Below are 72,089 nucleotides of genomic sequence, written 5' to 3' on the forward strand. Positions count from 1 at the left end.
CACCTTAATCTTCTGTTTTTCACTTTTTTTACTATATTCTCTTAGAAACTCACGAAGTGTATCAATAGATTCCTGACGCACCGTGCAAATACTACTACAATTCCAAGTGTACACTGGGGCTTTAGGACGTCTCCCCATAGCCTCATCCGCCATCACTTGTACCTCATCTCTTGGAACCATTATCTCCTTCTCCATTATTCAACCATTTTTCACTTCATAAGCACGACCTCTGGTGTCAACTGCATGCAGCAAACTATTACTTTGAAAATAACTCTCTTCATTAAAAAAAGGTTCACTACTTGAACTATGCATCCACTTTCCTAAAAACACTTTACAAAAAGTTTGTTCTGTTCACTACTCTTTTCCTTTTGCTTTGTGATTTCAGTACATTAACCATTTTATCTAATGTACGCATCCTATTCAAAATTAAAATGAATAGTTTCCTTTTTAATTCTAATGCCTTTGCTGCAATGGCTTCAATTTCTTTTTTTCTCTTGGAATATTTTGCCTTTTGCTTATATTTCTTCACATCCTTTATCAAATTGGACATAACTCTTCTCTGAAACATTTTTCTACGTATCTCTTTAAACGCTGTTTTTCTGTTTAAGTTTATCTTTGTTTTTGCAGAAGGTATATTTGCATTAACTAAATTCTCAATTTTTTCCTGTTTTTTTCTATTGAAAACATTCTTTCCAGTACAGACATTTTTTTCATTTTTCCTTTTTTTGAAGATGTTCTTTAAAACATCTTTTGTCTGCTTACCAGAAGATTTGTTCTTTTTCCCAACATGAGCATCTCCAACTAACTTAGGTCCTCCAGTTGTCTTCAAATATAGATTTTTTTTGTGGTCTTTTCTTAGTCTGGATTTTGTAGGCATCTTAAATTTTGTTCACTGCTCTTCAGCAATACCTGAAAAAAATGAAAAAAAAATCCTTTATTTTATTTAAAAATATTACTACATTTTTTATGATCTTTTCAAATCTTAAAATACTATGTACCCCTTTCCTACAAGTGAAAATCACAATAACACCATCACAAATTAAATATCTAAAAACAATTCCTGTGTGCACACAGAGTCATGGTTTGAAATTAGGCAGAAAACGAAATTTCTTTGCCAATTGCAAAGCATACTTTCTACTACTTTTTTGGCAAGTGATAAGTACTTTTACAGTCTGACACATTTTGAATCCACTTTTCAGATTCTGAAAACAGCACATGTCCAAACAGCTTTTTCAGACCAGCAACATGTGTAACCTGGGTGACTGACTACACTCCAGCAAGGGCAACCAGCCTTAGTGATGCTGAATGTATTTGCATTACTGACTGAAACCTCAAACCCCACTCGGTTGTGAATACTGTGCTTGATTCCACAGGATAAGCAGCTGGTTGTGCGCTAAGACTCTGCTTCTGCATAAAAAAAATGGCTCCCCCTTTCCATCCAATGCAAATGTAAAATCACCAGAGCAATACGCAATAAATCTCTGCCTGTAATTCATATTTACACACAGAGTCATGTTTTCATATTAGCCAGAAAACGAAATTTCTCTGCCAATTTGAAAGCACACTTACTACTCTTTTTTTTGACAAGTGATAAACACTTTTACAGACTGACACATTATGAATCCACTTTTCAGATTCTGATAAAAGCACATGTCCAAACTGCTTTTTCAGACCAGCACCATGTGTAACCTGGGTGACTGACTACACTCCAGCAAGGGCAACCAGCCTTAGTGATGCTGAATGTATTTGCATTACTGACTGAAACCTCAAACCCCACTCGGTTGTAAATACTATGCATGATTCCACAGGATAACCAGCTGGCTGTGTGCTAAGAGTCTGCTACTGCATACAAAAAAATGGCTCCCCCTTTCCATCCAATGCAAATGTAAAATCACCAGAGCAATACGCAATAAATCTCTGCCTGTAATTCCGATTTGCACACAGAGTCATGTTTTCATATTAGCCAGAAAACGAAATTTCTTTGCCAATTTGAAAGCACACTTACTACTCTTTTTTTTGGCAAGTGATAAACACTTTTACAGACTGACACATTATGAATCCACTTTTCAGATTCTGATAAAAGCACATGTCCAAACTGCTTTTTCAGACCAGCACCATGTGTAACCTGGGTGACTAACTACACTCCAGCAAGGGCAACCAGCCTTAGTGATGCTGAATGTATTTGCATTACTGACTGAAACCTCAAAGCCCACTCGGTTGTGAATACTGTGCATGATTCCACAGGATAACCAGCTGGCTGTGTGCTAAGAGTCTGCTTCTGCATACAAAAAAATGGCTCCCCCTTTCCATCCAATGCAAATGTAAAATCACCAGAGCAATACGCAATAAATCTCTGCCTGTAATTCCTATTTACACACAGAGTCATGTTTCCACATTAGTCACAAAACGAAATTTCTTTGCCAATTTGAAAGCACACTTACTACTCTTTTTTTTGGCAAGTGATAAACACTTTTACAGACTGACACATTATGAATCCACTTTTCAGATTCTGATAAAAAAACATGTCCAAACTGCTTTTTCAGACCAGCACCATGTGTAACCTGGGTGACTGACTACACTCCAACAAAGGCAACCAGCCTTAGTGATGCTGAATGTATTTGCATTACTGACTGAAACCTCAAACCCCACTCGGTTATAAATACTATGCATGATTCCACAGGATAACCAGCTGGCTGTGTGCTAAGAGTCTGCTACTGCATACAAAAAAATGGCTCCCCCTTTCCATCCAATGCAAATGTAAAATCACCAGAGCAATACGCAATAAATCTCTGCCTGTATTTCCTATTTACACACAGAGTCATGTTTCCACATTAGTCACAAAACGAAATTTCTTTGCCAATTTGAAAGCACACTTACTACTCTTTTTTTTGGCAAGTGATAAACACTTTTACAGACTGACACATTATGAATCCACTTTTCAAATTCTGATAAAAGCACATGTCCAAACTGCTTTTTCAGACCAGCACCATGTGTAACCTGGGTGACTAACTACACTCCAGCAAGGGCAACCAGCCTTAGTGATGCTGAATGTATTTGCATTACTGACTGAAACCTCAAACCCCACTCGGTTGTGAATACTGTGCTTGATTCCACAGGATAAGCAGCTGGTTGTGTGCTAAGACTCTGCTTCTGCATAAAAAAAAAATGGCTCCCCCTTTCCATCCAATGCAAATGTAAAATCACCAGAGCAATCCGCAATAAATCTCTGCCTGTAATTCCTATTTACACACAGAGTCATGTTTTCATATTAGCCAGAAAACGAAATTTCTTTGCCAATTTGAAAGCACACTTACTACTCTTTTTTTTGACAAGTGATAAACACTTTTACAGACTGACACATTATGAATCCACTTTTCAGATTCTGATAAAAGCACATGTCCAAACTGCTTTTTCAGACCAGCACCATGTGTAACCTGGGTGACTGACTACACTCCAGCAAGGGCAACCAGCCTTAGTGATGCTGAATGTATTTGCATTACTGACTGAAACCTCAAACCCCACTCGGTTGTAAATACTATGCATGATTCCACAGGATAACCAGCTGGCTGTGTGCTAAGAGTCTACTACTGCATACAAAAAAATGGCTCCCCCTTTCCATCCAATGCAAATGTAAAATCACCAGAGCAATACGCAATAAATCTCTGCCTGTAATTGCAATTTGCACACAGAGTCATGTTTTCATATTAGCCAGAAAACGAAATTTCTTTGCCAATTTGAAAGCACACTTACTACTCTTTTTTTTGGCAAGTGATAAACACTTTTACAGACTGACACATTATGAATCCACTTTTCAGATTCTGATAAAAGCACATGTCCAAACTGCTTTTTCAGACCAGCCCCATGTGTAACCTGGGTGACTGACTACACTCCAACAAGGGCAACCAGCCTTAGTGATGCTGAATGTATTTGCATTACTGACTGAAACCTCAAACCCCACTCGGTTGTGAATACTGTGCATGATTCCACAGGATAACCAGCTGGCTGTGTGCTAAGAGTCTGCTTCTGCATACAAAAAAATGGCTCCCCCTTTCCATCCAATGCAAATGTAAAATCACCAGAGCAATACGCAATAAATCTCTGCCTGTAATTCCTATTTACACACAGAGTCATGTTTCCACATTAGTCACAAAACGAAATTTCTTTGCCAATTTGAAAGCACACTTACTACTCTTTTTTTTGGCAAGTGATAAACACTTTTACAGACTGACACATTATGAATCCACTTTTCAGATTTTGATAAAAGCACATGTCCAAACTGCTTTTTCAGACCAGCACCATGTGTAACCTGGGTGACTGACTACACTCCAACAAGGGCAACCAGTCTTAGTGATGCTGAATGTATTTGCATTACTGACTGAAACCTCAAACCCCACTCGGTTGTAAATACTATGCATGATTCCACAGGATAACCAGCTGGCTGTGTGCTAAGAGTCTGCTTCTGCATGCAAAAAAATAGCTCCCCCTTTCCATCCAATGCAAATGTAAAATCACCAGAGCAATACGCAATAAATCTCTGCCTGTATTTCCTATTTACACACAGAGTCATGTTTCCACATTAGTCACAAAACGAAATTTCTTTGCCAATTTGAAAGCACACTTACTACTCTTTTTTTTGGCAAGTGATAAACACTTTTACAGACTGACACATTATGAATCCACTTTTCAGATTCTGATAAAAGCACATGTCCAAACTGCTTTTTCAGACCAGCACCATGTGTAACCTGGGTGACTGACTACACTCCACCAAGGGCAACCAGCCTTAGTAATGCTGAATGTATTTGCATTACTGACTGAAACCTCAAACCCCACTCGGTTGTGAATACTGTGCATGATTCCACAGGATAACCAGCTGGCTGTGTGCTAAGAGTCTGCTTCTGCATACAAAAAAATGGCTCCCCCTTTCCATCCAATGCAAATGTAAAATCACCAGAGCAATACGCAATAAATCTCTGCCTGTTATTCCTATTTACACACAGAGTCATGTTTCCACATTAGTCACAAAACGAAATTTCTTTGCCAATTTGAAAGCACACTTACTACTCTTTTTTTTGGCAAGTGATAAACACTTTTACAGACTGACACATTATGAATCCACTTTTCAGATTCTGATAAAAGCACATGTCCAAACTGCTTTTTCAGACCAGCACCATGTGTAACCTGGGTGACTGACTACACTCCACCAAGGGCAACCAGCCTTAGTAATGCTGAATGTATTTGCATTGCTGACTGAAACCTCAAACCCCACTCGGTTGTGAATACTGTGCATGATTCCACAGGATAACCAGCTGGCTGTGTGCTAAGAGTCTGCTTCTGCATACAAAAAAATGGCTCCCCCTTTCCATCTAATGCAAATGTAAAATCACCAGAGCAATACCAAACAGCTTTCTTAGACCAGCAACATGTGTAACCTGGGTGACTCACTACACTCCAGCAAGGGCAACCAGCCTCGCTGATGCTGAATGTATTTGCATTACTGAGTGCAACCTCAAACCCTTAAAATATTCCTTATTTTTACCAGTACACCTTAAATTTTCGTGAAAACATAGTCCATATTATTTTACATGTTCCTCACATTTAAATTTCTCCCAAAACAGAAACTAATAAACACAACTTCAACAAAAGGAATTCCAATTCTATTATTCATTTCTTAATTTACCATATACATCCCCTCTCAAACTCTAAACTCACCTTTAAAATTAGTTAGTTGTGAAAGAAATGTGGCACTCAAACAACAGATTATCAGAGCCAGGATCTCTGTTCTCTACACCTCTCTCCTCTCAGCAGAACCAGATAATGGCAAAGTTTCCCTCTATTTTTCCACACATATACATGTAAGTTTCAAATCTCAGTGCTTCCCCCTTTTTTTCAAATGTAATCACACATTTCTATTGGTTGAAAACCAACCCTTTTCCAAAAGTACCCTTCCCCCAACTTGACTTCTGCCTAGTACCCTTCCCCCAACTTGACTTCTGCCTGCTACCTTAGCAACAGCTCATGGAACACTGCTGTGTAGAGTCAGGTCAGAAGTTCACCAAACAATGTTTCATTTCCAAAGAGCAGGAGTGCTTGACTTTTCAAACCGAACAGCAAATCCATAGTACTGTTCTTTGGTAACACATTTTTCTGTACCAATACAAAACATGCTTCTATAAATTTACACATACAGCCTAGTTTTTATTCTAGAATGGTATGAAACAGCCAATCAGATTTTTTTTTTTTTAAATATGTTTGCCTCCATTTCCAAACTGTCTTTCATTTCTTTTTTCCATTCTACTGAATTACACCTCCTGAGTGCATCCAGTTCTCCTTTGAAGATGTTCACAGTGTGGATTGTAGGGCACAGCTATGTCTTCTGGAGTGAAAAGTATGCAGAGAAAACAGATATGGTGAGAGACCTTGCTTTGCCAAATGTAGACATTAAATGGATTGGTCAGAGAGGGTTAAAGTGGCACCAATTGATGCCATTGGTGAAATCCTTCATGCAAAACCAACACCCTGACCTCATAATAGTGCACTGTGGTGGCAATGACCTAGGCACTTTGACTGGGGTAGGTCTGGAAATGCTTATGAAGGACACCTTTGCACAACTGTTTTCACTTTTCCCTAAAACTGCCTTTGTGTTTTCTAACATATGCCAAAGGCAAAAATGGAACTGGTCCAATCATTTCTGTCCACAGATTGACAAAGCAAGAAAACACGTCAACAAATCTGTTTCTGCTTTCCTCCGAGACTATGGTATGGGATCCATTTACCACAACAACTTGCGTTACGACATGCAAGACATTTATAGAGGAGATGGTGTGCACTTCAATGATGAAGGGAACAGAGTCTTCCTCTTGAACCTTAGACTCTGCATCGGTACTTACTTGTAGGTACCACTAAAAAATCACTTCATAAACACAACGGCTCTTTTTAGAGCCCCCTAATATCTAAACACTTAAATCTGAATTTTATTTCTTTTTTTATTTATTTTTTCTACCGTACGCGTACGGTGAGCTTACCGTAAGCTTACCGTACGCGTACCCCGCGATTTTTTTTTTAAATCAATAAATGTTTTTTTTGTACTTTTCTGTCCTTCTTTGACCCCCTTTCAAATGTTAGGGGGTCTGTAACTCTCCTCCTTGCCCCCTTTTCAAATTATCACCCTTTTTTTTCTGTGTGAAACACACAAAATGGCGGCCGCCGCTTCCTGGTTTCGACCGATTCGAATGTTTACTATGATCTAACAGCCAATCAGAATCGCGCTCGCGCACGCCACCGTACGCGTACGGTAAGCGCACGGTAAGCGCACCGTAAGCTGTCACAGATATATATATTGATTTAAATGCTATTTTCTCAGAATCTACTGAACAGATTTACACCAAACCTACAAAAGGCACTTCCTTGACCTGAGGACTACCTCTCTGCCAAATTTCTAGTAATTCTGTTCTGCCGTTCGGGCAGTAGCTGTGTCTAAAGGTCCTATGGAAAAATGCATGGGAAAAACGCGTTTTGGGACCCCCCTTTTATCTCAGCCCCCGCTTGACGAATCCCCCCAAGACTTCAGGGTAGGAGCGGAGCGTAGCGCCCCACCTATTTTGAAAAATTCGCGAGGATTCGTCGACCGGCGCCAAAGTTATTCAAAATAGAATGTTGCGGATTTCCTATGGAAACGTGGTCCTAACTATAACTACCTACTGGCGACCGCCAGTAGGTAATATATATATATAGAGGGAGAGCTATAGAGAGATAGGTATGTATGTATATGTATGTGGGTACAGCTGTATATGGAGACAAAGACAGAATATATATGTATAAAGATATATCTATATCTGTCTATCTATCTATCTATATATGTCTAGATATATAGATAGATAGATATCGATATATATATACATATATATATATATATATATATATATATATAGAGAGAGAGAGAGAGAGAGAGAGAGAGAGAGATGTATATATATATATATAAAAAGAGAGAGAGAGAGAGCAGGTAGATATTAATGGATATATTTGGACAGAAATATAGATTTAATGATATATAGGTCTTTTTATTTCTATTTAAGTTTATAGATATGTATTTTATGGGAAATTGTTTGAGCTAGCCAGACAGCTAAAATGTTCTCTTGGACAATCGTAAAAACATTGCTATGGCATAACAGTGAAACATAGTACTGTATGCAAATACTAGTGATATATAACATAAAGTATAATGATCCACATACAGCATAATCTGTGTAATGGGCCTGGAAGCAACAATGGTGGTTACCTGTAGGGATAAATAAGCCTTCTAGTGCTGGCTTGCTAATCAGGCAAGGGCATTTCTATGCATGTCACTAGCACAAAAGAGCAATGTCCCTTTCACTAAAACGAATTTGCCACCAGCACTGAACCAATGAAGATGGCACTGAATGAACATTGTGCAGAAGTAACATTTTATTTCAGAAGCATGATGCTACTACTCAACCAATCACAAAGCAGCAATTCGGCATACCACAAAGCCCTTGAGTCACTCTTGTGAACACAACCTCTTTACTTAAATTGCTGATTAAATAAATACTGCTGGTTTCTTGTGTACATCTGTGTTTGGTGTTCTTTCCCACTTACTTTACATTGTGGTTGCCCAGCTCATCATGTTTCTTGTTGAACTGCGTTGTTCCAAAATAGTAGAAAGCATTTACTGGAAGATCATTTGTGGATTCTCATATGGTCAGCTTTAGCAAAATAAATATGCCTCCAGATAGAACAATATGTTTGGTTAAGCCTTCAGGCAGTGAAGAGTGCAGCAGCGCCAACAATGCAAGGTATCACTTATATGGAAAAACTAAGTCTGTAAAGTTAGTTTTACCATACAAATCTCATCAATTCCTATCCGGACACAATTTGTTTGTTCTTCTTGCTTATTGTTTTCAGTTCATGAAGTGATTTTTGTAAAAAAAAAAAAACAAGGTGCCAGGGCTCTGGTCAGGAGGCCACTGCAGCTTGCTTCACACATTTCCCCTGCCACGCTGCAAATAACAGTAACAACACAACATCTAACCGTTACAAACCCACAAGTGTGACAGTAACACGCCTACTAACCATCACAAACCTACAAGTGAGACAATTCAGACTCTTTCAGACCCCCAAAGTTATAAGAATGAATTGGAAGGCAGGTAATAGTTATTTTTAATATATATTCAATGAATAATCAACTGTTATTGTGGCCATCTCTAAATTATGATGGTCGGGGAACTCGAAGGTAGGACCCTGTTTGGAGGGACGGTGTAATGAATGCCTTTGTTTACCTGTCTGTCGCTGCCAAGAAAAAAACTGTCAGGGAGGGACAGAAAACAAAAGTAAGTTATGCCACCACCTGCAACAAAGCTCTGAGGGTGTCAGGGTCAATAGCATGGTGAACGGGTGTCAAAACCTAGCAAACATTTTATATCTTGAAAAGAAAAGTCACCACTGCAACTCCTTGCAATGTAGAGATGACTGCTGGCCGGCAATCCTCTACACAGAGGGATGGTGCTCGGGTGCAATGGCCTCCTTCACCCCGACGGGTGAAGTGCTGTCAATCAAATGGTGAATCAGGCCCCGAGGCAGCAGAAGGGTCTGCAGTCAGCATGGCATGGATTGGCAGAGCCGCACATGTCCTAGCCCTTAGTAGCTGCACTTCAGGATTCTTGCAAAAATCCATGACAAAATCAGGAAACTGTGGCCACAAGGTAAGTCATGCGTTTGGCACAGATGCCTAACTTCCAAGGGATTCAACAGCGATCCAGAGAGCACCCCAGGAAATCTGCCCCCCACTGCATATATCCTGGAGTAATCCAAGGACTAAAGGTAGTGCAGGGAGAGTTTCCACAGGGTCATTCTTATGAGAAGTAGTGCACAGAAGTGCACTTGCACATCTAACATTCGCATTCCACTAATTAAAGCAGCATTTCAAAAGCTTCGGATCATGTGTGAACATCTAATTGGCTCCCTTTTTATGTCTTCCAGGTTCAGTGCCCAGAACTACCAATGGCTCCGGGCAATGACCTTCGCCATTGAGGAAATAAACCAGAATCCGGAACTCTTGCCTAATGTAAGCCTGGGCTATTGGATATATGACTCCTGTGTGATGCGCCAGCGCGCCCTGCAGGGCACCGTCTGGATGCTCACAGGACAACCCGAGCCTATTCCCAACTACAGGTGCAGGACGGACCCACCTCTCGCTGGCATCGTGGGGGACGCAGGATCCTCCAACTCCATTTTAATGGCCCGGCTCCTGGGCCTTTACCGAGCCCCTCAGGTGAGCATGCGCACTGGGGAACATTTGGAACGGTGGCTGAGACTGAGAGGGTGGAACTTTAACACATCTACCTGTCTATAGTACCACAAGCAGCAGCGATGGGGAATTATGTGAGAACGATGGGTTACTTTGCACTGTGGAGTGGCCTGAACTCTGTCCGGGGGAGGGGTGGTTGACGCCCGTGGCTCTCATGCCAGCTTTACACGTCATGACGTTGTTACGTAAGATGCTCACAAGAGAGGGTGAGCACAGTCTCTCTAAGTACCAAGGTCTTGAATACGTCACCCCCTTAAAGCTTCCGCTACATCTCATTACAAATTAATCAGAGTGGCCGGAGGCGCTCCCAAGACAGATCCAATCACTTTACACAATTCTCATAACAATGGAACCATAAAAGACAAAGGTGAATGAACTTCACTTTTCACCAACTCGATTGACAACTGGTAAAAATCTTACAAGAAATGTTCATTTATTGTATACACATGTACAAAACTGTCCAAGGTAGCTTAGGGTACCTGAACACAGTCGCCTTCGCTGTGGAACACAGTGGACTCCGGATTCTTGACTTGTGGGGGGCATGTGCTCGTGAACAGGACCTTGAACAGGCACGTTTAAGAGAAAGGGCTTTTCGTGACGCAATCCATGGACTCTGGGCAATCCTACAAGTGACGTCAGAGCAGGAGTCAATAGTAGTCAGCGCTGATGGTACATTTTTATAGTCCACTCACTTAATCGTAATCTCATTTCCGGTTGGGTTTCCCCTTTTTCTGCGTGGGGGGGGTGTAGCAGCTGTCCCGGAGTTAGGCCGCAACTCGCTACCTTGCCGGACTCGTGTTGTGCCCTGCCAACCGGCGGGGGCTGGGCTGCGAGCGCCGTCTCCGTTTGCTACCCCCTCTTGGTAGGCCGACTCACCCAGCCGTGAGGCATCCCAAAGTGAGTGGCCCTACTCGCACCTTTCGGTCCACTCGCCCAGCCGTGAGGCATCCCAAGGTGAGTGGTTCTGTCCCGGCACACCGCCCTCCGGTGTGCCTCCGTACCGACTGTTCTCCCCGTCGTTCTCCGCCACGCCGCCAGGGAGGCTCCCGTCTTCCTGCGGCTCCCCCCTCTCTTGGGACGGCTTCACCTGCAACCCGCCATAGCCATGGCGCCCCATAGGTTGCTCCAAAAGACCCCCATGCCTTCCTCAGATAGGTGCACCCCATCCTCTGCGTAGAGTTCTGGGCGGCCCGTGTGGATGAGCCCGTGTCTGACTGACTCCAAACCATTGATTCTGCAGAATTTGCTTACGGTGAGGTTCAGCTTCTTCCGAGAGTTCTCGACCGCTTTCTGGGATTCTGCCCCGCGCCATACCTTCCTGCTGATCAGCTCCGACCAAATAACGGTGGTGCTCCTGAAGGCTTTGGCTGCCTCCGTGAGATCCCTCTGTATGTCGTGGAGGAGTGCTCTCCTCCCCAGTTTGGCCAGATCGTTCCCCCCCAAGTGGATAATCAGGACGTCCGGGTGCCATACCGCCTCTGCCTGTAGTTCTGCCAGGGCGGCCGGTAGCTGGTCCCACCTCATCCCTGGTTGTCCGTACCATCGCACGCATGTGTCCTCTGGCCGTCCTTCCTGCTTGTGGCCCCGGCGTCGCCACCAAGTTTGCATCCGCTTTATAAACGAGTGGCCCACCACCCACACCAAACGTGGTTTCCGTCCTGCTGGTGAAAGGGACAGCGACAAAATTGTCATGTGGGTGCCTTACTTCTGGGGGGGTGCCTCCGCTTCCCCTCCCCAGCCGCCCTGTAGTTCATAGCAGCTGGGGCCTTACGTAGGTGCGGTATGCCCGAGACCGCCATCGCCCAACCGCCTGGATCCCCGCCTCGCTCATCCCATGCAGCGCGGCGGTCGTGGCAGCCCCTATCCGGAATGAATGGGACCCAAAGGCCGCTGGCGGCAGCCCTGCTTTGCTGAGCGCGAGTCGCAACATTGCTTTGAACTGAAATTTGCTCAGGTGCGTGCCATCCCTGTGCCTGAACAAAGGGCCTTCCCCGGCCGGGCGTACGGCCATAAAAGCCAGCAGGCAGCATACCGCGCAGCAGTCTTGTTCCCTGATGCATCGTAGCTTTATTAGTGCCCCCTTGCCAGCCTGATCTGTTTTTGATCGTTTCAGCAGGATCTCCATTTCCCCTGCCGCGGGGGCCACGTCGCCCGCTTGCAAGCAGTGCTCTGCTGCCCCTGTCTTTGCTGGCGCCACCAGCTCACTGAGGCGGAATGCCCCGAAGAAGGCGGTCGTAAAAACCGCCCTAAACAGCAGGAGCTCGAAGTCGTCCTTGGCCACTCCCTGCAATGCCCCCACTAGCCTGCCCAGCCTAGTGTAGTCTATTGGGCGCCTGCTATCCCTCCTTGTGCCCTCCGCGCGTTTCCAACCCTTCATTGCCGTCTTGATGTAGTGGGATGCCACGGGGTCGTGGCCGGTCATCAGTTTACTGTAATGCGCAACTGCAGCCAGGTGGGCCTGCGCCCATGACCTGGATTTGTTGGCGTTAAACGCCCACTGTATGAATACTCCGGTTGCTCTGCCCGTTGCCTCCACATCGCCCAGGGTCTGGATGCCGCCCACTTCCATTACAGTATCAACATACTTCCTATACCTCCTGGTAGCCTCCGGGGTGAGTGCCTGGCCAATCATTTCTGATAGGTCAACCCCGCCAGGTCCCATAGTGGTTCCGGAAAGGGGGTCATGTTCCGCTCCGCGCTGGGTGCTAGCTCCCTGAACCTTGCCATTCGTGCTCTGGACAGGGCGTCCGCCACCTCGTTTTCTGCTCCCGGTACGTGGCGAGCTCTCAGGTCTATGTTGCCCTCCAACTGCAATTTAATCAGTCGGCGCATTAGTCTCAGAGTATTGGGGCACCTGGCTGTCCCTCTGTTAATCGCTTGCACCACCCCTTTGTTGTCGGACCAAAGTGTCAGCTTCATGTTCTTTAGGGCCTGCTTCCATACTGTGAGTGCGACTATGATAGGGAATAGCTCTAAGAATGTGATGTTGCTGGTCATGCCCTCCTTGTGCCAACTACTAGGCCACTACCCTGCGCACCACTTGTCGCCCAGGATCGCCCCGAAGCCCGTGCTACCTGAAGCGTCAGTGTACAGCGCGATCTGTTTGCTGGTCACCCAGCCTTCCCTCCATATCAGCACACCGTTGAAGTCTGCTAGAAAAATGTCCCACATCAGCAGATCCTGTTTGACTGCCGCACCCAACCTCACATGATGGTGCTTCTGGTGGAGCCCGCATGTTAACTGTGTCAAGCGCCTGGCAAACGCCCTGCCCGCTGGGATCACCCTGGCCGCGAAGTTTAGTTTGCCTATGAGCCTCTGGATTTCCCTTAAGGTGGCTTTCTCCCACCCGCAAAGGCCCCTAATCTCCGCCCTGAAATCCTCCACTTTGTCTGGGGGGAGCCTGGACGTCCCTGCAATCGAGTCTATCTCTATCCCTAGGAAGGTGATGCTTGTGGAGGGATCCGTTGTTTTGTCCTGGGATAAGGGAATCCCTAGCTCATCTGCCAATTCCCTGAATGCTGCCAGCATGTTCCCGCAGACCGCTGACCCCGCCGGGCCTGTGAAGAGGAAGTCATCCAGGTAATGGAGCTTCCCGCCCGCCGGGTGCTTGTCGTGCAGTGCCCACTCAACAAAGGTGCTGAATATCTCGAAGTAAGCGCATGAGACCGAGCAACCCATTGGCGTAGCTTTGTCGAAATACACCCTGCCTTCCCACTGGAAACCTAATAAGTGGAAACTTGCCGGGTGAACCGGGAGTAAGCGGAAAGCAGACTCAATGTCAGCTTTCGCCATGAGCGCTCCCCGGCCTGAGGCCCTAACTAAGTCGATGGCGTCGTCTATCGAGGAGTAGCTCACTGAACACGCCTCCGCGCAGATCCCATCATTCACCGAGGAGCCGTGAGGGAAGGACAGATGGTGTATTAGCCTGTACTGTCCCTGCTCCTTTTTGGGCACCACCCCTAGCGGGGAGATCACCATGCCCTTGCCCATGTCAGGGGGGAGGGGACCCTCAACTCTGCCCAGGGACCTCTCTTTCTCCAACTTCTTGGTCACCACTCCTGGGTGTAGCAATGCCGATTTCAAGTTTTTGGTGCTGCCTGGCGGGAGGGGGCCTGAGAATGGGATGGGGAAACCCTCCTCAAAGCCCTGAACCAAAGTTTCTGCGTCCTTCCTGTTGTGATATCTGTTTGCTAGCTTCCGTAACCGGTGTGTGTTGATTGGTGACCATGCTAGCCTGAATGCCGCCCACCCCCTAGGACCCCCTGTGGCTCCCGTGTGCCCCTCACTGTTTCTTTGCGTCTTTCCTGTCCCCTTTGTGTTCCTTTCTTTTCTTACATGCTGCTGCTGGGTGCCCCCCCCCCCGCAGGATGAGCAGCAGTGTTGGAACTTACATGATGGCCCGTAAGTGCACTCGTTAGCCTCGAACTTCCAACATATTGCCGGGGACCCAGTGGCGTGTGATGGCCTCCCTGAACTGGCCTGCCTGGTCTTTTGAAAAGGCCTCCCTCTACTTTTGTGGAAGGGGGGCCGAAAGGACTGCTCGCTCCTCCCCCCCCATGACCTTGCCTCCTTCGCAACCATCATCTTATGGATGAAGCCGGATACATCTTCCTCGTTCCACTCCATTTCGGGGTGCGTCTGCATTTTTAGCCTGAAGCCCTTGTCGTACTCTAACCATGCATCGCCTGGGAATTGCCTTTGCGCTTTATGTATGTTGGCTTCATACAGCCATAGGTCAGCAGCGCAGCGTGGGAATTTCTCTACTATGATGCAGGCCATGATTCTGAATGCATCAAGCCAATTGTCGAAATTTCTCTCTTTGCGCTCCCTTCGCCTTTCCCTTCTTTCCTCGTCCTTCCTATCGCATGCCGTCAAGTCCAACCCTTCTAACTGTATTTCCAACAGGGAGAAGATGTCGATAAACTCTTTTCGCCAAATTCGCTCTTTTACTGCTGGCGGTATGAGGCATGCCAAGCCTGTCGCCCTGGTGGTCATAGATGCCGGGCCTGGTGACGCCCTTACATATGGTTCGGGCGCCGGCAGTGTCATGTGCGAGCTGCCCTGCGCGCTCGAGCCCCCCCAGGCTGCTACTGGCGCCCCGTTGTCTCCCCCGGACCCGGCCGCGCCCTGCCCTAGTGCCTGCGCTCGTGCCTGCCCTGGGTCTATGAGGTGCCACGGCAGACCAGCCCGCCCCTCCTCCGCTGTTGCCGGTGCCCCTGTCCCCCGATCCCCCTGTGCCTGGTTTAGACTCTGTAACAGCAATGGTGTCATAGATTTAATACATTCCTGCACTATTGCGCTGATATGCTCACCGGGTGTTGTCGTGTCACTGCCCCCTAGGCCTGGTCCCGCCGCCGCCGTGCTGGCTACAGGTGGCTGGGCCTTCCTCTGGGGAGTTTTCTTGGGAGCGGCCGCCTCAGCAAGCTTGGCTGGTGCCCTTCTTATCCTCTTGGCCGCCGGGGCTCTGGCGTGCCCCTGCCGCTGGCTGCTTGCCCCCTCGCTGGTGTCGTCCTGTGAATAGCGGTCCATCCAGTCGTGCCCATGCTCCTGCGACGCAGCGCGGATCCTCTTCAACAGCTCTCCCAAATCCTCCTGCTGGCGTTTCCCGCCCCTCTTTGCCATCTCCTGTGCTTCTTAGGGATCTCAACCCAAGTCCCGTGTTAATTGGCCACAAGGCGGGGTGCTGCCGCCGGCTATATGCACCAAAAACCGTTTGCGATGGCACTGTAATGGTGTGCGTCGCCTCCCTCACGTTGCCCGGCAACCCAGCTTTGTTTACGTTGCTTTCGGCGGAGGTTCTCCTTCCTCTAGGGCAGTCAAACGCTGCCTCCACCTGCCGCGTGAAATCGCGCCTGCTCCTTTAAGGCGCGTCTAGTATCTTGCTTCGCGCTTGGGGCGGGGCTGGCTGTGGCGAGATCGCTTCCTGCTTCCCGACCTGCGCCGGACCTCAGGGCACGGGGGACGTCGACCTGCTCCCGTGCGTGCTTCTACCTTCCGCAGCGCTTCCCCAGGCAGCCTGGCCGGCCCCACGCACTGTTCACCGCCGGTGGGCTGTCCCCAGCGGCCTCCTTGGGACGCGATGCCCTGGCTGAGAAGGCGGCGAGCTCGGGCGGCGAACTCTGGAAGAACCGCGCCGCTGCCCCCGATCGATGCACTGGTCGTCCTGGCAGCACGGCGGTCTTCAACGTCCTCAGCAGCCCGGCAGTCTCCGAAGTCCGATAGTCTCCTTATGCTGGGTAAGATCGATAATTCCCAAGATAAAGGAGGGTCCTTCGCCGGTGCTGCTCCCCTGCTCCCAAGTGTAGTAGCCAGCTTGGGGGAGCCATGCTTATATCCCCCCCCCAGCGCCGCTCGCCCCTGCCGGTGTTCGCCCCTCATTGGGCCGTTCGTATGGCGCTAGGGCCCCCATTGGCCGGGGGGGTTGGCGCCAGGCCGGCGGCTGCGGCCGGGGGGGGAGGGGGCGGGTAGCCCCTGTCCTGTGGGCGCTTTCTTGGCGCCAAAAACCGGTTTTTGCGGGGGTGGGGAGGGGGCCCGGCGTTGGTTATGGCGCCGGCCTCTTATGCCCCCGTTGGGGGCTGCCTCTGCGATAACGCTCCCCTGAGGCCCAATAGGCTACTTCACGGGTTTTAGTTTTAAGGGATTTGGCCTTCGATTCTGCATAGAGATTACCTGTTCCCTGGTGGCTCCTGCAGAATTCATGGTAACTTTCAGTACCATCAAAAGTAAGTATGCAAGTTTTTGCCTGAGACCCTCCTGCCAAGCCTGAAGACAAGACCTGAGTTCTGTAAACCTCAGTACATGGGTCAAATACACCTAATGTGTGCTAACTTGCCACATATGACAATGCACCATGCCTTATGTCTATGCACAAGTATGTGTGGTATTCACCACACAGGTGATAACACCTTTATCCTCACAGTGTGTCTTGCTTCATCGTGGGTTTCTTCATCTACTAATGACAAAATACTCTGTGGAGCACACAAATACAGCTTTCATCAGCCTTTTAGTTGCCATACTTCCTAGCCCAGCCTCAGTCTTAAATACTGTTGCTACTTTTTTCTTGCAGCAAGTGTAGCACTGTTGCACCACAATCAAATACTAAAAAATCATGAAAGGGGTTGACAATACTGCTTTATTGGTATGCCTGGTTGCGTCACGTGATTAAAAGCCATGAGAATCATCTACTCAAATCTTCATGCTCATCAGCCAACAAGTGTCTCTGCTCACTCAGTGCCCAAAACACGTCACGCACAGTCTTCGAGTCAGGAGTATAAAATGGTCCCAGTAACTTCACACAGACAAACTTTATAAATCACTGCTCAAAAATGATGTAATTGTTTAGCCATCCGTAGACAGTCCAAAGTGAGTCCTTTAAAAATGAATGCCAGTTTGGGACCCTCTCTCTGGTGTGCACATGTAGCCATGAGTGATAAATGTGAACATTGTTACATCCTTTTGTGAGTAGTTATAGTATTATGGAAACATAATTATCTTACTGAGAGTGGGGAAAGTCTGTTGTTACATTAGTGGTCTCCTCAAAGTTACCCGTCAACCATGTCATACCCACAATTGTGTGAAGCGATCTGTATTTGTGAAAGACACGACTGCAGTGTGCACATAGCTATGCTTTGTAGCCTTTGACTCAAGCACCTGGAAAGACATCCCCAGTCTAAATTTTGATGAGTCTTACTTGGAACATTGTATATTGTTCACAAGGAATGCATGAATTGAAAGGCATTGTGGAACTAGTCACTGATGTTACTTGTTGTATTTCGCCCTCTCTGCATGGTCACTGTTAGACTTTGCTTTTTTAGCGGTTTTACCCCCAGAATTTTTACTTTTTGGCCTCCTGTTTTTTACCCTGTTTTTGTTAGTTTGAGGACTCTGGGCATTCTACCACTGCTATTCGGTGTTAAAGTGCATATGCCCTCCATGTAAATTGTGTTTATGGATTGGTGATTCCATGATTGGCATTGTTTGATTTACTGGTAATTCCCTAGTACAGTGCACTGTGTTTGTCCAGGGCCTGTAAATCAAATGCTGCCAGTGGACCTGCAGGACTGATTGTGCCAGCCAGATGAGCAGCCTGTAAAGGTATCTCAGACCTGCCACTGAAGAGTCTGCATGCAGTTTGTAACTGCCATGTCTACCTAGCGAGTGCACCCAGGCCCTAATCGTCCCTTTTCTTACATATAAGTCACCCCTAAGGTAGGCTCAAGGTACCCCTGTGGGCAGGGTGCTGTTTACATTAAAGGTAGGACATGTACTGGTGTGTGTGTGTGTGACATGTCCTGGTAGTGAATTACAGTGACATTTGTGGAAAGGCTATCTGTCCCATAGCTGTGAGGAGTAACTAACACGTTGCTGTGTACTTAGCTGTGTTGGCCTGCAGTGGCTGCTTCTGTCTTGGGCAGTGAAAGACTGTACTGAACTTTCTGCAACTTCTTTGTGCGAGTTTCTCCAAGGGCTTGAGGTAGAGCTTGCCCCCTGTTCAAGAAGTCTTAAGAACAGCAAAGACTTCAAGTTCATCTGCTACCAGCACAGGGGATTGTGTGTTTTGTGCTGCAACATTAGAAAAAGCTACCCGACGCGGTCACTGACACCGCTGCCGACTCCGTGTCCTGAAGGCACAACAGAGGGCGCTGCCGCACTTCGCACCGCAACCCTGGTCTCACCGATGACGCCACCTGCCACCGAGCCGCTGTTTGCACTGCAACCTGGTGGCACCGCACTCCCCACGCTGACATCAACACCGCTGCTTGCACCGTGGTTTGGGGGCACCGCTCGCAAGTTACATGATGCACTTCCCTCATCCAACACCACAGACTTTGCCTACCGACGCTAGCGCCAGTGAATCCAGTTCATCAGCTGATGGCATCACTCCCACAATGTCACCCCCGCTGCTTGCACCGTGCCCTGCCAGCACCATGACGAGCGCTACACCACTGCGTACTGCAGCACTGGTCTCACCGACGCCCCTGGATGACCGTCACCAAGCCAATGCCTGCACCGCGACCTGATGGCTCTGCACGCCTCACTGCTGCACTTCGCACTGCAGGCCAGATGCCTGCCGACGCTCCCAACTTCTACTGCGAGGAGTTCAATCTGCGACAGGTGTGACTTCAAGGGGCCAACGACTCCAGCACTGACCTCCCGAACCAACGCTTGCGGACGCCTGCTCTTCGCTGCTCAATGAGAGGTCGCCGACACTATGCATTGCTAAAAGGTACTGTTTTGCAGGTCTTTCCATCACCATAGCTGGCCTGTGACGCCGCGGTTAGCCAGAACTGTTTGGATTTGTTGTTCACAATGCCATCATAGTCCCGGATGGAGCTATCAACTTCAAGGAACTATATTTTAAGTCTGCTTTTGATGATTGAGGATTCTGAGAACTGTATGGTGGATGTTATCATTTCTGGTCTTGTTTGCACAGATAAAATATTGGTTATATTTGTAACACTGGCGTGGTGTCCTTTTGTAGTGTTTTCACTGTATTACTGTTGGTTATGTGCAAATGCTTGACACGCTGCCTCTGAGATAAGCCTGAGTGCTCGTGCCATGCTACCAAGGGGTTGAGCAGGGGTTATTTTAGGAGTGTAACTCCATTGCTCTGACTAGGAAGAAGGGTCCCTACTTGGACAAAGGTACCTACCTCTGCCAACTAGAGACCCCCATTTCTAACAGTCACCCCCAAACCTTATGCCTTCACCCCTCTTTTATGACCCTGTGCAATTTACCACTGCTCTCTAAAATTGACTTACACCCAATTGGCGCATTTAATGTGCTTTTAAGTTCCTAGTAAAGTGGTTGGTACTACATGTACCAAATGCCTGTAAATTAAATGGTACTAGTGGGCCTGAAGCACTTGTTGTGCCACCCCCTTGAGTAGCCTTTTAAAATATGTCTCAGAGAACATATGACATTACAATGCAAACAATTACAATGCATGCCTTTACAAAGTGGTTTTTACATTGCAACTACCATTACAGCGCTTGATTTTACAAAGCATGCCATTCCAACACATTTTTAGAAATACCATTACAACGCATACCATTGCAACGCATGCTATTACAACACATAATACTTGTGGGGTAACAGTGAGGTTAGTGTTGGATAGTGTAGGGGTAAAAATACTATCCCCTCTCTAGTGAGTGCAACAGTAGGGTAAGTGTTGGATAGTGTAGGGGTAAAAATTACTATTTCCACTCCAGTGAGTGCAACAGTAGGGTAAGTGTTGGATAGTGTAGGGGTACAAATAATATCCCCATGTACACCAAAACCCCTACCCACCCTAAAACTAAAAAATCCCCATTACTGACCTTATAATGCGTTGTAATGGCATGCGTTGTAAAGGTATGCGTTGTAATGGCATGCGTTGTAGTAAAATGCATTGTAATGGCATGTGTTGGAATGGCATGCGATGTAAAGGCAGTGGGGTTGCAACAGCTGCGTTGTAAAGGTAGTGCGTTGTAATGACTGCATTGTAATTGTTGTTTCCTGTCTAAGGCCTGAAATGCAGCTTGTGTGCAGTTTTAAATTACATATTTAACCTGGTAAAATAAACCTTTTGCTGGCCTATTTAATACACATAAGTTACCCCTTGGGTAGGTCACAAACAACCCATAGTGCAGAGATGCATTGATTTTGGACATGTACTTTTAATATTTTTTGTCCTGATAGTGAATACTACTAAATTCGTTTTTCAATACAAGGATTCCTACTTCTACTATAGGATAACGTTCTGCGATACAAGGACACAACAAGCTCCGGTGGCCTCCCTGCAACTGCCCAGCCTACCTGCTGCAGCTAGCTCTGTCTGGGTGTGCAGCTGGACCTGCCTGGACCTGAACTAGACCTCCCTGAACCCTGCTGGCCTCTACTGTTGCGAGTTCCTGATCCGCAAGAGGTGCATCCCCAGGTTCTGGACCCTTGGCTGACATCAGTTGAGCTCCTCCTGTGAAATACTGAAGTTTTGAACTCTGTGAGTCAGACGTTGCTATTCAGTGGGACTAACCTGGTCCCTGTGTACTGCCTGCACTCCATCCCAGTTTAGTGCAACCAGATACCCACAGATAGTGCTTTCTGTTTTTTGGCGCAGCTTTGTACTTAAACGCTTAAAATTGCATATCTTTGGTTTTACTGATTGGATTTTTGTCATTTTGATCTCAGTGTATTTATTAAATTGTACTTTATTTTTCAAAATTGGTGTGGGATACTTATTGTATTGTGTTGTCACCTTATGTATTGCTTGTGTGCTGCCTGAATACCTAGCACAGTACCTTTAAGTTAACCCTGACTGCTTTTGTACCAAGCTACCAGAGGGTTTAGTATAGGTTAAATTATTGGTTCACCCTGACAGGATTGTGGTTGTTGCTTGAGAGGTTTTTTCTTCCCCTCAATCGAAAATACAGTCGCTCCTGTTTTTGTAGTACTATTAATCTTCTTCTGGTATTTAGGGTATACTTATATTGTCAATCATTATGGACACTGTCTCTAGTCCTCAACTTTTCACCTACAAATCATGTGATGGTCTAATTTGATCAGTGGAAGAAAAACAAGAACAAAATACCCAGAAGGCGTAGATTGTCACCCAAAAACCACAGGACTGGAAACCATCCATCATGATCTGGAGGGAGGTGGTCATCCTATGTAACATGTAAATATCCTTGTGAAAGGGGTACACCATTGTGTATTCAAGAGATGAGAGGACAGCATGTATTCTAAAATGGTGTGTTTCACATTGCACCCATCATCCCAGACGTCTTTGATGTGACGCTCCCTGTTATAGGCTCCTTATTGCGGACACAGTTAACCATTCTCAGGGTCTGAATTCATCCACATTCACTATTATTAGTAATTGTTATGTACAACAGACGTCTCTTGTTGTGACACTTTTGCTTTCTATTCTGGGGAAATAACAGCATTTCGTGTGGCCTTATACCCCAGGGTTAAAGATATAAAATTAGTAAATACCTGGTTTGCACTGTGCTGTCCTCATACAAGAAACATGTAGAGGTCAAAAACAGGAGAAAACCTTTTAACATAAGGTACTTAGCATACCTGAGGATAAAGAGGGTGATAAGTGCAGATGATTTTAAGAATTTGTTGCTTTTTAGAAGGGAAGTCTGTGTGCAGTGCCTTGCAGAAGGGCCCTCTGCCATTCTGGGATGTAGGCGCTCGGCATTAACTCTCCTGATCTGAAACTTGATTTCAGGCACTGTCAGCAACTGGGCATTGGAATTATCTTAAAGCAATTACCATTAAGGACATTAAATTGTCCGTCGCCTTACAGCGATGGACCGCACAAGACTTTCTCATTTCTTGTACTGGCCAGGTCAAGGGATACTTGAGCTGCAGGGCCCACTGCCTGCATGCCTCCTTATTTAATTTGGGGGGAGGCTGATGCAAGGCAGCACTTGTGGAAATAGGCCCTATGCTATGCATTCACTTACTGCAGAAAAAATACAAAAAATCAACCAACCTTATCTGGTGCACACTTGTAGAATGCACCCACAGAACATGGCACTTAGAGAATCCCAAATGAGAAATAATTACGTAACATGCTCAAATAATTTATTGTCTCCATCTGTGGAGATGCAACAGCTAGGGCAACAGTGTTCAGAAGTAGATACAACAAAAGGTCAGAAGCTCTCAACTCCCAACAGTTCCCCCCACACACACAGCCAACTCCCTTTGCCAGAGTTCAGGCATGTTGTTAATCACCACTAGGGTCTTCTTTTGTAAAAAAAAAAGAAAAGTCAGCGCTTTTTAAAAGTAATGGTGGATCAAACATATATTGTGCAGTTTCAAGTCACTGGCATTGGCTGAGACCATGGAACACTACAATCGAAGAGAGGAGCAGCCTGGTCCTAAGGCCACCGGAGAATGTGCTGCCATAGAGAACATAAAGTCCAGAGCGGTTGCAAATTTCGGAGAACTTCATTTAAGCAGTAGGCAAAGGCTAAGGGTGTGGCACGTGTCACGTGTCACATGCGTGATGGGTCTGAAAAGTAAAAAAAATAGATAGAATTAAGAAGGTCCTTTCATCACAGGTCAGAGACTAAAGAGGAACAAAAACAGACTTGTTGCAAAGGAAGATGATTTAGTGATCACTGACATTGTACAGTCTTTTTTTAAAAACAAATCATAATGAGATGGAACTAGCTTTGCTGCAGGTTGTGCAATACTTTATGAAGCACTTGTCAATGTGTGATGAAGTAATTAGTCTGTGTTTGGAAAAATAATTCACAACCGCGTGCTTAATCACAAACCCAACATATACCTGCTCACAATTTGCAGAATTAGCAGATACATAAAGGCCATTCCACACAAAAAATATGTTCTATTTTCCATTTCTAAACAGGTCAGTTATTTTTCAACCAGTCCACTCCTCAGTGACCGGAACCAGTTTCCTTCATTTTTCCGGACAGTCCCTAGTGACAAATTCCAGTCCCTTGGCCTGGTCCAGTTGGTGGTCCACTTTGGATGGACATGGGTGGGCCTCTTGGCTGACGACAATGACTATGGTCAACTGGGCATTCAAGTTGTTAAGACTGAGCTTCTCAAGGCTGGAGTGTGCATCGCCTTCTCAGAAAGTATAATCCTCAGCCAAGCAGACAGGAATGCCTTCCATATTGTCCAAATCATTAAAGCCTCCACTGCCAACGCTATTGTTGTCTTCTCCCTTGATGCCGGGCTGGTTCCTCTTCTAAATGAGTTAGTATGGCAGAATGTGAGCCACAAGATATGGATCGCCAGTGAGGCCTGGTCTACTTCTATCCTGTTTTCTATGGAAAAGTACACCAACCTTCTTGTTGGCACTCTTGGCTTTGCCCTCCACCATGGGCAGATGCCAGGCTTTCAAGAGTACTTCAGTAGCATTCATCCTGAAACATCTCCAGGTGACATATTTATCAAAGAATTATGGAAGGAAGAATTCAATTGTCAATGGATGGACCAAGTCTCTTTGTGGAGGAACCACACTGGGCTGTGCACTGGATGGGAGTCGCTAGTAAGTCTTCCTAAACTATACGACGCAAACAATTTAAGGATCACCTACAATTCTTACCGGGCAGTTTATGCCATTGCGTTGGCTCTACATGATCTTTATTCTTGCAGGCAGGGGGAAGGCCCGTTTCATTATGGATCCTGTGCAGACATCAGGACTTTACAACCATGGCAGGTGAGCTCCTTCCCCACAGCAATATCACCTTCTATCTGGCCTTAAATTGGGGTGAATGACCAGATATCACAACTCGTCAAGTAGGTATTTCCCACTACAGGTGTCGATGTATGTTTTAAGGCACACACCTTGCAATATAGTTCACTGACCAATGATACATTTAAAACAGTCACCCCAAGGTGAAGTAGGTTGTCTGATATTGTCATTCATGGGCACATTTGCACTTGAAGGACCCAGAGTTGTAAATGTGCTTTTAGAAAGCCTATGCCATATTTCACAAACATATATTTTTGATGATTCCTATTTACAGGGTTAATTCATATTTATTTACGCCTGGGTCTGACGTTTTGTGTAATTATGCAAAAGTAAATTGTATGAACTACACAATTTTCATACACTCCTATATTTATTGTAAAAACATGGCATTTGCCTAGGTGCATCCCCAACTTCCTACTTTTCATAATAAGAAACCTAGGAGAACAAATGTTGAAATCCCTTTCTCCCTGTCGTTGTTTCCGCTACTAGTGGCTGTATTGCACATAGTCATTGTTTGAGCCGGGCGCACCTTTAAAAAGGTGCGCCAGGTGCAAACAATGAAAATGTGCCCTATTATGATGTATGCGCTGTCCCTAGCGCATTCTCGTGAAAACACAGAGCGGATTCTGGCAGCCGCTCCGTGTTTTCACAGTGCAGGCGGCAACCCGCCTTCACTTTTAAAGGGGATTAGAGATCCCCTTGCAGGTGGGTGCAGTCAGTGACCGCACCTGCCTGCAAGGGGATGTCTGGGGGGTCCATAGGTCCCCTTTCTCCCCTACAGAGGGCTTGAGGGGATGTGCCCGCATCTGTAATATGGCACGGTCACAGAGGCAAAGGAAATCCCTCATTGCATAGGGCATGTCCCTAAGCAAATGAGGGAATGCCCCCTAAACGTAGCGATTGCACTTTAAATGCACCTGTGCTGTCGGTATTTCAGAAGGGAACGCACAACCGTCTGTGCGCCCTGCTGTATATAAAAGTGCCCCCTGGGACACAAAAGTGTGCACAAACGCCCTTTACACCCCCGGGGCACCTATTGCGATACAGCCCTAGGAGCACATTCTCCTTGATTTCTGGCCCTGCCTGTCAAACTTAATCAGCAATGTAAAAATCAGGCTGGATTATCAATAAGTAATTTTCTCACAAATAGTTTGTAATTGAATGATTGCAGTGACAGAGCTACAAAATGACACGTTGACTGATAAGAACTTACTTTTAATATCCGCGTCTTAACATTCCAAACAGGCAACATCCAATAATTATGGAAACAGAATATATATATAACAAACAAACAACAACCTCATGAAAGCTCAGTATACTTAAAACCCATGTGTTGATAAACTCAAAGGAAAACCAAAGGAGATGATGGACGGAGTGTTGAACATTGTAAGCACTCACCCCCAGTCAACTGATCTGGGTTTAATACATCATCATTCTTTCGCTCACTCCGCCACCCCAGTTCAGACATGGCCATGTGCAAATCAGTCTGACCCTGTGCCTCATGGGGACAGTCCAGCCCGAACTGCCAAGCCATGTCTTCCCTGGACTGGAAAGAAGCATCCGAACTGGGCATTTTGGGCTGGACTGTTCCCATGAGGCACAGGGTCAGACTGATTTGCATATGGCCATGTCTGAACTGGGGTGGCGGAGTGAGATAAAGAATGATGATGAATTAAACCCAGATCAGTTGACTGGGGGTGAGTGTTTGCAATGTTCAACACTCCGTCCATCATCCCCTTTGGTTTTGCTTTGTTCACCCTAAGTTGGCAGGGTATGCCCTGACGTGGGTCCCTTGCTCACTTTGCCACTGGATTCAAGCTAGCCTGGCTGATGACGGCTGATTAGCTAGAAACCGGTCACAGAATGCTTGTTTCTGGTCCAGGGAAGACATGGCTTGGCAGTTCGGGCCGAACTGTTCCCATTAGGCACAGGGTCAGACTGATTTGCATATGGCCATGTCTGAACTGGGGTGGCGGAGTGAGCTAAAGAATGATGATGGATTAAACCCAGATCAGTTGACTGGGGGTGAGTGCTTGCAATGTTCAACACTCTCTGTCCATCAACCCCTTTGGTTTTGCTTTGTTTGCCCTAAGTTGGCAGGGTATGCCCAGACGTGGGTCCCTTGCTCACTTTGCCACTGGATTCAAGCTAGCCTGGCTGATGACGGCTGATTAGCCAGAAACCGGTCCCAGGATGCTTGTTTCCGGTCCAGGGAAGACATGGCTTGGCTGTTCGGCCTGGACTGTTCCCATGAGGCACAGGGTCAGACTAATTTGCATATGGCCATGTCTGAACTGGGATGGCGGAGTGAGCTAAAGAATGATGATGAATTAAACCCAGATCAGTTGACTTGGGTGAGTGCTTGCAATGTTCAATACTCTGTCCATCATCCCCTTTGGTTTTGCTTTGTTTGCCCTAAGTTGGCAGGGTTTGCCCAGACGTGGATCCCTTGGTCACTTTGCCACTGGATTCAAGCTAGCCTGGCTGATGACGGCTGATTAGACAGAAACCGGTCCCAGGATGCTTGTTTCCGGTCCAGGGAAGACATGGCTTGGCAGTTCGGGCTGGACTGTTCCCATGAGGCACAGGGTCAGACTGGTTTGCATATGGCCATGTCTAAACTGGGGTGGCGGAGTGAGCTAAAGAATGATGATGGATTAAACCCAGATCAGTTGACTGCGGTGAGTGCTTGCAATGTTCAACACTCCGTCCATCATCCCCTTTAGTTTTGCTTTGATAAACTCAAAGGTACAGCACTTTTTTGCCACCCTCAGATTTGTTGTGAGCTACCATATTAGTTGGCCTTCCATGCATCAAAATGTCAGGGGTGCAGAACTCATTAATGAAATGCAATTTGTCATTAATAAAATGAGGTAGCCACCGCACATTTATCAAGCTATTAAAATATTAATAACAAACTTAGTTTCAAAAGTTGACGCTGCCCCTAGTGCTCTGTAAAATAAAACACATCACTTTTAAATAATGTGAAATTTACAATGCAAAATGTTTGAAAGTTTGGTTTTGTATTCATATACCGGTAGATCAAACAAACTGATCTGTATCAGGGTAAAAGTTTGCTGTTGACCGGAACATACAGTGTGTGATATGCATCAAAATCTGCATGGTATTCTAACAAAGTTATACTTAGATGGGACAGCTCCAAGGAGCTGGAATTCATGTGAGTTGATAAAAATCACGCCATCTTAGGACCACAAGAATGGAGACTAAGGTGCATGCTTGAATAAAAAAAAATAGAGATATTTCATAGAATTCCAAGAAATGTCACCAATAAGAATTATAATATTTTGTCCAGAATTAGTTTCTCCCTGGTACTGCGCGCAACCCCTAACCACCCTTTACTTGCTGGTGAGGAGCTACTTGAAGATCAAAGATTGCACACCTAGGTAAACATGGTTGTTTTCTTACCTGTGTTTTCTTCTTGAACTCTGGGGCCCGTTCATGAGCTTGCGACATGTTGCGCTGCACTGAGTAACACGGTAAGGAGAGGAATGCTGTGAATTTAAGGCAATACCTGCCCTTCCCCTTGCACTGGTGCCCGTTTGGCAGCCAATCATCAACACAGGCATCCGTCCACCATGGTGCAATGGTACCTGTGTTGCATGCAGGCTTGCTTTTGTGCAGAAAGGGGAATCTTCCTGCACAAAAACAATCCTGGGAGTCAAATTCCTCTTTCTATGTGTGCTGCATAATGTGGCCCAATCGATTTCCAGTGGGTGAAATATATTCAAGCATTTCATCTACACCTTGTTGTTGAGCTTCAGCATGCTGAACCCGTGACAGTCATGACCTCTCTTCACAGCAGCAGCTAAATGCTGTCTCAGCAACAGTTAAGTAGAAGGGAGATCTGAACTTGTCCAGGATGCAGAAGGCTTGGGTAAGAGTACACTGGCAAAGTCACTGGCAAAGTCAGAAAGCTGTCTGAGAGGGGAGGGGGCAGGCTATAGATGAGACAGGGGTCCATGTGATGGAAGTGCTGCAGTCACTCTAAGGGACTATTTTATTCCCCATTGGCCCAGTCATATTGTAATGTAAGTAGCACACTGTGCACATTGTGAAGTGCTGTGGGTTTACCGCCAGCCCATCCACTCAATGCGTAAAAATATAGCTCACTCCAGTGTTATTCATTACGTTAGATCTTGCAGCAATAACTAACGCTGTTACTGGCCAGACCTATAAAGGCAATACCTACTCAAGACTGAGCATCCGAAGAGGATTGCAAGGAAGCAGAGTTCAATGTAAGACCAGGAGCGCGTTGTCCATATACACATTTCAGGATGGCCATTGACTATGTGAATGAGCTCCATGATGAAGTGCAGCAAGTCACTTTGCTGTGATGCGCGAATGGGAAAGGGCAGGAATGAGCTGTACTTAACTTAAACAGTGCTTTCCCACCACTGGTGCACAATGTGCAGCCAAGCATCAGTGCAGCCAGTGCCTGCATTGTAATTCAGATTGCTTTTGTGCAGGAAGGGACACCTTCCTGTACAAAAACAATCACCTGAAGCATTTTCCTTTTTCTATGAGTGCTGCAGAATGCAACACACAAAGAAAGAGGAAAAACAAAGACAAATAAATATATTTCTCCTCGATACACTTCACCAGGGGAGAAGTAGCATTTTGCTGCATTCCCAGGGCAAACATCAATGGTAAATCTGGAAATGCACCAAAATTCATGGGTGGGTGCGTGGAAACACCTGCGCTCCACTTATGGAAGCCTCCCTGGGGCAGAGTAACGCAACACCGCTATTTGATCTGCGCTACTTACTCTAGATTTATCAAGCCACTCAGGGCCACACAAGGTGGCCTCGTGTGGCTTAATACATGTGACGTAAGAGAGGTGCTTCACTCTTGCACCCCGTTGTGTGGTGCAAGGGTAACAAAACTCTTAATAAATATCCCCCAATATATGTAAATATTTTCATGTGAATGTCCTAAGAAATCTGGAAAGAATATGGTCTTGCTGGCCTATGCTGCACATCTCTTCTCTTTGTACTGTGACAATCTGCAACATTGCAAATCAAGAAATCAAAACATAACATTTATTTTTGTTTTTGCAAAATATCTATAGAAAAGCGCATTCAGTAAATTGTTCCTTCAATATTGCCTCCTCTCAGGTGCTCCATTACCTTAAAAACAGCACATTTCAAACTAAAGCTGGCAGAACGGTGCTTATGGATGACAACACAAACCCCATCGCACAGTATGACATCATTAACTGGCAGAGGGGCAATCAAGGCACCCTCCGACATTTGAAGGTGGGTGGCTATGATTCCAGCGCCCAGCAGGGGCAAGTCCTCACTGTGAATGCCAGCGCCATCCAGTGGACAGCAGGGGAGTCACAGGTACTGAATTTGAACTGCAAGTCTTATTACATAGATGACCAGTTTGAACATTTACCTGGTGCAGCTGTTGAATGGTTTACAATGTCCTCATACTGAGGTCCATAGTCTCTGGAGGAGAATGCCAGGCTTATAAAGGGATTTCCAATTTCTAACACTGGGAAGAACGAGCACAGACATTGTTTTCCCTCCAGGTGCCAGAAGATAAACTGTGACTGCACAGCTGACTTCAGCAGACATGCTGTTACTAGAGATGTGTGTAATTTTCATTATGGAAGTGTAATTTCCATGGATTTGCATGGTGTTTTTCTCCCAAAAATAAAGCATGGCACCTCATTGCACTGATTTTCGTTACCTTTCATTGGAAGTGTTCCATGGGTGGAGCATGGGCGTTCCCGTTCATCCATCCCTGCATTTTGGCACATTTCCAGATTTATGCAAGTCAGTTAATCTGTTAATGCATCTAAATGCTACACCTTCCTCAAGCACGGTGTAACAAGGAAAAATATCTTTATTTCTTCTTGTTCTATACATGCTGCACTCTGAAACACACATAGAAAGATAAATATGCCTCTGACGGTTGTTTGTGCAGGAAGGTGTCCCTTCTGGTACAAAAACAATTTTTCTCCCTTTCATGCAATGCAGCACAGGGCGGCTGCTTTACTTGTTGCCCTGCATAGGGTGACATTTTTGTAAATCTGCTGTCCGACGCATGCAATGTCCCCAAATCTAGACCTGATGGCATTCACCATGTGACTTTAGCTATTGTATGGACAATAAATTGAAATGATTTACTGTGAGCCTTTCATATGTAAAGTATGCACTCGCATTTGACTTTCAAGCGGAAGAAGGCCCACATATAATATACATAAAACTTGTAATTAATGCATTGATTTAATGCATCATGTAAGGAAAACATATGATTTTTCTCCCACTCCTAGCTGTAACACCACCATTGACATCTTACTTTGACATCACACGTAGCACCACTTTTAAGACATCAAAATCTAATTGAACCAAACCGGGAAAACAGCATAAGGTATATTAGCAAATCAACTATCCCTTCAGGTATCGCCCTCAGCTGGTTCATATCAATTCAAAAGTGGAGAAGGAGTCTACTTATATAAAATAGATCCTCAAAAATTCCTAAAAACAGAACAACATACATGAAAATCAGGGGATGAAAGAAGTCATTCTGTCCCAGATTTACAAAACTGTAATGAAACACAGCATAGCATTAAAAAATGCTGTGCTGCATTGCGTGACAAGGAGAGAGCAGAAACAGGACTGCTGGACTGCTATTCGGGCAATCTGAATTGCAGCATTTGCCGCTAGGTCAGCTGCACAGTTCTCTTTAGCGTCAATGCCATCATCTTATTGGCCCAAAGTGTGCTTCACATTGACTGGGCAAAGGGGGCGTTTCCTGCTATCAGAACTCAGCAATCCTGCTGTGTGACCCCCGAAGACTTCTTAGCAATCCCAATGTGTAGAACTTACTGGAGATAATGAGGGGGTAGTTGGCCCCCAAGGACCTCCTTGGGGGCCAACTACCCCTCCTGTTACCTCCAGTAAGTCCCACACAATGGGATTGCTAAGAGGTCTTCGGAGGCCTTTCCCCCTTTCTCCACCACTTTGCAAACGGGCCTCCTGGTGCACTACTGATTGGGGGAGGAAGTCCACCTTACTCCTGGGGGACCTTGTGGGCCAAGAAGCCCTCCCGCTGGGTAAGTCCTACACAGCAGAATTTCTGAGCACTGCCTTGAGGCCCCGACCCCTTTCTCCACCACTCTGCAAACACAACTGCTAGTTAAAAAAACATAGAAATTCACTGAAGATAACAAAGGTTTCAGGTACGTTATAGTTAGTAATTAGCATTTACAAAACGTTAGAAATTCACAGAAAAAAACAAAGGTTACAGGGCCATTAGAGTTAGGCTGACAATTTACTCGCACAAACCTGAGAAATTCAGCTATTATAGTTAGCTGAGCTAACTTTATATCTTGCGACCCTGCAATGCACTGCTGATGACATCACTATTACATCACTCATGACATGGTCAGTGACATCACTGATGTAATCTCAAGTGACATTACTGATGACATCATCCAGAGACTGAGTGTTTCTTAAAAAGTTTAAGAATGTTATATGAATATGTATGCCAAGATGTATTGGAAGAATGAGTCGCTGTATGAGTGTCTATATGGATGATATAGTGGGTTTGTGACTGACTGTTTAAGTGAGTGATTAAAGGTGTGTTAGTGAATGTATGGGTGAGTGACTAATCTGTGTGAATGTCTGTATCAGTCTGTCAGTTGGTGTGTAAGTGGCTGCATGGATTGGTGAGTAGGTACATGAGTGTCTATCTGGGTTATTGATTAGTTGTCTGAGTACCTGTATGGGTGCCTGAGTGTCTGTGTGGGTGGGTGAGGGGGTGTATGACTCCCTGCAAGGATGTATGAGTAGGTGAATCCCTGAATGTATGGGTTCATGAGTGAGTCTATGAGGGACTGTAAGGGCGAGTGAGTGTGCGTATGGCCGTGTCGGTGAGTAAATGGATGTCTCAGGGGTATATGGGTGAGTAACTGCATATGTGAAAGGCAGTATTTGTGACTGTTACAGTATATAAGTGACTGGATGTGTGAGTGAGTGATTGTGAGAGTGGCTGTATGGGTAAGTGTGTGTTTGTGTCAGCGACTGTATAGGAGAGTAAGGTTTTGTTAGTATCTGTTTGAGGAGTGAGTGTGTGTGTGTTTCTGTATGGGTGAGTAAGTGGCTGTGTGATTGAGTGTTTGGGTGAGTGAGTAGGTGTGTGAGTAGCTCTATGGGTGACTGACGGTATATGAGTGGCTGTATAGGTGTATGAGTAGATATATTTGCGGCTGCATTGGTGAGTGACTGGCTGCATGAGTGCCTTTATGGGTGAGTGAGTGGATGTATATGTAGACGTATGAATCAGTGAGTGGGTCTGTACATACTAGTATTGGTGTGTCAATGGTTTCAAGAATGGAAGTCTGAAATTTGGAATCAGTGTATGAAAGATAATATTGGGGTGTGAGTAGGTACATCAAAGATTAAGTGGATTAAGATTAATTTAACAATTGTGTGTTACGCATGTTGTGAAAGGTGATATTTAACATACTAATGTGTATATATACAGACATGTGCACACATCAATATACACATAAATTAGGATTGTTCTATATATATTAATATATATCACTGTAACTCGTGACACATCCAATTTGAAAAGACGAGTGCAGACCTTCAAATGTGCAAATTATTTATTCAGTCATCTGCCATTACGTGTTTCGGGCGTGCAAGCGGCCTTGATCACATGACAGCGCTCAACACAATGTCCCGCTTTTTAAAGTGCAAGTACTAAAATAAATTCATGAAAATAGACAACATACTTAGCTGCTACTCTATATAATATATGCCTAAATGCTTGTTATCATTTTGAATATTCTTATCGATCAAATTGGCTTGAAACAATAAATATGTTAAACAATATACAAATATAAATATTATATTTTCCATATGATTCAATGTCATCATCCTAAGCAAATATATACATATTTTGTTTTTGTGCACATATATGATGTATGCCTACATAGCAATAGCACACAAAAACACAAATACTTGTATACACACATTTATTTATATATATAAAAAATTGGAAATCCCATCCTCATTAACATTCTGAAGTCTTGAATGGGATTCAATGTCGAAACCTGTCATTGATTCTCCTATTACCTATACAACTGTCATCAGTTTGTTCACAAGGGTCCCTCCAAGTCATAGAAGATCCTCACCATTTGCAGAGTCCCCAAAGTTTCCTTCTTGTCACCCATCATCTTCAATCTCTAAATGGAGCCCCTTCGGCCTCTACACATCATTAGCAGAAACAAATGTCACCACTATGCAATGGACATGCAACTGTACTTGCAAGTTTTGTCAACTACTGACATCCATTATCAAAAGCAGTGCCTGCGCCTCATTCATACCTGGATGTCCAGTACTTACCTGAATCTCTACCGCACCAATATAAAATTCCTGCTGTTCTCTAATAACAATAATTAACAGCTTGTCTGTACATAGCTTCAGAACTTCAACCTGGACAGATTCAAACCCCAACTTTTACCCAATGCAAGTCAGTCGCAATTATATTTGACACTGACCTCACCCTCAAGGTAAACATCATTAAAAAAAACCAAGACGCCTTCGGGCTAAGTTGCGCGTTTACAAGTCTCCTTTCATTCATTCATTCATTCAAGGTAAGCTGCTTGTAACTATCTCAACTAAAAAAATTAAAACCAAACCTCCGACACATAGACTTCAAAATGTCTGTTCAAGCCTTCATACTTTTAGTGGTGGCAATGCCCTGCTTCATAGCCCCCTAAATGCCACACTTGCCCCTGTTAAAGGCATCAGACATGCTGCAACATGACTCATTAAGGCCTATTAAATAGTCTCCATTTGCCAGCCCTCATCATCTTCAAAATCAGCTCCAGCTTCTACAAAGCCATCAAGACTGCAGCATCCTTCCAATCCTATCTGGCAGGCAACCTCTGAAGACTCTTGCACACCTGCAGCCAGGACACTTTCAGACCAGAGACGAAGAAGAACCAAAACTAAAATGGAAGGTAACAGGCCTGTACACCAGGATCTGTAATAACATCCCTCTATCCATCACCTTATGCAAGAGCTGAACACATACCTCTTCAAATGGCATCCAATCACGATTCAGTACAGTCCACTTCTACTCTCAGAACTTAGTTAGGCCTCCTATAATTCACCTTTTCATTGTGCATTTCTGCTGCCTTTCAGTTTTGTTTGTACTATAGAAATACAAGACATACATATATGCACACATATATGTGTACATACTTTATGCCAGCCTAGTCAGGAGATCTTGGAAACCTTCCATCATGATTCCCTCTCTAGCAGGACACATCAAAATGTGGCCAACCACAGCTCACAAAACTCACAAAATTGTACCTATACTTTAAAGCTGAGCCCTAGTGGCTCACCACTTGATGGTGAGGTATCTATCCTTCTCCCATTCAAACAAAGGATATAGAAATTCTTCCATCAATAATGGATTAGACCTTACTTCTCCTTTGGAGTGATAGCACAATAAATGGTGAGGCAGCAACAACATGCCTCTGTTAGTTTGATTCCTCCTAATAATCTCGCATATCATGTTAATTGTTGGAGCAGCAATAGGTTGGGTGGTGGAAGGTTTCCTTTTGTTAATATTTGGGACACAAATGCAATATCAGAATAAGTTACTGTGAATATTGGGACACTGTGCAATATTGGTATTTTTTTACTTTGTAATTAACCGTACCTTTGTTGAAAGTGGAATATGTATAGTGCTTTTCCTATGATATGAATTTTGATCTGAAGGTCCGTATGATCTTTTCCAATAATAAGAATAATTTATTTAAAAAAAACACATATCATACTATTTCCTGGCTCAAAAGTGGACACATTATTGTAGTGAGTGTTAGTCAAAGTCTAATAGTAATATCTGCCCCTTTTTAATGTAATGAACTTATCTGAGATCTTTTGTCGTAGCATTGTAAGTACCTAACAGTCACTTGCAGTGTTTCTCTCACACAGTGAATATTAAGCAATTGACAAGTCCATGTCTGGCAGCTCATATCCTTCCTCTGTACCTTCATGCACCTCATGAGGAGTTGGTGGCCTCTTTGAAACTGCCGGATTATGGCTCCACCTAGCCTAGTGCATAGCCACCCTATCCTTAGAGTATCTCAGGTCTGGTCTTTTTCCTTATGTGGAGCCCTGAGGCAGACAGGATACATACTATAAGGGATAAAGACAAGCTCCTGCCACCCACTACAAGTTTCACATGAAAGAGGCCTGCTGAGATGCTTCATGAGCAGCACCCTATAGGACCTTCTCTAGGTAGTCGGAGGCCAGCTCTCAACTTCCTATGAAAAATGCTATCAACAATACTCATTCTGATACAAATAGAGGTAGTTAATTCAACAGTAGCAACCACTCACAATTTCTCTGAAATCAGTAACTTACATAAAGGAGATGCAATATTAGAATACATCAAGTCCTCCAAACAAGTGACTTTCCTATTACTCTTCTGCACACTGGACCTGATGTCATCACAGATTCAGCTGACTATGCACTCACAAACTCACCATAGGGAAAAGTCATTTAGCTGACATACTGTTGTCTTACTAATTAGAAAATGCATAATTCCTAACATTTGAGTCAACAGGGAAGCAAAAGCTAATAGGCCTCCTTGGAGCTTCCTGTGTCACATCGATGTCTGCAACTGGACATTGATATATAGCTTCACACTGGCTGCCTGTCAGCAAGAGAGTAAAATCCATGGACCTCTGTATGAGCCACAAGGCCCTGTACAGCGTGGGGGTCCCACATATTTTGAAAATATTTTCTTTTGGTATGCACCTAAACGTAATTTGAGTTCTGGCACTGCCAAATTACTGTCAGTTCGAAAAATAGAGAAACACGGGGGGTAGAAGCCTCCCTTCTTAGCATGTAAGCTCTGGAATACTATGCCTCTTGATTTGAGATCCTATCAACAGATCATCAGTTAGAAAAATGCTAACAACGTGTTTGTTTACTAGTTAAACCAAGTAGACAGTCTGGCTTACTAATGGAACGCTAGCAGAAAGAGCCCTCAGCATTCAAGTGCTTTATAAAACTTTTACTTACTTACCATGGGACCAAAAGAAAAACAATTACTAGAGTAATAAGGAAAAGTCTGCCCTAAAAGTGCAATTGATTAGACCCAAATATAACAAAACAAACCAGAGCTATTACAGATATTTCCTTAGCATTTTAGTCCACCCTGGAGGGTTTAAAATGGCTCATGCCTTTCGTGAAAGATTCATCTTTCATAGATATATTTGATCTTCCACGGAAGCACATCAATTCTTAAACACAACCATTCGTAGAGTTAACTGATGCTTATGTACCTCAGCCAAAGATTTTTATGCCTGGTGGCTTTCAATGTGACACAGTGCAGCAGTGCACCATCCACCAGGCATACCTTGGTTATCAACTTCTTTCTTTGTGTCTATTGTTTCTTACTCCAAACTGTCACCATGATGGTCTTTGTTTTCAATGCCAGAGAACACAATGGTTACCAATAGCTGCACCCTTTGGATGTTCTTCTGTGTGTCTGTTGGCAAAAGGTTCATAATTAATTCTACTGCTACTGACTTGGAAAGATGAGAAGGACCGCAAGGCATTATTTTTCAATGCATTACTCTGGGGTTTTTTTGTTTCTCAAAGGAATTACATCTTTTTGCCTCCAGATTCCTCTCTCGGCATGCAGTCCCTCCTGCCAACCTGGATTCAGAAAAGAAGCTAAACAAGGAGAACCTGTCTGCTGCTTCCAGTGTGTGCCATGTCCTGCTGGGGAAATCTCAAACCAAAGTGGTAAGCAGAAAGGGATCAGTGTGATTGCTACAAAAGTTTACCTCTATTAAATAGTAAGAGTCTTCTGATCTCTTATCAATGCATTCTTTCCTTCTTTCTTCAGGCTCTGCTGAGTGTTCTAAGTGTGCATCTGATCACTGGCCCAACTTCAGACAAGAACAGTGTATCCCCAAGACTGTGCAATTTCTATCCTTTAATGAACCTCTAGGAATCATTTTGGCAGCAACAAGTATTTTCTGTTCAGTTCTTCCTGTTGCAGTTCTAGGGCTTTTTGTCTACTACTGGAACACACCCATTGTCAAAGCCAACAACCGCTCCCTCAGCTACCTCCTGCTCCTGTCCCTGACCTTGTGCTTTCTCTGCTCTCTGGCTTTCATTGGATATCCCACATCAGAGAAATGCCTTGTCCGCCAGGCAGCCTTTGGCATCACCTTTGCTCTTTGTATCTCTTGTATCTTGAGCAAAACTATCATGGTGGTGATTGCCTTCAATGTCAATAAGCCCAATAGTAAGCTAAAGAGATGGATTGGACCTCATCTGTCATATATGGTCATCAGCATCTGTACACTTGTTCAGGTTCTCCTGTGCCTCTGCTGGATATTTCTCTCTCCTCCTTTCACAGAATATAACTCTCACCCCCAGCCTGAAAAGATAATAGTTGAATGCAATGAAGGGTCTCCCTTTGCCTTCTGGTGTATGCTGGGTTATCTGGGGCTTTTGGCTTTTGTTTGTTTCATTGTAGCCTTTTTGGCTAGAAAACTGCCAGATAGCTTTAACGAAGCTCAATTTATCACCTTCAGCATGCTTGCCTTCCTCACTGTGTGGCTCACATTTGTCCCAGCCTACCTCAGCACCCGGGACAAGTTCATGGTTGCCATGGAGATCTTTGCCATCTTGGCTTCCAGTGCAGCTCTGCTTTGCTGTATATTTTTCCCAAAATGTTACATCATCCTGGTTAAACCAAAAACAAACTCAAAGAATCATGTCTTGGGCAGAAGAAAGCACTAGTTCAAGCTTTTAAAAATACAAACTTTAATTATGGGTTTGCCATTATTTGCATAACCATGATAATTTCATTAGGTTGTACAGTATACAGACTTGGTGGTACACCATGTATCATATATTTGCAGTCTCTGACGATATCTCAGTTTTCTTTAATCAGGATTACAAATAAATGTATAATGTCTTATTGTAGTTTGTTTAGGGTTTCTGTTATTCAGTTAAAACTGATTATAACTGAAAAAACACCATAAAAAAGAAGATATTTAAATTTCAGTAGGAACTGGAAAACACCAGATTTTGCCTCAGTTTACTGCTTTGGTGTCTTCCAGTCACAAAAAGCATAAGTAAAGCACCTACCTTCAGGCATTTTTCTGTGATAGATTGTCCCGCTGAGACCCAATCATGCTATGATAAGCCACATAATGTGCCCTTATGACATTCTGAAAGGCCTTGATTACGATAGGACCTGCTTCTGCTCCTGTTTTTGGTCTGTATGGCTTTTGATCACTGTTTACTGCTCGTTGATATGTAGTGGGCAGCAGGCCTGCAGCTGAACTCTGAACAATATCTCAGTCCTGGGCAGCAACATCACTTTGAAGTCATTGTCATTTTATTGAGGGGGATAGAGGTTTGCACTCCAAAGCATGAGGATTGTGGCAATAAATATCACAGTGCAAAGGGATACTTCAAGAATGAATGTCATCCCATTAGACGCTGTACCAAAAAATGCTATTGTCAGGTTTAGATTATAATGGTCCAAAACATGCCTATATTAGCTACATCCCTTCCTACAAAAGGTTTAGGGACTGAATCATGAACATGTTCAGTGTTCTTATGCATGCCAGAAGAAGTCCATTTGATGGCTTTGGTGGACCTTTGCTGTTTTTAGTACAGACAATAACCGAATGAAAAGGCATCCACTTTTCTGCAATTCTTAGTATGAGCAGCAAACAGCATACTTTCTGCAAAAGCAGGTACTTGAACCTGTTCTGAGCCTGTGCACTGTGTATGATCTCCCACCTCACTATACAGGCCTAATCAAAATGGATCTTGGAACTTCAGGCGCTAGAACACTGCTTGGTACTTGTTGGCATCACCCGTGCAAACTACTGTGACCACATTTCATGGAAACATATTGAGCTGTGACCATTTTTACTCTAAAGATGGAAAATGCCCTAGAAATGTGCACACTGCGCTGAATACAAATATAAAGTGCACTGTGCGATGTTCACACCTTGCATGCAAGTAGACAGCCCCCGCATCGATTTGAATTATACAAAGGTATACCACTTACTTGGTAAAGATATATTTCTAGAAGTCCTTGGCTAGCCCTTAAATAAACACCAAGGGCCCAGTTTATATGTTGCGGCAATAGAGTACCCTTCCCGCCACTAAAGATGTCAGTTCGCAAATTTAAAAGCAGACAGACCATAGTTTTACAATGGCGGAGACTATTCCTTCCCTGCCATGGCCAAACTTCTCTGATGGCTGACTGAGTAAGGGCCATCAGAGAATTGCCTGTCCGTTGGCCCACCCAATTTAGAAGGGCAAATATATAGCCATTTTTTACTGCTCGTCATGGAAACCCTCTCATTAAGGGGCTGTAAAAAAATATCCCATGGAAAGGAGGCTCTTGTTTTTTTTGTTTTTTTTCAAAAACTAAATCCACTTGGGGTTTATTGATTTTTAAAAAAAAAGCTTTGTAAATTTGCTGTATGACTCCATCACGGTTTGGCAGAGCCATATGTCAAAATTACAATGCATTCATAGTGACAGTGGTTTCTATGAATGCTACAAATGTCGGTCGGCTTGACGTACATTTCCAAAATTGGTTGTCAGGACCCCAGCCAGGGCCATGGAGTAAAATACTCTGTCACCCTGGCAGAGGACTGCCTGAGCGCCTATATTTAAATCAGGCCCTAAATTGCTTAGACACTTAGAGCAGCAAGAAGGTTTAAATGTCTACTATTAAGCTTTTATCTGCTTAAACCAAATATTAATTAGATGTAAGCATATCTCTATGCTTGCTCATCCTTGACATGGGGTTAGACAGGACTGGTGAGAGAAATAATGAAAGGATACATAAGATAACTAATTTTGGAGTTTGGAGCAGTATAGAAGTGATGAATAATTAACAAAAGGAATTAATTACACAGGAAGGTAATAAAAGCACATTTCGTAATAAGCACTGAAAAAATGCCATCTATGTTATTTTGGAAGAGGAAAAAAAGAGTAAATACTGCTAACCACTTTCTTTTCTAGTTTTTGAAAACATTGGAAAACATTGAAAAATAACATGGGAATTTACAATAAATGGAAACTAAAAACATGAAAGCCTGTTTATGATCCTAGTGACCAAGAATGTTCAAATTAGTTGCATTCAAGTGCTCACTATTGATAGCTTTGAATTGAAGGAATGTGTAGATACATCATCAATTGGATGCCCATTGCTGTAGTACTGTAGATTTCCTGCATGCATAGCCCTAAACTTGGCACAGTTTGGTGTACAGGATCAGTATGAAACTCCTCACAGCTCAGTAAACAACCAATGGAATCTCATCTTCTGTAACAAACAGTATAGTGTAGAAACTACTGACAGTTTTGTAACTGGATGGTATAAATTATTGCCCTTTAAAATACAATGGCAGGAATAAAATTGTCAACACAAGCTCTTCCAAAAACAACAGCCAGAGGTGTTAGATGAGTAGAATTAGTACACAGTGTTTGATATGCCTCTTTTGCGAATATTTGGGGAAAATCTTAGCACTATCCATTCAAAAGAGAAGAGGAGTCTGAGAATCTCTTACAAAAGGGTGAATTATTGCAAAAAACATTATTCCTGGCAAGGGGTTCTTAATTGAAGACAGCATTGCGAACATAGTTCTATCATATGGACTCTATCTGGTACAGCTCAGAAGGGGGAGTACTCCTAACAAATGCATATAGTTACCAAAAGGAATCACGGGTATGTGAGAGCCACTAAGCCAAGAAGATCATGGTAGCAACCCAAAGGCAAGAATTGAATTTGATCTTCGATTGATGTAGTCCTAACGTAAGTAATCCCGGATGGCAGGCATTTTTCAAAATTTCTGGTAAGAATTACTTTGCTCACCAGAGAGTCATTTAGATCATAATGAGGGACTCTCCAGGTCACCATTTCAGTGGAGACACTGGAGTCCACTCCCCAGTTAAGGACCACCAGCATATTTTGAGTTCCCCACATATGTGTCAGAGATCATTATGCCTTCAGAACACCTGCTAAAGTGGAGGTTGCTCTGAAGACAGAAGAGTTTGCTGTGAGGACATCCGTTTGTATTAGTTTGTTTTTGAAAAACCATGGTCCTAACACACAGGAAGCTTGTTTCCCCTTTTTGTCTAGATCACTGTTTCCCCTACCCAGTATTACCATTTTTTGCAATGCGGTCCTAATCAGGAAACTCTTGTGATATTTGCTGTCTGTAAATAAAGCGAAAGACTGTAATATGATCTAGCAGCCCACTACCGAACAGGCAGCCAGGTCAAGGGTTTCCCACATTATGGTGCGGGCGGCCAAAAGTGAAACTGGGCAGTCATTTTGGCTGGATTCTGATGGGCTCAAGGAGCCGGTTGGCCAGTCGGTTAGCTGCCTGTAATTCCTATGGACGGCGTTTCCGCAGTGGGGATTATGACTTCAGTTTAAGACAGGCTGTCCATAGCAGGGCCCCCTTTACCCTGCGGCCTCTGGTTGGGGGCCAAGGGGGCACCTATGGTTCCCCCTGTTAATCCCTGCACTGTGAGGCAGACACCCTGAGGCGCTTGCTACGCGGTGCAGAAATGAATAGATTCTCCCATTTGTCTATGGGAGCTTGTGCTATGGCTGGTTTACGGCACAAGCTTCCATAGACAAATGGGAGTATGTGACCGCACCATGGGGCTGATTACGATGTTGGGCAGAGTTGCCACTGCCCGATTTTGTGTCTGAAATGGGAGTGACCGACACCCAGTCAGCAGTCCTGACAGGCCCATTGGGATGCGACCAAACACTGTTCGGTCGCATTCCTACATTTTACAATGCGAGCATAAATTCCAGCCATAAACCATCCAGAATGCATGCTTCTATTGTAAAATAGGAGATGCAAGGATCAACAGGGGGGGCAGTGCCACCTCGGCCTCCAACCGGAGGCCTTGGACCCAAGGGGACCCTGCTGGGGGCCCCCAAATGCGAATTCTGACACCCACTGGCGTAACAAAACTTGAGGAGGCCTCCCTGCAAGGCCGGTGGAGGGGCGCCCTCCGGGCTCAATCAGAAACTCTGCAGCCAGAGTGCTGTGCTGAGGTGGGCCCCTGGAGCTTGGCCCCCCCCCGCACCGTGGGGACTGTGGGGGCCTGTGTTACGCCCCTGCTGACACTCTTTCTGTTTCAGAAAGGCCAACACGGAAAGGCTGCCAAAACCCGACATAGTAAATCCCAAGGGCAGAAAGAGCCAGCCTTGAGATGACAGGTGCATTACGACTGCCCGACATGCTCTCCGAGCCCATCGGAAGACAGTCGGAATGATTGGTCGGATTCTTTTCTGACCCCCTCCATTGTAATGAGGCAGTTGGAAAGGAATCTGACTACCACATTACGATGCGGTTAGAAAGGCTCTGACCAACAGTCGGACCCTTTTACGACCGCATCATAATCGGCCCTCATGTGTGGTTGCAATTGCGGTGTCGGGACCGCCGACCGGAGGTGGGTTGGTCCCGACACATCAACGGTGTTGGGCAGACTTTTCGTAATTAGACCCATAGTATCTGCTAGGAAAAATGTCTCCAGAGCAGACAGGCAAGGTTTGAGCACAGCACGGTCTACCAAATGTTTGTGTTATGCTATCTCATGGAGTTGTTCACATTAGCGGGCAATTTATATGGCCGTTTCCTGACCTTCTGAGAAGTGTTAGGCATAATACAGCATAACCGATTCTGAGCTAAATTGGTGCCTCACTGCATTTCAGATTTTTTTTTAGATCTGGTTAATTAAGACCCTACACAGAAAAAAGGGCTAACATTCAGATGAGCAAAATGGATGAAGGGTAAAATTACAAATCTGCTATAGATTGAGAAAGGGGTGCATACTTTCAACTATTAATTTCACTCTTTTTTGGCACTGCTATTCCAAATAAACTGGCTCATGATTACCTGTGTTTGTCAACTAGGCACAGAGATTCAGATCTCAGAGATACTCGAGTCTTCAGTTGCAGAGGAGGTCAGCAGTGTACCCAGAGTTTAGGATCCTCTTGGTGTGATGCTTCATGATTGTGGCATCTGCACTGTGCACAACACACAAGCAGAAGCAAGACAAATTACATTTCCAAGAGTGCCATAGGACTCTCTTGAGACTTGCAATGTCGGTGGCCATTTTAGATCTATTGGGTAAATATTCCTCATGGTTCAGAGAGATTCTTGCTAGGCAAACATGATACGTAATTGCTACAGTTGAAGCCTTGTTGCCCAGAAACAGATTCATCACACTTTTATCTTGAGTGGTCAAAGCCTTTTGTTCTAGGGAAGCATTCCGAATATAGATTTGACCCAAAAAATGCAGATTTTGATTATCCTCCTCAGTTCCTTTGCACCAGTCTTCAAGTCTACAAGAAAAAGCGTGGTTCTAAAACATTGATTTCCCATGTTAATTCCCATGCGTAAGTTCTGTTGCAGCTACAGAAGACATGATTGAACACATTTACATCATTTCTGGCAAAAAGTTACACATTGCTCAGAAAGCATGTTTTTTGTAATTTGATGAAATCTGTTCAGTAGTTTTTGAAAAATTGCATTTAGGGAGATGCTTTGGGGGGGTCATAAAGGGGTTAAAAATAGTTATATATATAACTGTTGGGGTCCTGACATGCTCTGACTGGTGAATTAAAATGGGGGGCTAGTCAATCCTGATTTGGAGTTCACAACAAAAACAATATGTTGCAGCAGCCATTACAGTACTCAGGGACATGGTCCCAGGATCCTGAAAATGAAATAAAAAAATATATTAGGGAACTGGGTGAGTCCTCTGACATCCATGGGTATGTGTGGGGTCCCAAGATAACTCCCCTCTTGATTGTCTGTCTACAACATGGGTCCTAGTCCCCACTGAAATAAATTGTAGTAAAAACGTTTTTTGAGGGTTACAAAAAAGAATACAATTGAACGGTAAGAACATAATACAAATCAATTGTTGACGGTTGTGAGAAAGTGGTTTATTAGTTGGGGTGTATTGACAAGTAATAAAGTCAATATCTTGCTAGATCCAGTGAAAGGCTTCAGTAATTTAAACCTATGGACAACCTCTGGCAGCTTTGGCACAGAGCATACAGCCTCAACTTGCAAAAAATGTGTACTGTAAGGAAACAGCTAAAATGTCAAAAACACAACTAAATAAAATTCCCTATCTAAAATATGACAAAAATCCAATAAGGGGAAGTATAGATTTTTTTAAAAAAATGTCAGTGAACACAGCTTCAAAGCATGAAAAGCAGTCGTCCGTGAAAGAGCCACGACATGAGGCCAACCACAAGGCTTCTGCTAGGGATTCCTAAGTTTCAATCAGTGTGAAAGCATCTCCAGAAACTGCACTGGCTTCTAGTTAGGAGTTGCATAAATGTCAAGGTCTTATGCATTACATATAAGGCGCTACATGGTTCCGGTCCTCAGTTCTTGAGGTGGTATTCTTGGTATTCTGGCTGGAAGAGTAGCGGTGAGTTTACTCATGCTGGCTTACTTCTTTCTTTTAACTCTGATTCTTCTCTGGTTTTAACTACGCCTGTGCGCTTGATCCTAATCCATTTTTAAGCCCTGTGCCTATAGGGGAAGTATTATTGTACTGTACTGTACCGCCGACTTTGATTTGATTATGTGCATGAATCCATTTTTAAAAACTATACTCAATCGTTAGTGACCTGAGTTGCCCATGGACACACACTCCTGCTGATTTTGGAGAGAAGTAGGGAAATCTCTGGTCGGCCGACACAAGAAGCTAGTGTGCGGCAGCCATTTTTACTCTTGGGACAGCTAGAGCGGCCATTTTGAGAGTGCGCACTCTATCTTCCAGACTCTGCGAGATGCATTTAAACATGGTCGCTGCGTGGACACACAGCGGATGCGTTTAGCAGGTGCGCCACCGATGCACCAAAGGCAAGCCCGTCAGCTCCCGTCATCATCCTGGAAGTGGCCATCACCAGCCACTATGTTGGAGCCCGTCCAAATGGTATGCACCGCCTCTCCTATAGCTCTATGCAACTCCACAATCTTGCTACTGCTCCTAGATGTAAACCTCTGAGCCTCGATACTCTAGGTCCTCTAGGAAATAAATGCACCTCCTTTAATTTTAGCTTGAAGTGTGATGTGCAAGCCTCCTCACATCACTCTTAGCGCTACCCCCCTTTTAAAGGCAGCATTGATTAATGCCCGCTCTTTCCCAAAGCATGCTAATAACATATACAACCTACTATGTGATGAATGTTTTGATGCATTGTTTGTAACAAAGACGTGGCTCACTGACTCCTTGGGTCCTGACATTTAGTCAATAGTTCCGAAGGGGTTAAAAATTGTAAGGAAAGACAGAAATACAGGCAGAGGGGGGTGGCTTGCTAATATCTTTAATGATTCCTACACTCTGACCCAGTTGCCCCACATGGATTTGGAGAGGGCGGAGATGTTAGAATTCACCCTCTCCCTGTCATCTAAACAATAGATATCAGGGGGCCTTATATATGGACCCCATGGCCCTTCTGGAGGGTTTGTATCCTCACTTTGTGAAGTTGTCTCCCCTCTGACCCTTAGATACAGAGATTGTGTCCTGTTGGGGGTTTTCAACCTTCATATGGACTGTGATCGTGTGAAAGAAAGCCAAAAACTCTTGAAGAAATTCACAGCTATGGGCCTTATACAAACCGCCCTGGCCCGCACGCACCAGACCAGGCACACGCTAGACCAAATATTTACTTCAATACCTCTTGAAGCTGGAGTCTCCTATTCCTCTGGTCTGTACTGACCATTACATGCTCAGGTTCAGATGGGCCAAACTTAGTGATGTCCCTTTTAAAGAAAGCAACTTACCCTGTACGGTAAGGGCTTTTCGCAAAATTAAATCGGAATTATTAGGCAACAGGCTTTATGCGGTGAAGCCCTCTCTTACTGGCAATATCAATGAAGATGTAAGCCTGATTGATAGGTGAATTGAGTCAGCATACCAAACACTGGCACCGGAAAGTAGCATTCAACAACATCGCTCGAAAGTGCAAAGCCCTTGGTTCATTCCTTCCCTTAAAAAAATTAATTAGCCTGCAAACGCAAAGAGAGGCTATGGAGGGTAAGCTACCGTTCAGTAGCCAAAGCTGACTATAAAGTAGAATTAGGGAAGTATTATAAAGAAATTAAACCAGCAAAAAAGCCTACTTTGAGTCTAAAATTTTAAGGGCAGAAAACCATTCTAGAGACATTTTTGAAATTGTTAAATTCTTTTCTGCGTCCGAAATGGGCTCCAATTAGAAACTTTTTTCTGAGGAATGGTGCGAGACTCTCGCTGCAATCTTTCAGAAAAAAATAGATACCATTCAGCCTCCCTCCCACCTCCTATGGTGGGAAACAACCTACCAGGTGTCGCTCTATGGGTGGTAGAAAACCAGGAAGAGCCGGGTCATGACCCAACCATCAATACTGAAGTGTGCTCTCTGAACTCTTTCTATCCTATCCCCTTGGGTGATTCTCTGGTTGCCTCAAAATGCCTCAAATCAGGTTCCTCGTTGGACCCTGCCCCCTCCTTCATCCTTAGCCTAGGGTCAGAGGCTATCAACCCACTCATGAACCAGTTACTGAATACTTCCCTCTCGCCAGCCATAGTACCTACCAAATGGAAGCAAGCAAAGTTTATCACGCTGCTAAAAAAAGCCCAGGCAGACCCCTCTGATCTTTCTAACTATAGGCCAATCTCCCTCCTTCCTGCCTTTTCAAAACTTCTAGAGAAACATGTGAACCAGCAGCTTTCATCTTACCTCTAAAGGAACTGCCTTCTTCATTCCAGCCAGTCAGGCTTTTGCCCCAACTGCAGTACCGAAATAGCACTGCAGGAGGTAGTTGACTCCATCCGACTTGGACTGTAAGTGGGAGAGAGGGCGCTTTTGGTCCTATTAGACCTGTCGCTTTTGATATGGTCTCGCACCAGATTCCCCTGACATTCCTCCACTCGATTGGCATTGGGGGGCTGGCCTGGAAATGGCTGGTATCTTTCATCGAGGGGAGGGGTCAGGAAGTATGGTGCCATCCCTACTCTGCCATGTCTTGCAAGCTGGAGGTTGGTGTCCCCCAGGGCTCTGCCCTGAGTCCGACCTTGTTCAATATCTACCTCACTCCAATGGCTACACTGGTAGAATCCTTAGGGGCAAAAATTGTGTCTTACGCCGATGACAGCCAGTTGCTGTTTACGTGGAAGAACAACGAGCCCTGCCCTGGTAAGTTAATTAGTACCTGCCTTCCAGCGGTATTTGGGTGGCTTGCCGTGAACCAGCTGAAATGTAATGCGGGAAAGACGGAGCTACTTTTCTTTGGCGTGGATGCAGAAACACCGCTGCAGTCCTTCTGGCCACCTGACGGTCTCACCCCCTGTTATCAGAAATCATCTGGTGAAAAACTTAGGCGTTAAATTTGACATTCAGCTGTTATTCCTCACCCAAGTAAATTCAGTAGTAGGCACGTGTTTTGCCCTCCTGCGTCTTCTTCAGAATTTTTTTTTTCCTGCTGTCTGTGGTGGCCAGACAGCAGGTGATTCAAGCCCTGATTGATTGATTGAAACCATGGTACGCTTTAAAAACTGCATGTCCCACGTCAATAGGTGGATGAAAAGTAACCTTCTTCAATTGAACGGTACTAAATCTGAGATTATGCTCTTTGGGAAAGCGTCTGAGCACTGGTCGCCCGATTGGTGGCCATCCGACCTTGGCACCTGTCCTGCCCCCAAAGAGGTGGTCCGCAATCTGGGTTTTCATATGGACAATGAACTGTCCATGAAAGCCCAAATAAATCATATTGTCAGCTCATGCTTTGGAATAATGCGTACTTTGCGGAAAGTTTTTAAATGGATTCCTTTAGAAGCAAGAAAACCACTGATTCAAGGTCTTATTACTAATCGAATGGATTATGGTAATGCGCTTTTGCAGTCCATAAATGAAACGTCATTAAATAAGCTGCAAATTTTACAAAACACTGCACCTAAAATGATCCTGAACCTGCCGCATCGAACATCTTCTGCTCCTTGCCTGAGAGCTTTACACTGGCTTCCAGTGAGAAAGCGCATTCTTTTTAAGGTCCTTTGCCTTACGCATAAACATCTGTATGGGAAAAGCCCACAATATTGGTCCAAAAAACTTTGCTGGTAGAAGCCTCAGAGGGCACTTAGGTTTAGTACCATGTCACTGCTTACCCCTTTCAGAATAAATACTACTAGACAATGTGGTAGATCTTTCTCGTATTTAGTGCCGGCCTCCTGGAATAAAATGCCTGTATATCTACGATCCATCCCTGTTCACAGCTGTTTCCGGAATAATCTGAAGACATGGCTGTTTGATCAATAACTCTTTTCTTTCATTCTCAACCAGAGCCGCTGCAAACGCCATGAGACTCTACGGAGTGATATGTTCTACGCTATAAAATTGCCTCTGACTTGACTTGACTGATCATATCTCGACTTGATTACGGGAATGGCCTCTACTTGGGCATGCCCAGTGATTGCCTTTGGAAAACTAAAACAAATATTTTGTTTGTGATATGCATGGAATTGTAAACAGTCAACCACACCGGCTACAGTTAATGTGAATCTAGTATGTTGTTGAGAGAAAGTCTTGTGAACGTTTGACCTACTTGTAGGCAGAGACTATTGGAAACATGGTTACTATGGAACCTGAGCTAAAAGTTTGCTGGTGAAGGGAACAACAGAGTCTGTAGTATGAAACTGGAAAGCAGACTACTGTACACAAATTGCTCAGTAGGGAGTGTATGTATTGTAATTGACAATATCTTACAAAATAAAATATAAATAAAAAGCATTAACAGCAGGTTGTTTAATGCTTTTAAGGGCTTTATGTACCTCAGACAGTCAGTTACACATGTAGTTACATACCCATACACCCAGCTATGTACCCAGCCACCCACTCATACAGCCACTCACATACCTATTTACAAAATCATATAGCCATTCACACACCCAGTCAGACTGTGACAGAGGCACTTACACATGCACTCACACACCCACATAGCACTTATATATCTACCACTGACAGAGCCACTTGCACACACAGTTACATGCCCACTCACTAACACAGCCAGTTACCAATCCATACAGCTACTTACATACTCATTTAGACACCCATAGTGTCACTATCACTCCCAGTCACACACTCAAACAGCCACATACACACCCAGTGATACACCCACTGAGGCACTGATACACTCACTCATATATCCACTCAACCACTCACTCACCCAGTCACCCATCGGTACATCCACTTATATACCAATGTATACACCCACACTTAGACACTTACACAACCTCTTACACACTGACATAACCACCTATGGTGCTACTCACTTGCTTATAGTATGTAATTTAATAGTATACAATGTAAAGTTAAGTGTATTCTATATCTGCTTAGGTCACTAAGACTCTAGGGAAATGGCTCAATGTAGTAGAAATTTACAACAGACTGACCTCTCTGCTCACACCTTTCTTCAGGATGAAGAATAATTACATGAGTGGTTTATGACACAGTGGCCTATCCGCTAAGACCTCTCTACTGGTTGTATGATGTAGTGGTTTGTGTAAATCTTAAATTTGTATTAAAACCTCTTTCGAAGTTCATGAATAGTGTTGTTATGGTTTGAAATAAACTAGCCTATACTGTTAGACATTTCATTTTGGTCATAGTGTTTAGAGTAGTGGTTCAGAAGAGAAAGGACTATCCGCTAAGAACTGCTTCTTAGGTCATAGGTGAGTGTAGTAGTTGATAAGGTTACACTGAGCTCTGTGCTGTTTGTCTCTCAACTGTATCTCCTTCTTTTTTTTAAATGTAAATGATATTTTGAGTATACTAAAGTTTTCGTTGTTGGATGATGTCATCAGTGATATCACTGACCATGTCATTAGTGATATATTATGTGAGATCAAAAGCCGTGCATTGTGGTGGCATAAGTCAACTCAGGTAACTATAAATGCAGAACTTATATGGTTTTGTGCATGTAAAATCTGAGCCTAAATATAACGTTGGTGTAAACCTTGTTTTTTTAGTGTGTATTTATAAAAACACCCTCAATTTCAGAGAGCGAAATGAGCCACTTCAGCTGATGTTAATACAGAAGTATTTTTTTTCAGCTAAAAGTCCATTAAGAGTTTCGACTCCAAAGGCTTTTGATACAGGGAGTGGTCAATTCATTTTTAAATGGATTTATCCATAGACAATGAAAAAAGACTGAGCGGGCATTATTCAAAAGGTAGAACCACCTACAAAAGTGCATGATTAGAAAGCTGACCTTACACGTCAATTTGAAAACATCAGTTAACATATTTCATTATATACATGAACTTTCCAATTAAAACAAATCTTAGCAACTTCCCTACTATTGAGGGATTGAAAACTGATGTAGTGTCAGCATTCAGCATCCTATTCACCACTGTTGTCTAAAATGTTGTGTGTTTCAAATATTCAATTAAACTTTTCTTTCAATTTTTAAACCTTTGCCCGCCCCTTCTTGTACAATAGGTAAAAAACAAATCAAAAATATACAGTCTTGTAAATATTTTTCGACATCACTTCAAACATCAGTTGGACTCTACCTCCTGACCTCTCACTCAGATGATGGGTGTGCATAGTAGGGTGTGTGGAGGCATTGGCCTCTCTGCTGAGACCTCTCTCTGTAATGATAAGTGTCGCCGGGTATGTGGTAGGACTGAGGTAACCTTTCACACCTCTCTCTCAGATCATTGGGTGTGCGTAGTAGGGTGTGTGGAGGGACTGAGCCCTCTCCTGAGACCTCTCTTTGTAATGATGAGTGTGCATAGAAGGGTATGGAGAGGGACTGGCCTCCCCTTCAGACCTCTCTCTCAGAAGACAGGTGTGTGTAGTAGGATGTGGGGAGAGCCTCCCCTCTCCTTTCAGACCTCTCTATCAGATAATGAATGTGCATAGTAGGGTGTGTAGAGGGACTTGCTTCTCTGGTGAGACCTTTCTCTGCAACAATATATGTGTGTAGGAGGGTGTGGGATGGGACTGCCCTCTCCTTTTAGACTTCTCTCTCAGATGACAGGCATGCGTAGCAGGGTGTGTGGAAGGACTGGCCTCTTTACTGAGACCTCTCTCTGTAATGATAGGTGTGAATAGTAGGAAGTGAAGAGTGACTGGCTTCTCCTTTCAGACCACTCTCTCAGATGACAGGTGTGCATAGTAGGGTGTGGGGAGGGACTAGCCTCTCCTTTCAGACCTCTCTCTTTCTGTTGATGGGTGTGTATAGTAGGGGCTGTTGAGGGACTGCCTATCTTGTGAGACATCTCTCTGTAATAATGGGTGTGCATAATAGGGTGTGAAGAGGGACTGGCCTCTCCTTTCAGACCTCTCTCTCAAGTCCCAGGTGTGCATTGTGGGATGTGCGTAGGGAATTGCCCTCTCCTTTTAGAATTCTTTCTCAGATTACGGGGTGCATAGTAGGTTGTGTTGAGCGAGACTGGCTTCTATACAGAGGCCTCTCTTTATAATGATAGGAGGGTGTGTTGAGGGACTGGGCTCTTCTTTCAGATATCTCTCAGAGTGTGCATGTCTTTTGTAGGGTGTGGGGGGACTTCCTCTCCTTTCAGACATTTCTCTTAGATGACGGATGTGCATAGTAGGCTGTGCAGAGGGACTGGCCTCCTCACTGAGACCGCTCTCTGTAATGATTGGTGTGCTTAGTATGGTGCTAATAGTGACTAGCCTCTCCTTTCAAACCTCTCTCTCAGATGACAGGTGTGCATAGTAGGGTGTGAGGAGGGACTAGCCTCTCCTTTCAGACCTCTCTCAGATGATGGGTATGTGTAATAGGTTGTGGGTAGGTACTGCCCTCTCCTTTTAGAACTCTTACTCAGATGATGGTTTGCATAGTAGGGTGTGTTGAGAGAGACTGGCTTCTCTGCAGAGACCTCTCTTTATAATGATAGGTGTGCATTGGAGGGTATGTGGAGGGACTAGGCTCTCCTTTCCAATCTCTCTCAGCGGAGCGCATGTGCATAGTAGGATGTGAGGAGGGACTGCCTCTCCTTTCAGACCTTTCTCTTAGATGACAGGTGTGCATAGTAGATTGTGTGGAGGGATCGTATTTTAGGTCTTCTTGAATTGTTTATTATATTTTGGATTAAAGGAAGAGGGCCACCATTTTCATTTTTTTGTATCTGTTTACATTGGTTATAATCAGACATGCATGGATAAAGGGAATATACAATGAATATACACTACATCACAGACAGGCTATTTAGCACGCTATCATCATTTGCAATTTATACTTTGGAAGTTATTTCATTTATATGTTTTTTTAAATACATTCACCAAGTGGCTGATCACGTGTAGTGGGTTCGATAGAATTCTGGGGAGAAGCTGAGGCAAGCCCATCACAGAATGATTGGGAATGTTTAATAAACCTTGTTAAATACATGTCACACAATAACATGTTGAATCCATGCTGAATGACCATAGGGGTCATGTAGAACAAGATGTGTGTGATTTATCAACTTTGATGCAGATATATCTCACTATTCTGGGAGATGTATCTGGCACAGAGGTCTTCAAACTGTAGGGCGCGCCCCCCTGGAGGGGCGTGGATGTGTTCCCAGGGGGCCGAAAATGCCTCTGCAAGTACAGGTAAATGAAGATGGCCTGGAAGCGCAGCAATGTTTATTTGCTGCATTTCCAGGCTGTCTTTTTTTACTCTGAAGCCCTTGAAGTGAGATCAGAGTGTTGTGTGGCCGGAGGTCAGTGAGTGTGTTGCTGTGGGCTTGGCTGGGCAGTGTCTGGAGTCTTATCTCCGGCACGCCCGAGTTTTTTACAGGTCTTTAAAGACCATTTGCATATTTGCATACCTTTGCAAACTGGTTACCAAGGCGTAGTTTTTTTCTGGTTCCAGTACCCCTTGGGCCCCCACTCTGCCTGTTCCTTACATTTTTATTTTACATTTCCATTTACTAGTGTGAGAATTCATTTCATGAAAAGGAATATAAAGTAGGATTGCCAAAAGAAAAATGCCAGCTGTGTGTTGTTTAAAGAGTCTGCAAAGAACTCGTCTTGACAATAAACAGGGTTATAAATAAAAAAGTATGTATTCATTTGTAATGTGCCTTTTCTGTCTTTGTTCCCTTTAATTATCAGTCATGAATCAATCAGGCCATCCTTGAACACAATTTAAAGTGCTTTCTATTTATATTTATTTTCTGTTCGAAGTACGCACAGATAAGTGCTGAGAATACTGCTTTAGGTGACTGTTTATTTTAGTACCGTCTGCGACATCAGAATAATGAGCTGGCAACCCAAATAATAATAGTGGAAGTTTGGTGTAGGATCAGCACATTATTAATTTCCTCCACACTCGATCCCTGATTAATGTCATAATAGCAATAGTTTAACTTTTATCTGAAACCCTATGCCACCGTCAATAACATGCTGATTTACTTCAAGTGTTTGGGAATGCACCTTACATTCCGACAACTCACTCCTCATTCTCACCCTTCACTGTCACGCTCACCCTGCACTCACAGCGATCACTCTGCACTCACAATGCACTTGTGCTGTTCACCCTGTACTGCCCCCCACAGTCACACGAGCACACTACTCACCCTGCACTCTTGTGACACTTCACTCACCTGTCCCCATCACTGCTCAATCTGTAATCTCTCTCAAACAAGCCCATCACTAACCCTGCATTCATTTGCCCCATTTTGCACTTACATCTGCACCCAAAATCATATGGTCACCTCAAACAAACTGCAGTCACTCCTCTTACCCTACTCTCACACTGTGGCATTTCTCACCATGCATTCACATGGGCACTCCTGCCACCCACACAGTGCAGAGGGTTAATGTGCCTGCTACAAAGAATGTGCATCATGCAGATCACAGAACTGAGTGGGAGTAAACTATGAGTAGCGATATAAAAAAATGAAATGTTTGTCTGAAAAGTGCTTTAGAGAGATGAGGTGTATTGTTGGTGAGTGGTAGTGAGGGAATTCGTGGGAAAGGAGGAAATGGGGGAGGGGCGCCAAAAAAGACTGTTGCACCGTGTGTGACCAGTGCTAGGGCCAGCACGGGCTGGGAGTGTTAGCCCCCCGGAGTTCGGGTCTAGTTGCGCCCCTGGTGTGCTGGCAGAGTCAAAGAGGTTGCTAAAAATAATAAAAAGTTTAAGTGTTTTGTGTTTTCACAGTCTTGTAAGTTTGTATAAAATAATGCAATAACAGCTTAATTGGAAAATAAATGCAAGTTAAACTAACTGGTGATAAAGGCAATCTTTTAGGTTATGAAACCTCAGTTAGCGACTACCATCACTGCAGATATCTGTGTGTGTTAAAGCCGAGCAACACGTAATTGAACCCTAGTTGGTGCAGTGGAATTGTGACCTTTGTATTTATAGTCAGGGCCACTGGAATTATGCAATTGTGCGGTTTTGGCATTTTGAGCATTCTGATGGATTTCCCGCATTTGCCACATCATCCATCATCTGCTGCATTATTTGCAGATTTAAAAAAACAACTTGTTTCTAGCTGAAATGGTTCAAAAGTTACTAAAAATCAGCAACACATGTAACCTCGCAGTGGAAGGCCCTTTCTAAAGGCTTACTGGTCACCTTTCTGTTGCTTATTGCTATATGTGGTACTTATGAAGGGCAATAAAAGCCAGGACAGTGTTAACAAGTTTAAAAATTGCAATATAATGCAGTAATGCTATCACAGAATATGCAGCATTATGCAGCATAATTCGCCTTTGCTTGCTGCAGAATTTATTCAACCCTGCTGCATAATTTGACCTTTTCCTGTCGCATAATTCCAGTGGCCCAGTTTATAGACCTATGAGGTCCCAACCTGTGGCAGAAAGCACTGTGAATATGTAAGTCATTATTTTAAAACAGTATTTACATACTCTAAGCTAGGCTTCTGCAAAATGATGCAGTGATTGGGATAAAAACAAGTTCTTACAAAGTACATTTTATAGTAATCAAACTGCATCTAATGCAGACATTTTTGTAATTGTCTCCACTATTCTAGATCTCAGCTGATAACACCCTTACATTACATCTCAAAAAGAATAAATCTTTGCCACCATGAAGCTTTAAGCAGAACCACTGAAATTAATCAGCAGAAAAGGACCACATTATGCAGAAGGTTTGACTAAATTATGCAGCAAGAAAAGGTAAATTATGCGGCACAATGCGCCACATTTTTTGGTTAGCATTACTTCATTATTTTGTCATTTTAACTCAGGGTAACACTTTCAGGGGAATTATTTGAACTCAGTAGTACCAGTTTAACTGCCAAATAAAGCCATAAGCAACCACAAGATTACCAGTCAATCTTTGCAAACGGCCTACCACTGCTCCGGAACACTTTGTCACGCTTTCAGTAACTTTTGTTCAGTTTGAGTTAGAATCAAGTTTTTTGTTGTTGAAATATTTGCAGAGTTTTATATGGTGCTGGCTAGACCTGGAGGTATCAGAGTGCTTTACATGAGGATCAGCAAGTTACAAGTTACAAAAGAAACTTACAACAGTTACAGGAGCCAAGTATAACATAGGGAAAACAAACAGTGTTACACATTAACATGAGTTACTAGTGCATAGCATAACCAAGACACATGTCCAGAGAGGCAAAGAAGGGAGAGGGGTGAAGGTACAAAGGGGTAGGGAATGCTGATCGGGTCCGGCAGACTGGCAAGGGGAAAGTACTTCAGGGGATGGATTCGTCAGAGGGCCGGAGAGGAAAGGAGACACAGCGGAGAGACGAGGGCAACCATGTCCAATGTCCGGCTGGGTTGGTGATGGCTGAGGGGGTGAACCAGAGCCTAATCTCCTCTATAGCTGATAAAACAGCTCCACCAGGCAGAGGCCATGCTTGTTCGGGCTCCAAGGTCAGCAAAATCGATGGTCCATCAGAAGATCACGGACCAAAATCGCGGTAATTGGAGAGTTGAAGGGCCGCCGTCCAAATAACCTCAGGTGAGTCCAAAGGTCCAAAGAGGGGGTAGAACTCCAGGGATTTGATCCGGGAAGGTAATCTCTAGCCAGGGAGCTCCCGGCCGGAACTCCTCACATGTCGGCCATCTTGACCAAGGGAGCCTTCAGGTGCCAGGATGGTCTACTGCTAGAAGATCAAAAACGCCCGAGTTCCTGGGCATGACTGTGTGCCAGGGCCCAACCTCGGGGCACAGTGATGGACCCCCAGCACGGAACAGAAGCAACCTGTCTGGTTCGATGCTGAGCCATGAGGTCACCTTCAAAGCCAGAGTCCGCCTGAGCTCCGCCATTTTAGGGTCAGGCAAAGATTGCGTTATTCCTAAGGGACGCACTCTGAGCTGCCAAAGGTCACCACCCCCGCGGTTGCCTCCCGCAGAGAGTTCTCCTTTCTTGTTGTGGTGTTCTGGGCACTCTTAGGGGATTTGGTGCAAGAAGCTCCCAGCCATCACGAGGACAGCTGCCATTTTGACGTCAGGATTCGCCATGCCAGGCACCCCGGGAGGAATATCTCGTCTGGCCGGTTATTTGGTGTCCGAGGTGCTGCTTCTCCCGCTCCGCCCGTCCTCTCACTCTTGACTTAGGCCGTCTCCTCCTCACCTTAAGGTATGTGTTATGGTGCTCAGGAGCCTCCGCGATCTCGCCAGCCACGGCGATCGAGGGTATCAAAGCTCCGCCACTCTGCGCATTGGCCCACTCTTCAGGGTTTTCTGTGGCAGTCGCAGGGGGGGGTCAGGAGCTCCAGGACCTTTCAGCTCCCCCATGTGATTGTCCTCTGGCCTCTCTCCCTTGTGTGCTGCTTTAGGGTAGATTCAAACTATCAGGTGCGTGCCACAGGCCTCAATCAGGCCCACCAGTTCAGTCCCAGGCAGCCCAGGGGCCCACCAGGCAACGCGCTCACTGACCTTGTCATCCAATCTCAATATCCTATGTGCCGTGTCTGCACTGGTGTCTCTAGGCCTCCGGTTCTTCAACCAGGGCCTGACGCTCATTTCCACCCTGCCTTGGCCTGGCCGTGCGAGTCGTTGTAGGCGGCCCCCGCAGCACCGGCCGTCTTGCCCAAGTCAGAGGCAATCCAGTCACCACCAGTTCCGTGTCGGTCAGGGTCCCACCAGGCGCCCCAGGAGTTCTCTGCGTCTTCAGTGTTGTCCACCCAGGTGCTGCATCAGCTCCGGCACTTCTCGGCTACCGCTCTTTTAACTGGGGCCGCAAGCTCCTTCCCAACACCAACCGCCCATTGTCCAGCGCCCGGGCCGTTATCTTCGGCAGACCCACCGCTGCAATCAGGAGATTGTCAACAGCTCACAGGCAGCGGTCTTGAGCCTCAGAGCGGCTGCACTACCCAGTATTTCGGATTGTTCTTCTGGGCCAGGACGGAGCTCTTCACTGAGCGTCCACCACGGTCGCCATCTTGAAGGCGATATCTGCAGATAATGTAGCATATGCAGTAAACCGATAATTAGCTGGCAAATGCTGATGCTGCAGAAACTCATAATTCCAGTGGCCCTGGCTTTCAGTGACTCAATCAATTAATGGGTGGTAAGGAGGCTGGTTTCTTTTTTAACTTTATGCACTACCACCACACCCTTCGTTTTCAGGCAGAGGTGCCTCAAAGTCAGTATTAACCTTTCAAGAGCAGTTTTTTTTTTAAAGCTGAGTCCATGGGGTGGCAAGTAGAAAGCACGCAGGGTTGCATCCAGATGCAGAGCCCTAAACCTCTCGATCCCTGGGGCCTCACAGTAATGGTCTAGGAGACAGCGGAAAGGAGCGAGATTCATAGATATTGTCAAAGAGAAGGCCCAGAATAGGGAGCACTGTATGGGGGCTACTTTTTATGCTAACAAATGTCCAGAGTCAGCTTCTTCTGAGAGATACCCTAAAGAAGGGGACAATATAAGTGTTTTTCTTTAAATGGACATTCATTAGTGAAGCTAGTACTGCTGCCAAGTGTGTAAGTGGCCACTGCTGGTTTTCATAAAGGAAGCAGATGCAGCAGGACTGGGGCTCAAGGATTTGAGGGGCCCACTGCATCACAGTTATGACTGTCTACCTTTAAAAAGGGGGCATCAGAGCTTATTTTCTTTTCAAGCATTAGGACTGAGGTGATGATCAGTTATGGTGGGGAAGAAGTAAAAGATGCAGAGGAGATAGCCTGCTACTCAGGATTGCAGTTGTCATTAATGCTGCAGGTGTAGTTGCATTGGGGTCAAAGAGTGTGAGGGGCTCACAACACCCCAATTATTTAGGATAATATCTGTTTTTGTTTGATTCATTTGCTGTTTTATAAGTCTCATATTTAGTGCGGTTCATAAGCTATGGAAAAAGTATTCCTGAAATCAACTCATACGTCCTGCTCCCTGCACACAGCCATATCCCTCCTACTCCCCCAATCCTTGCCATAAAGATTGGAGAGGGGGCTGACCTCAAAACATTTTGCTTATGGGGGTTCAGAGTAAAACAATTTGAAGACCTCAGATCTACCATGTCGTACTGTATACCTTAGCACTGTTCACAAGGTGTCTGAACTGACACTAACCAATTTAGTTCATAGTATTTGTTTATTTTTCAATAAGGAAACAAAAATTTCACTGAATCATTTCATTATGTTCAGGCGTAAGACAATAAATGAGGTAAATCCAGTTTGTACCAGGACAAAAATATAAGCTGTATGCATCAAACTCAATTGCAAACAGTATTCATATGTAGCATGACTTCAATACATTTGATGTCAACAATTCAATATGTAACATGGTTACAACACATCAGAAAATAAAATGCCCAATGCATTTCGGAACCACTGTTCCTTCGTCAGGGGCCAATCTGTGAAAAGATAAGAAATAAAACATTTCATTGCTTAATTTGTTTTTTTGAAGGGACTCAATCTCTAGCAACCACTTGTGTACCAATCACGCCTCAAAATGAGTTACCTGTGTGTATGTAATGTTTGTTTTCTGTTGAGTGAGGAACCTCGTGATTCTGTGGATGTAAAAACGAACCACATAGGGTTAATCTGACAACTGGGACCTAAAATCAAGAACGTGAGCATGAATCTGTGGTGGCACGATGGATTCGTTAGCTTACCTCTCTCAAGCTACTTTGTGGCTCTGTATGGAGAGAGTAAAACATATCAGGAGATAATAACGCGAAAAAGTTGTAACGTTTGCCAGCAAAGAAAGCCAGACCGATATAGACTATTGCTAGTCATGGAATATACGTCAAAGATCTTACCTTAAGATAAAGTGTATGGTGAGCTGTAGAAAGAGGGAGAGGGGAAAAAAAGCCGGGAAAATTAGAACACGGCTCTAAGTCGTGATATACGGTTGGTAAACCACCGTAATGGTCAGTGAAGGAAACCTTACCTATTGATTGAAATCGAGCCTGAGAATCCGACGAAACGCCTCAGCAGGTGAACGGGTTGTCAACGGACTGAAAAAGTCCGGATGTTTATATGGTGAGAACACCGGATCTTGAACCGGAACTACTTAAGCTGCTCAAACGGACCTAGAGGGCGAGTTCTATCATTAACTAAATGCCTACGCAGTAGGCACACGTGAGCGCCATCTTGGAACAGGGTGCGGAACCTGCAGGATGCAATAATATATCCCCTTCTGTTTGGTATTGATCAAGCTAAAAAATAGAAAGGTGTTACTAAAATCTAAGACGGTGGTGTAAAATAGCCTCGTATACATCCTTCTTGCACTATGTACAGAACATGATGTGATATAATGTCGCGATTGACGCGGGAGGCGCACGGAAGCGCCATCTTAGAACGGACTGAAAGTTCACGTGAGAAAAAATGAAGTAATCATATGCAGTGACTAAAGGGATGTGTAGCGAGGAAAAAATGTTCCCCAAGTATTTCTGTACGTAAGTTTTCAAAGCCAAGCAAGTTAACTGCATGAAGGACTCTAGAACCTGCGTTTTCTGTCGTGACAAGATGTCTAGGATGTACTTAGACGAAAAGAGAAAGTGGAGAGATATGAAAGAAATGTACTAGTATGATCAAGAGATGTAATAAAAGGATGATCAGTACACCTAGTGCGAAGGGAAACTGTTCTGTAACAAATTGCACTTTGTCGCTAGTATGAGTATTTATGTGGTACTGTGATGTTATATTTGTTTGTAATGTATGTCTGTCAGTCTCGGGTTGCTGGCTTTGGTGGATGATAGGGTCACTAAATGAAACATGACATATCTAACCTGTCATTAAGCCCTGTAGGTATCAAGGTATCCAGATATTTGGTCCAAAAGACCTCCCTTTGTAGAAGTCTCAAGTGATTATTGACTCCTTGTCGTTGTTCCACGTGTTCGATGATTTGGAATCTGAGTTGCGATATTGAATGGCCTGATTCGTGCCAGTGCACTGCCAAAGGTGAAGTTTTGCTCAAAGTCCTAATCCGACTTTTGTGTTCTGTAAGTCGTATTTTCATTTTACGTTTGGTTTTGCCTATGTATAGTTTCCCACACGGGCATTTGATCCCGTAGATTACATTGGAGGTGTTGCAATCGCTGGTGTGTCGAAGTATAACATCCTTGCCTGTCGTGGGGTGTTTCAAGATATTTCCTGGAATGACATTGTTGCAATGTGAACAGTTCTGACATCTTAATGTTCCTTTATTGGTGCTGATGGTATGATGTTTTTTTGTGGAGGAAATCAGTTCACGTAAGTTTTGACCCCTGGTGTAGGCATGTAAAGGCAAATCACGAAAGATGTTGTTGAAGTCTGCTTCATTAGAAAGTAGTTCCCAGCGTTTATTGATGATTTTCTTAATAGCAGGTGAACTCGTGGAAAATTTTGATATAAACACTATATCTGTTTTGTGTGGTTTTGTAACAGATGTCAGCAGTTCTCTCCGTGGTTTTGCCAAGGCCTTTGCTGCGCAAGAGTCAATGATGGTTGTGGGGTAACCTCGTTGTTGGTACCTTAGTTTTTGAGCATGAATCTGATTCATGCTCATGACTCTTGCGCAGCAAAGGCCTTGGCAAAACCACGGAGAGAACTGCTGACATCTGTTACAAAACCACACAAAACAGATATAGTGTTTATATCAAAATTTTCCACGAGTTCACCTGCTATTAAGAAAATCATCAATAAACGCTGGGAACTACTTTCTAATGAAGCAGACTTCAACAACATCTTTCGTGATTTGCCTTTACATGCCTACACCAGGGGTCAAAACTTACGTGAACTGATTTCCTCCACAAAAAAACATCATACCATCAGCACCAATAAAGGAACATTAAGATGTCAGAACTGTTCACATTGCAACAATGTCATTCCAGGAAATATCTTGAAACACCCCACGACAGGCAAGGATGTTATACTTCGACACACCAGCGATTGCAACACCTCCAATGTAATCTACGGGATCAAATGCCCGTGTGGGAAACTATACATAGGCAAAACCAAACGTAAAATGAAAATACGACTTACAGAACACAAAAGTCGGATTAGGACTTTGAGCAAAACTTCACCTTTGGCAGTGCACTGGCACGAATCAGGCCATTCAATATCGCAACTCAGATTCCAAATCATCGAACACGTGGAACAACGACAAGGAGTCAATAATCACTTGAGACTTCTACAAAGGGAGGTCTTTTGGACCAAATATCTGGATACCTTGATACCTACAGGGCTTAATGACAGGTTAGATATGTCATGTTTCATTTAGTGACCCTATCATCCACCAAAGCCAGCAACCCGAGACTGACAGACATACATTACAAACAAATATAACATCACAGTACCACATAAATACTCATACTAGCGACAAAGTGCAATTTGTTACAGAACAGTTTCCCTTCGCACTAGGTGTACTGATCATCCTTTTATTACATCTCTTGATCATACTAGTACATTTCTTTCATATCTCTCCACTTTCTCTTTTCGTCTAAGTACATCCTAGACATCTTGTCACGACAGAAAACGCAGGTTCTAGAGTCCTTCATGCAGTTAACTTGCTTGGCTTTGAAAACTTACGTACAGAAATACTTGGGGAACATTTTTTCCTCGCTACACATCCCTTTAGTCACTGCATATGATTACTTCATTTTTTCTCACGTGAACTTTCAGTCCGTTCTAAGATGGCGCTTCCGTGCGCCTCCCGCGTCAATCGCGACATTATATCACATCATGTTCTGTACATAGTGCAAGAAGGATGTATACGAGGCTATTTTACACCACCGTCTTAGATTTTAGTAACACCTTTCTATTTTTTAGCTTGATCAATACCAAACAGAAGGGGATATATTATTGCATCCTGCAGGTTCCGCACCCTGTTCCAAGATGGCGCTCACGTGTGCCTACTGCGTAGGCATTTAGTTAATGATAGAACTCGCCCTCTAGGTCCGTTTGAGCAGCTTAAGTAGTTCCGGTTCAAGATCCGGTGTTCTCACCATATAAACATCCGGACTTTTTCAGTCCGTTGACAACCCGTTCACCTGCTGAGGCGTTTCGTCGGATTCTCAGGCTCGATTTCAATCAATAGGTAAGGTTTCCTTCACTGACCATTACGGTGGTTTACCAACCGTATATCACGACTTAGAGCCGTGTTCTAATTTTCCCGGCTTTTTTTCCCCTCTCCCTCTTTCTACAGCTCACCATACACTTTATCTTAAGGTAAGATCTTTGACGTATATTCCATGACTAGCAATAGTCTATATCGGTCTGTCTTTCTTTGCTGGCAAACGTTACAACTTTTTCGCGTTATTATCTCCTGATATGTTTTACTCTCTCCATACAGAGCCACAAAGTAGCTTGAGAGAGGTAAGCTAACGAATCCATCGTGCCACCACAGATTCATGCTCACGTTCTTGATTTTAGGTCCCAGTTGTCAGATTAACCCTATGTGGTTCGTTTTTACATCCACAGAATCACGAGGTTCCTCACTCAACAGAAAACAAACATTACATACACACAGGTAACTCATTTTGAGGCGTGATTGGTACACAAGTGGTTGCTAGAGATTGAGTCCCTTCAAAAAAACAAATTAAGCAATGAAATGTTTTATTTCTTATCTTTTCACAGATTGGCCCCTGACGAAGGAACAGTGGTTCCGAAATGCATTGGGCATTTTATTTTCTGATGTGTTGTAACCATGTTACATATTGAATTGTTGACATCAAATGTATTGAAGTCATGCTACATATGAATACTGTTTGCAATTGAGTTTGATGCATACAGCTTATATTTTTGTCCTGGTACAAACTGGATTTACCTCATTTATTGTCTTACGCCTGAACATAATGAAATGATTCAGTGAAATTTTTGTTTCCTTATTGAAAAATAAACAAATACTATGAACTAAATTGGTTAGTGTCAGTTCAGACACCTTGTGAACAGTGCTCAGCTAAACACAGGTCCGCATCCTGTTATTACTTGTTTTCTCACCTAGTGGGAGAGGACAAACTCCCACATAGCTGATGCACCATTATTCTTACTCTGAGGATTTTTGAATACATTGATTTATACCGGAGTGCTCCCCTTCACTATTACCGCGTACTGTATACCTTGCCTTTTGAGTTATTCACCTTTTAGTTTTCAATTGTAAGGTGGCTGCTGCATCCACCTCAATGTTTGCAAGGCACTAAATCATATCATTTATTTTTAGACACATTGACTGTGTGGTTGTTCATCAGTATAGGTCGGATAGTATCCCAGGAAGAAGTTGATTGTCTACTGCATGATGGTGGTGTTTAACAAACTAAGCTAAATACATGCCACACTATGATATGTTGAACTCATGACAAGTACCAATTGGGTCATTAGAATGATGACATGTATGATTTAGTAATTGTGATTCAAACATTTTAATATAATTGTGCTTGGTGAAGTATTGATAACCCAGGATGTCACACTGTATACTTGGTATTTTGACTCATTTATTTTTTTATTTTGAAATTCAAAATGGCCACCACATTTGTATTAAAATTTGCTCCATGCGGTATACCCTCTTTGATTTTCATTGTAGTGCTTCTTTGTTGTTTGTTGATTGACACTGTATAAGTAAGGTGAAATGGTACAGAGTGCACTAACATTGAGAAAGGCAGTATGTCAAAATGTGTCTGTTGATTGCATTTGTGGCAACACAAGAAGAATGCATCATACCCCTGTGAGTGCACAAACTTTGTTTCTGCATGGAAACTTGAAACACATATGTAATTAGTTCCAGCCACATGCCTTGGAGCCCCCGCTGTGTCTAGAGCAGCAGCTTTTAGACCGCAGGGTGCAGCCATGGCTGGGCCTACTGTCAGCTTGTTTGGAAGGTGGCTCTGACTCAGAACACAAGTGTGGTCACCATCGCCTTGTCAAAGATAGAGCAGGGCTACACCCCCGCCCACTGCCATCACCCACACGGGGTCCAGGTGATGGACGAAGCTGCAGCGCAATTTTAAAGGTATGGGGAGTAGTATGGTATTTAACTCAACCAACAAGGCAAGACCTATTAACCTGATTTAACAATTATTCTTCTTGTTTTGTACAAGATAATCTTTTAATACAAATACAATTAGTTCATATACCAAAACATCATAATATTAAATTTGTCACAGTGGTTCACAAAATCTTAGGCTCCATGTTGCTTTTAAACAGCATAAATTCTTGTTATCTATAGTTCATAACAAAACAGCGCATGTACAACCAACACAAGTTTTGTTATGAAAACACCACTTCTTCAGGGCTCAAAAATTATCCTTGTTTGTACAATTGTTCTTCATTCAATAACAGTAATTAGAAGGTCATCACTGTCATCCCAAGTAAGATTTCTGGTGATATCTACACATCACTGACTACAGTTCACCGCATACATTCAACACCATTTCGCTAAGAAGGTGCTCACAATCACTGCAAATGCCAAAACCCCAATCAGTATTATAGTAGGTCCCGGCGTAAAACTCTGCTCCGCTCACAGAGTTTGAGGATATTCAGGCACTCAGCGCTCCACGGAGAAGCGTGGAGTTCCCAAATTCTACTTTCTTGGGGGTGAAGCAGAGTTTTTTTCTGTTCGCACGCTCAATATTTTTGGGGCATTCATGATCGGGCACCATGATAATCTCTGGCTGGTAGCGAGCTGGCGCGACACTTCACTCTTGCTTGCATGGCATCCAGCTGTGACAGAGTCAATGTAGTGCTGGTCGTGAATGCAACGCTTGAGCAGCTTTTATGCTGGAAAAGCAGCTGAGGGTTTTTTTGAGTGGATTTTCTTCTCCAATGGGCAGTTGGAGTGGGATTTGTTTGTGCACAAAGGCTGTTTTTTTACTTTTTTCTTCCAAGAGGAAGGAAGTGCCCCAGACACTCCAATTTTCTGTTCCTGTCCAGCATTTTCCCTCCAGAGCTTTGTCTATCTCCTCGTCACTTTTCATGCAGATTTGGAGCTAGAGGATCACTCTTCTTGTCTTCTACATATATAACATTGGATTTAAGGACTTTGTATTTGAGCTTTTACAAGTTTAAAATCTCTTGTGTAAGGGTGTTATTTGTTTGATTGACTATATACTGACTTGTTATATAGTTATATTTTTCCATTTCATTTTTCTTCTTCATTTCTAATTTCTATTCATTTATTTATTTGCTCATTGTAAAAGGTTTAGCCAGATCTATAGCAACTAGTTGATGCCACCGACCTCAGGGTACATGCAGATTGGTTAGGTGTTGAAAGTGTTTCCCCTTATACATGGCACGGATAGAGTGGTAGGATGAATGTTGGTGTAATGGGCCCATCCAGCATGTAGTATGTGTGTGCGTGTGTGACTGTGAGATCACTCCGTTCGTGGAATTAGAGGGGATTCGGAAGCTCCGAACTGCACCAGTTTCTTGGTAGCAGAATGATGGTTAACTATTGTCTTGATCTGGCGAATTTGCGTGTATATAGCCTTGTTGATTATTGATTGATATTTGTACTAACACTATATGTCGAAGTTGTATTGAGTTTTATGTATTGTGTACGGCTTCTGGGACGTAGGAAGTCGGTGACAGTTCCGTGGTAGGGCAGAGGGAAGCGCGGCTCTCGGAAAAGGCGGGATTGTTGGCCCTGTATGTAGGCAGGGAAAAACGTGTGATAATTGAAGTTGCGCGTCGCATTGTCTGGTTTCGTTGACGTAGCATCGCCGTATGTTGCCATTAGAGACGTATTTTCTGTGTGAGAGAAGTATATATGATAGCGAAGGTTATCTGTGAAGTTCTGGTTTTAGGTATCAGGGATCCATATGGCATTCCGTTATCACTTATGACTAGAAAGGTAATAGGTATTCTCTGAGCTTGTTAGAAGAACAGGGCAGAGGTAAGCGCTGTTTTGTTAACGTGTGATATAATTCTGTAGTAGGACAGACTGTTCGCTGTTCTCGGGAAAGACAGAATTCTGTGTGAATGTACTACATTTTCTGGTATAAAAGTGCGTGAATGAGAAGGCATTCTGGTTAATTGTAAAACTCTTAGGAGCATTCCGGAGAAAACAGTTAATTGGTGCTTGTAAGAAGGGTAGAGTAGAGGGACGTGCTACTTTATCAACGGAAGTAACGATTCCGTAGTAGGGCAGAGGTAAGCGCTGCTCTCGGGAAAGGCGGAATTCTCGTGGGAAAGTTCTTTTGTTGTTCTGTGGTTAGCGAAGCAGACAATGGAGATGTTTGTATGTTGTGACTAACAGACTTGTAGAAATTGAAACAAAGTCTACTGAGTAGTTTTGTAAAGGAGGGGTAGACGAGAGACAGGAGACAGGAGCAGGAGCTGCTGCAGCGACTGCTGACGTCAGGAGGACCGCGCTGTGATTGGACAGTGGATTAGAACGGTGGAAGCACGGTGATTGGTGCGCTAGTGTATGCCGCGCCAGGATTGGGAGACATACAGGGTGACGTAAACGCTCCAGGATTGGTGCGTTAGTGTGAGTCGCGCTGAGATTCGTGGATTGAGTCAGTGACGTAGACGCTCCAGGATTGGTGCGTTGGTGTGAGACGCGCTGCAATTGGACAGAAGATCGTACAGTTGTAGAAAGACAAAAGGGGTTGTGGAAAACAAGACAATGTATTACCATGCTGAGGAAAAGAAAAAGAAATCAACAGTCAACAGATTGAGGTATGTCCTGGTGGTGGTCTGTTTGTTCTCCAGGTGGGTGGAGGCATATCCAACAAGAAGAAATGATGGGATAACAGTGGCTAAGCTACTGTTAAGAGAGTTCATCCCAAGGTATGGGTTCCCAGTAACAATCGAATCAGACAGAGGAGGACATTTTTATAATGAAATAATGGGATTGATCTGTGAAGCATTGAGTGTACAGCAGAAGCTACATTGTGCTTACTGACCAGAGGCTTCTGGTGTGGTTGAACAAATGAATGGTACCATCAAAAACAGAATTGGAAAAATGTGCCTAGCCACAGGAATGAAATGGCCTGATGTCTTGCCTCTAGTCCTGATGACCATTAGGTCTACTCCAGACAGAGCAACAGGTTTGAGTCCACTTGAAATTATCATGGGACGTGCTGTGAGACATGCATTTGTACCAGTCAACAAGCTGATGACTATAACTGATGACATGATTTTGGATTACTGTAAAGGCCTGGCTGACGCAGTTCATTCTGTGTTTCACCAGGTTGGAGAAGACGCCACCACAATTGAAAGGAAACAAGCCCATGATCTGAGCCCAGGGGACTGGGTAAGGATAAAAGTCCACAGAAGGAGGAATTGCCTGGTTCCAAGGTGGGGAAGGCCAAGACAAGTCATTTTGACCACAACGACTGCAGTGAAGTGTGCTGGAGTGAAAAATTGGATACATGAAAGTCACACACTGAGAGTTCCAAATCAAAGAGACGGCACTGGAAAGGAATACTTTGAAGAATCAGATTCCAGTGATGATGCAGACAGTGAGGCAGTAAGAAGGAAAAAGAATCCTGAAAGTGGGGAAAGTGAGTCAAGAGAAATTTCCATCCCACCAGAAGAGGTTCTGAAAAGAATAGTGCAAACAGCAGAAGCGAGTTCAGATTCGGAAGAAGTACCTGAGGTTCCAGCTAACAGTGACCAACATAAAAAGAAAGAAAGAAAAGAAAAGAACATTGCAACAGAAGTGACATCTGAATCAAATGAGGAAGTTGGACAAGTTCCACCTGAGATAATTCCTGAAGAGAAAGGGACAGGAAAAGACAGAGAGGGACAGATTGCAGAAAAACACCGAGGAGGTGTAGGGAACACTGACAACAAGCTAGGTGAAGGGACAAGTAGACAGCAAGAAGATTGCGTGCCGGAGACCCGAGGAGGGACAGAAGTAGGGAAATCTCAATTGGTGGAAAAAGAGACTGTTGGAGAAGAAGAGGTTGTTGAAGAAAAGTAAACTGTTGATGAACGAGAGGCAATTGAGAAAGAATCTGATAAAAGTGACAATGAGATACATGGAGGACGAGTTCTGAGAAAGAGAACTTGGTTTGGAGAAAGAAATAATAAAGAAGGAAGACAAAAGAGAGATGCTAAAGGAGATCTTTGGCCTAATAAGATAAAGAGACTGAGATACCGACTGACACGAGTTAACACTTCGAAAGCTGAACAAGTGAACGAAGTGTCAAGTCAAAATCCAACTGAAGAAGAAGAAACAAAGATTCCTGAGAGAACTAAAAGAATTAGAAAAGCAAACAAAAGGTATAAGTCACCAGAATGGACGTATGTGGCACTGCCTGAACAAGGAGAAGAGGCAGACAGTCAAGGAAGTAAGGAGGAGGCTTTGTTGAAAGTGGTTGATGAAGAAGTAGCTGTGGGAATCCTGAGAGTTATCTTGTCCGACATTGGAGAAGAGGCGGACGTTCAGGACCTAATACAGTTTGATGATGATGAAGAAACAGTGAAAAATGATGAAAAAACAAATTGAATAAATCCAAAGAAATCATTTGAAAAAAAAAAAAAAAAAGTAATATTAACAACAGTAGATTGTAATAATCTGTTGGGTACTTGCTGCCCTAAAGTTCGGTAAAGGAGTAGAAGAGGCTAAGTCAAAAGACACGGTCAAATTAACAAAATGGCTAACACTGATAATAATAAAAGTGGATGTACCTTTCTGAAAAGATGGTGCAAGATGTGCTGCTGCTGTACAGGATTATTAATGCTGCTTTGGAGCGTGCTTGCTCTACTGATTTCTTTTAGAGTAACTATAGACAGTTCAGAAGGATATACTGAGAACAGGACTAATATAGGGAAGAGTTCACAGAAGATAGTTCCAACTGGAACTAGCAACGCACATATACATAAGGATAGGTCAATTAATGATTTTTCTAGCAATGTGTTTTCAAATTTGTTGTATGAATACGTAAAAACAATGGATGTAAGGGATTGCTACGTTTGCATGCAATTACCTGCTTCTGTTTCGGAAGGAGTGACTTATCATCATCTTCCGGCTACGTATGGAATTTCATGTAGTGTGTTGATTAGTATATTTTATCAGTTAGGGAGATTAGATTATAATATGTCTAATATAGATAATATTATTGGGCAATTGCCTATGAATAAAGAACTGAACCCAGCAAAAGAAGCTAACACTTTAGGTGAGATTTTTTTAGAAACAAGAGAATTAACCTTAGAATATGTTTTTAGAAACAATTTCACTTGCTGTTTAAAAGGAGAAGAGAAGAATTTTCTAGATATGGTTGAAAGAAGAAGGTTGAACATGCACAAGAAAGAAGAAGGGCATAAAATGAGTGAAACAATGTGGGATATTGAGAAAGAAAAAGAATTGAAAAATGGAGCCAGTCCAACTATGGCTATAGATGCACCACAGAAAGGCAAATTATGCATTACCAGGAAGAGATCCCAGTATGATTATTATTTCATAGGGACTAGTGAGTGCCATGATACATACTTTATTGCAACCGGATGGGGATTTAGAGGAGGAGAAGATCCAGTATTTCCGGGAGTGTATTATATCTGTGGGAACAAGGCTTATTACCGTTTGCCTGACCATTGGTTTGGCACATGTTATGTTGGCCTGGTCTTTTCAAAGATTTTTCATATGGATAGAATAGACAATGCTGAACAAACTAATCCATTAACACGCTATAAAAGAGAAACATGGACAGAAATTGTAGGAGATATTTTTGGAGCTTTGATACCAGCAGTGGGAATTTCATTGAATGCCTTTGGCATTCGGAAGCTGTCAACAGTGGTAGATCGCTTGTCAACAAGCACGGCTGGAGGCTTTCTTGTGGTAAATACTGAAATGGTTGCTTTGCGCGCTATGGCAATGCAGAATCGACTTGCCCTTGACATTCTATTGGCAAAAGAGGGTGGAGTCTGTGGAATACTGAAAGTTCAACATTGTTGCACTTATATTCCTGACGAAAGCAAAGATCTAAAAGTCTATATCAAAAATATTACTGATTTGCATGAAGAATTAGTACCACTAGAAGCTGAAAGTATCTGGACTAGAATGGCTAATAAAATGATTGCTCTTAAGAATTTTGTAGCTAAATTAGGTAGTACCATATTTGGTAAGATATTATTTCCATTAATGTGTGTGATTGTTGCATTATTGATTCTTAGATTAGGATGTATGTGTTGTAGATATAGAAGAAATAAAAAGAAATTTACAAAAGAAAACGTTAAAAAGAGACAAAAGAAACCAGAAAGAGATCTACAAGAAATAGAATTAGAAGAGCTAAGAGAAAGCATGTATATAGAAACCAAGAAAGAAGATGAGATGGAAACAAGGGTTTGAAAAATGAACAAGAAGATATTTTGAATTTCTTAAAAAAAAAGGGGAAATTTAATTGATTTTTTGGGTTTTTGATTTTTGTGGTGATTAGATATCACCAAAGGGGGGATTGATGGAGCAGGGTTTTTACTTCAAAACCGAATACCTGTTTCATTATTCGCATGTTATAATTAAAAGTACTACTGATTAATTATTAATCATTAAAAGTTTGTCGAGTCTTGACTAATCAACCTTATTAGCAAAGAATTATACGTGGGAATGCTATTGCATGGCTAAAATAATAAGTGAACTAAGTTGGTGAGCAAACTGACAGAAATAGATGTTGCTTATGTGATGTTATTGTGTTTTGCGCTTATTATTAATATGCATTAATGGCTTTTGATGTCGCAAATGGCTAGATAAATACATACACATAATGGTATTAGCAAGGGAATAACACTGTATAATAATTTCCGTGTAGTAATTATGTTTTGTGTTTCCTCTTACTTAAGTTAACCATTGTGGCCTGCTATAAAATGGCTACCACCCACAGCTTGCACTCGAGTAGATGACATTATGGATAGGTCAATTAATGATTTTTCTAGCAATGTGTTTTCAAATTTGTTGTATGAATACGTAAAGACAATGGATGTAAGGGATTGCTACGTTTGCATGCAATTACCTGCTTCTGTTTCGGAAGGAGTGACTTATCATCATCTTCCGGCTACGTATGGAATTTCATGTAGTGTGTTGATTAGTATATTTTATCAGTTAGGGAGATTAGATTATAATATGTCTAATATAGATAATGTTATTGGGCAATTGCCTATGAATAAAGAACTG

General features: G+C 43.8%; 1 protein-coding gene across 1 annotated transcript; it reads left to right on the forward strand.

Annotated features, from left to right (window-relative positions):
• The first annotated feature begins 10,027 nt into the window (after positions 1-10,027).
• Positions 10,028-38,356, forward strand: LOC146782734 (extracellular calcium-sensing receptor-like). The gene is made up of 5 exons (XM_085637216.1): positions 10,028-10,285; positions 23,685-24,503; positions 29,675-29,902; positions 37,225-37,348; positions 37,452-38,356. Exons 1-5 carry the CDS (start codon positions 10,028-10,030, stop codon positions 38,354-38,356), a joined length of 2,334 nt encoding a protein of 777 aa, XP_085493342.1.
• Positions 38,357-72,089: the final 33,733 nt, after the last annotated feature.

Source organism: Triturus cristatus, chromosome 12 (assembly GCF_964204655.1).
Source record: "Triturus cristatus chromosome 12, aTriCri1.1, whole genome shotgun sequence".
In the NCBI taxonomy this organism is placed as follows: domain Eukaryota; kingdom Metazoa; phylum Chordata; class Amphibia; order Caudata; family Salamandridae; genus Triturus; species Triturus cristatus.

Excerpts from the sequence above, each read along its gene's own strand:
- LOC146782734 (XM_085637216.1), top strand. The coding sequence starts at position 10,028 with ATGACCTTCGCCATTGAGGAAATAAACCAGAATCCGGAACTCTTGCCT. Across the intron at positions 10,286-23,684 it reads GCCTTTACCGAGCCCCTCAG|GTCAGTTATTTTTCAACCAG; the intron begins GTGAGCATGCGC and ends ATTTCTAAACAG. Across the intron at positions 29,903-37,224 it reads GGACAGCAGGGGAGTCACAG|ATTCCTCTCTCGGCATGCAG; the intron begins GTACTGAATTTG and ends TTTTGCCTCCAG.